Source organism: Takifugu flavidus, chromosome 16 (genome assembly GCF_003711565.1).
Source record: "Takifugu flavidus isolate HTHZ2018 chromosome 16, ASM371156v2, whole genome shotgun sequence".
Classification (NCBI taxonomy): domain Eukaryota; kingdom Metazoa; phylum Chordata; class Actinopteri; order Tetraodontiformes; family Tetraodontidae; genus Takifugu; species Takifugu flavidus.
In genome coordinates, this window is record NC_079535.1 from 10,875,668 (window position 1) to 10,947,756 (window position 72,089).

At 45.7% G+C, this 72,089-nt stretch overlaps 1 protein-coding gene across 3 annotated transcripts; it reads right to left on the reverse strand.

The window, feature by feature from the left end:
* Positions 1 to 14,703: 14,703 nt before the first annotated feature.
* kiz (kizuna centrosomal protein) lies at positions 14,704 to 34,212 on the reverse strand. Of its 3 annotated transcripts, none has more exons than XM_057059190.1 (16): positions 34,054 to 34,212; positions 33,564 to 33,626; positions 33,051 to 33,213; positions 31,983 to 32,051; positions 30,340 to 30,904; positions 30,100 to 30,223; positions 27,796 to 27,915; positions 27,121 to 27,285; positions 26,323 to 26,473; positions 24,603 to 24,756; positions 24,266 to 24,328; positions 22,763 to 22,855; positions 22,453 to 22,522; positions 17,481 to 17,527; positions 17,067 to 17,154; positions 14,704 to 16,978 (listed from the first exon to the last, which is right to left on the reverse strand). In XM_057059190.1, the coding sequence occupies exons 1-16, from the start codon at positions 34,125 to 34,127 to the stop codon at positions 16,957 to 16,959; spliced, it is 2,031 nt and encodes a 676-aa protein (XP_056915170.1). In that variant the 5' UTR covers positions 34,128 to 34,212; the 3' UTR covers positions 14,704 to 16,956. The 3 variants fall into 3 exon arrangements, with proteins under 3 accessions (XP_056915170.1, XP_056915172.1, XP_056915171.1); XM_057059192.1 differs by having other exon boundaries at positions 33,051 to 33,230; XM_057059191.1 differs by lacking the exon at positions 17,067 to 17,154.
* Positions 34,213 to 72,089: the final 37,877 nt, after the last annotated feature.

Below are 72,089 nucleotides of genomic sequence, written 5' to 3' on the forward strand. Positions count from 1 at the left end.
TGCTTGCTTGCTTAAAAGGAAGTAGCAACCCTTGCTTTATTTTAAACTACAATTTAAATGACCCAGAGTTTACCGCTTTGTGATTGGTATCCTTATTATTATTATTATTATTATTATTATTATTATTATTATTATTATCATCATCATCATTGTTATTGTTATTATTATTATTATTATTATCATCATCATCATCATCATCAACAGCATTGTTGTTGTTATGTAACCTATTATTATATTATCTTTGTTATTATACATTTCATAATCGTAATTTGTTTTATATAAAGTGCTGAACCGAAATTTTTAATAATACAACACTCTTTTTCTCTGCATAAATTTCACAGTTTCTTTAGTTTCTTCTTCTAATTTTTACTTTTCAGTTTGTTATTTGTGATGCAAACAAATTTACTTTATTTAAGGCTTTAAATAAAACAGGAAGCGCATTTTGCAAGTAAGAAATGGTGATTTTTCAACCGGTCTTTTAATGCTGCAGCTCATTTAATTAAAAAAATATCCTACTTCTCCACAGTTTTGCGTTAACCAAAAACAAACAAACACGGAAAACACTTGATCAAAACTTATCCTGATCAGTCTCCTCAAAGATTCATTATTTCAGCAAACTAGTGTTAAAGGTCATCGCTTAACATCAGCGTCGCCGTGCCCCCCACCCCCCCTATTTTGCTTCTGTCCTTGAAAACCATTTCTACACAAGCACCGGCTCATAATAGGATCGAACATTTCATTTCCTCCGGTCATTCAACCATGTTTGGAAATTATTTCTCAATCTCTTGCTGATGACACCCTGTGGTAACCATGCTGATGGTGATGATGATGATGGCTATCAGTGGGTCTCGATGGAGACCTTGGAGAGCCCCCATTTTCACCCCCTTCATATACCTGACAGCTGTATGTATATGTGCTATCATCTGCTGCCGACACTCCACGCGGGCAGAGCCAATATGCACCTGACATCTGGAACTGAGGACGGCGACTCCATCAGAAGGAAGTTGGATGAGAGCATCCTAAAGGAGAGGTGCGTTCCGTAATACACACGTTGATGCTGCAAGATGTTTGCACTATAGCTGGGTCTCTAAATTGAGGGTATGAAAGAGCTGTCAACAAAGATTTTGATAGTCTGCCACATGAAATGGAAGTGGAGGTGAAGCCATTCTTTTCTCTTTTCAAGGGCCGTGGTTATAGTGCACTAATAGGCTGTGCTTGGTAATCACTGGCTATTGTGCCTGTTGCTTCACTCCGCTTATTGGTGGGTGCTTCTCTTTGTCAGGATATATGAGACGGGCTGGCCGCTGTAATTGGCGCGATATCATCATTTCTGTCTGGAAACTTTTGGAGCCTGCAGCTTTTACTGCCTGCTGTTAACATCTATGCACCGCCTGTTATTGAGGACACACACACGCACATGCCCGCATTCATGCGTGCATAGCACACATTCACGCACACGCCGAGCAATTGAAAAAATACGAGATTATATGAAACTACCAACGCCATCTCCAGCGCAGACCAAGGTGTGTTTGCAGCTCTCTGAATGCGCACGTTACTACAGACCATGAGATGGAGGCTAATTTGTTCCACAGATATAAAGAATTTGTGGACTATTCTTCTCAGGTAATTGCAGGTTGCACTGCATAATGTGAATGTAGGAGGAAGCCTTGCTTCAGGCTCTAGAACCCATCCCAACTCTCTCCCTCCCCATTATTCTACCTAATATGTCAGAAGGTCTGATCACAGAGAAACCTTTTCAAGTCCTATTGATGTGTTCCTCAATTGACCATGGTGACCTAGCAACCTAGACAGCGCTAATTGGCAAGGGTTTAACATTACTGGCTGCATAGTTTACACAGAAATATATGACCCTCATATGCTGGGATTTTGTGTGTGTGTGTGTGTGTGTGTGTGTGTGTGTGTGTACGTGTGTGTTTAGACCACAAAAAAAATAGAGAGCTAAGAGCATTAATGGGAATTATTAAATTTTCACAATTAAAGCGCCTGCCCCCCAATAACAGTAATTACAGAATAAATACATTTGGTGTATTTATTATATGTTATGTGAGAAAATACGTCCAGCGGTTCGTTCCCCTCCTCTGACCACTCTGGAATGATTAGCGGAGGTGAGGCGGGCTTTTCATCTCACCGTGCACGTCAGTGAATTGGACCGGCAGGTTCTCAGGCGCGCACAGCTCGATTTTAATGAGTGCATCTTCCTGGTATTCTTGTGTAATTAAGCAACCATCGCTCTCTTTTCTGTCACAACCTGCTTGATGCTTTTGCCGCCCAGTGAATTAGCCTGCAGCGCTAAGCTGCTAGTCCTGGCAGCGCGGACGGTCCCCCAATTCCAGTCTTTTATTTTTTTTTTCAAATGGAAAGAACCAAAAAAAAAAAAAAAACAGCCTGCAAATATAAAGCGTCCTACAGATGATTATTTCAAGAAGGTCATAGGATGCTGGCTCTAATAGATTTCCATGAAATTAAATACACTAAACCAGGTTTTTAGCATTGCCTTTCATTTTTTGGATAACATGGAGTGTGTGCCTGTGCGCGCGCACACACACACACACACTCACACACACGCACACGCACACACAAATTCTATTGCTTACGATGAATACCATTTTCAAAATATGAGGCATTGTGGGGCCTTTTGAAGACTATTCACAAATGTCTGCATAAGGGGGGAGGATGAAAGGATGGAGGAGCAGGTTAGGAGTCTGTAGGAGGGTGTGAGTGTGCTGCCTGGGGGTGGGAAGCATCCCTTATTAGAAAACCATGTCACATTCTCTCCTGCTCTGGCCGGACTCGCTGCACTGCCAGTAATCCCCCCTCCAAGTGCCTCCAATGCATGTTATTCAATTCGCTCATGAGTAGTTGGAGAAACTGTTTTCAGTTGCCACTAATAACTACTGACCTCCAGTGACACAGGCCCACAATAGGTTTGCCAGGCCTGAAACGCACAACTAAAGAAGCTGATTAGGAACTCAAGAGGTTTGAAGCAAGAATCAATGGCTGCTCTGTCCTGCCACGGTGCTTCCAGCATGGCACTGGTGATTGTGGGACCTCCATTAGTTATGCCTCATTAAGTCCCACAAACTCTTCTTTAAGAAAATTAGTTTAGCCAACTCGGATATCCATTACGGCCGGGGAGCCCCCCCGAGGTGCTGTTTACTGGGAGGCTGATTTTCAAGAGGCAGCGGCACTAAACGCATCACGCCCACAAACGTATATTCCTATTTTCAGATCATCTATGAATAAACCATCTACCAAGTGTACATCAATTGTGTTTTTTCCCCCCATTTTAGTGGTTTTGGACTATATGTGGGCCCCTTCCCTCCAAAATGGTTACTTGTTTTTACGACGCCAGGATGAGCCTTCACATGCACGGAGGCTTTTAAACACCCCGGCTTGCTTGCCCGTTTCATCAGCCGGGTCGGCATCTGAAAACGTTAAAATCCCTGAATTTGCGTCAGTCTCCCTGAAACGGCAGAGAAAGGATATAAAAGATGTTCACCTCCAGACATGCAAATAGTTGGAGATAAAATAGGTCCCTTTTTCAAAAAAAGTTTCACGTTTTCAACCGCCAGAAAGGAAAACAGATGTATTTAGACCATGACAAAGGATTCAGCTCCGTCCTTGGTAGCGCTCGTTCTCACCTTAGAAATAGCAGACGGCTTTCCAGTACTGGCCAACTGCCAGTTTGAGCATTACTGGTTTACTGGGTCTACGACTGGAGAGACGCTCAAGCAAGAAGGTAATGGATCAGATCAGCGCGCCCCAACCTGGACAGGTTTGTATATCCGTGTGTGTAGGTCCATTAAAGTTTGGTGCCTTTTAACTTATTTAACTGGTTGGTTTGGTTTTACTGGTCACCACTGCACCTCAACACAAAACTCAGTCTGCTTTTGAATATAATATATAACCTGTGAGGGAACACTGATGTAACGGTGTCGAATGAAAGGTGGAAAATCGATGTGCTTCTTAAAATAAAAATGCACAGACACACAGGCTTGTGAGGACTCTCACTGTTATAATGCGTCTCCCATTTTCCCCTTACTCTGACCCAAAGTATCTAACCCTAAAAAAATTCTAACCATAACCCTTAAACACCCCTTGGACCAGCCAACATGTCCTTACTTCGGTGGTGAAATGTGGTTCGTGGTCCCCAGAATAACAAACACACACACACACACACACACACACACGCATGCACACACACGAGGTAAAAGACAACAAAAGCTCTGCTAAAACTGTTACAGCTGTCAGATTAATCTTAAAAGGACGTAATCATTTCTTCAAACCTAATTTGGAATATTCTGTAATCTCCAGGCAGTAAAACAAGCAGGAGCCTCAATATAACAGTCCCAAGGGGGCAAACGGGCTAAAGAGGACCACCCACTTCCTTTTCAATTATCATCTTGCGGCAACCTGTCTCCTCTCCAGCATTCAGCTGCAGACACTGACCTGGAATTACAATTAGACTGCTGCTTGTCCCTCAAATAAACTTCCAGACAGTAGTAACCATCTCCACTGTGTAGACCATGTGACCCCGAAGACAAACAGGATTACGCCCCAAATCCCGTGTTCCTTTACTCTACCCTCTCCTCCTCCTCTTGAGTTGCTGTGGTCAGGGGGGGTCTCAGGGTGGAGGCAGGGAAGGTAAATGTGGGAGCGCAGCCTAATTTCCTTGCAATTCTAAAATACACAGTCTAAGTCAGTTCTAATGGACTCGGGCATTAGCGTAGCCGTTCGCTCTGCGTTGTTTATCTGAAAAAACAAAGTTTATTTGTTTGACGCTATTAGCATTATGAGTTTGGTTCATTTTTAATGGGAGGAAGGTTAACACGCAACCCAAATTGATGTTTTCTATTTTGTTATTCTGTTTTCTTGGACCCAGGGGGGCACATCGGGGAGGTTCAGGTCAAAACTTGACACATCTTAAATGTCTTAAACATCTCTGTTTTGGTAACTAATTAACGTCACCTCAATTGCACCTGATAGGCGTGAAATTAAAATGAATCGTAGCATTCGTCGAAAATTCCAAATGCTTTGTTCAATTTTTAACATCTTAAGCTGAAGAAAATGCAATTTATCTCCATTCTTTGGGCAAGTTAACAAGCCTGTAATTCACTTCTAACTTCTATCTTATGTACATTATCTGTCTGTTGGACCTCATCACCTCAAATAACAGCTTGTTGCACGGACAATTAAGGCACGACACACGTGAGACAAAGGCTCTGTTTTGTGGCCAGTGGATCTGGAGTGTTTATTTGCCCCGCTGCAGCCAGCTGGTCACACCAAGGCCCAGAAAGGGCACATTGACTCCACCCAGCAGGGGGCCGTGGCGCTGCGAAAAGGGAATTCAATTCAACGCCACAATGCAGCGCCCAATCAAAGGGCCCCGGTCCCTTTTTGTGGCGACGTGGAGTGGACAACAGAGGGAAGCAGCAATGGTAGGGCGCTGTATCTGGGTTAGCGACTCCTCCTCCCGCCTCTGTCCTGTCTGTGCGTCCAGCCACACTTCACAGTTAATTAGCGGTCAGATCCACTGGCCCCCTAATCAGCAGGACATGTTAAAACTGCCCTAATCAGGCCTAATCCCGGCTTTGTGGCGGACCTGCAGCTTTCCCCTGCCTACTTAATGTGTCTGCTGTATTGATTAAGGCGTCGTTTGGGGATGTGATGGTCAATACTGTGGTTTCCCCCTGGATACGGTCGGCAGCCCAAAAAACTTCTGTGGGGATTCAGAACATTTTAGAAAGGCTGGTGATGCTGTCAGCTTTGTCTTTATTTCTCCATTTGAAGACATATGTATATATATATTTTCCTAGTGAGCCCCTTTCAGAGGCAGCATTTCTAATTTAATAGAAATGACCTCTCCTTCAGTTCTGCTGCCTATAAGAAGTGCTGCAATTTATCACTTATTTCCATTGGTGACTCGTTCGCGGCTTCATAGTGGTAATAAGTGTTTAATGCGCAGACTCTGACATGTGTGCATCAATAATGAGATGCAGATCCTCAATGAGCGGCGGGACCGTCACCAAACCAAACCTATATGATATAAACGTGCCTTCAGCGACGTGCAACTACACGGAAGTCCAATCAGCTTGATTCAGTCGATTCAGAGCCCACATCAGGAGCGAAAATTAGGTTATCGACATTAACCGTATGGATGAATTTTATTCCAAATGCTGAAGTGTGGAGAATGGATTGGGTAATTACCGTACTTTCCAGTCATATAAGGCCATAAATTAAAATCTCCAGCAACTTCTCAAGTGACAACTCATCTAATCAGGGGGACAATCACGCGGAGGCTTTGCTGTTTACTGATTGCTCTAATCAAAAATGGCTTCTTCAAACACAGCTAATTGGCCGGTTTACTCACGGAAGAGGAAGGCAAATGTAGAGGAGCTATCCTGGTGATTTCAAGGACCCAAATATCTCCAATTTGCATTGAGGGCCACCAGAACACACTTGACTCCCACAAGTTATCAGCAAAGCAGACAATTATTCATCAGGCACAAATTGGCACGTCAAAGTAAAATCAGAGAATTGCTGTTGGGTGAAAAGAAAAAACCCAAAAGCAGCAGCTGAGAGAGGAGCGACGGCCTTTGATTGACCGCGATGCCCTTCGCTCAGTCTGCCAGCTCCAAACTCCGGACGGGTGAAAGATCCTGGTTGCCGGAGGTTCTCCAAGTCTAAGTGTGTTCCTGCTTCTCAACCAGGGAATTCTGGGATAGACCCCAAGAATGCAGCACCTCAATGAGGACGGAGTGGTGGGAAACTGTCTAAACATGCTGGGGTCTTTAGGTTTAGGTTGACTAAATGCCCGTTTGGGGTGTCAGAGGTTTGTTACAGACTGGCGGAGAATCAAATCTGTTTGATTTTGAAATCCTGCCTTTGGAACAACCAAGCATCAACACCTGAAGATGAATCTTTGCCCTCAGACCTGTTCAGGGACGTGTGATATGCTGTGATTTTTGATTGCTTTCTCATTTATGCCCGAGGTGACCGAATGAGCTCATATTTATTCAACACTTTTCTGTGACATGATTGAGGCTGCTGGATGATTTGTAACGTATTTATTAATGTGCATATTTGTTCTCAACTACTTAAACATTATAAAAGTCTGATAAGCAGCTGTTTACCTTGTTGCTGTGGTTTCTGTCGGTCCAGCGTATCAGATTTGGTGCCATCTAGTGGTCAGAATGCAGAATCCATAATATATCAAGTTTTTAACGAAGGAGATTAAAAGCTTAAACCATTTATGAACATACATTTTAACAACACTGTCAAAGCGTTTGCATGCAAAAACCCATCTCTTAAAATCCGTTTAAAGGCAAAAGTCGTAAACTTTATGACACGGGCTTTCCATTTAAATAAAAAGCAGGAAAACACTGGCTGAACTCTGACATGAGCGTTTTGGAAAAAAATATTTTATCATACAAAATGTACAGTTGACGAAGATGTTCCTGATCTCCCTGAATGAAAAATGAAAAAAACACCTGTCTTGATTTTACTGAATCCAAGGTCACTGAAGCTACAGCGAGAACTTTGCTTCGCTGCCCCGGGGATCATCACGCAACGTGATTTCCCTGTTAATTAAACTGTCCAACACGTGAAATAAATGGACGAAGGTAATTGAAGGCTGTTGTGCCCGTCAAAGCATAATTTCCTCATGAATTTCTCCTTTAAACTGATTGACCTGCAGCTGAAATTTTACTCATAAATCCATCAAATTCACCGGCTGTCTGATGCAGCCTTCATGCTAATTCCATAGTGATGGAGGCTCTGCAGCTGCACGTCTTTGACTGACAGGATATCCACGCTTCTCTGAGGACATGATGGCTACAGTAGACCACTGACAGATTAAAGGATGAATATTCTATTTATATCTAGGAATACTAGAGGGGATCGTATAGAGGGCTCCTGGGTAAACCACCATGGAGGTGGGGCAGAGGAGCACATCCGACGGGTGAAAATGTGCTGTTCCAGTCGCCCTGCACACCCGGAAATGGCAGCGGGAGTGTGAAACCTTTGAAAAGAGATGCAGAACTGTGGTCTGTGTGTAACTGCTGAGGGGAAATGTTTCAGCAGCTACATATTTCTATACTATCTGTGTTAAAGCGCCATTCAGGACGGGTGCTGCACTTGAACGCAGCATCATTGGGATTCTAAATGTTGTTCGTGGGAACATTTCAATGAAGGAACATTGAAGGAAAACAGAATGTCCCAAAATGACGTGTTTTAAGAGTTAACTTTTTTAATATGCAGCATAATGTTGATTCGCCGTGCCCTTTAATTATTTTTTTACTCATTAAACGACTGTGGGTTTTTTCCCACAAAAATCTACTATAACTGGATCAAATAATTGTTTCCTCATTACAGAGACGTGGTTTAGAAAACGGATGTGTCTAAATGCAAATGTTAAATTTTAATAAATGGGTAAAAGCGGTCATGTTTAAAAGTTTGCATCAGGCAGGATAGATAGATAGATAGATAGATAGATAGATAGATAGATAGATAGATAGAGATAGATAGATAGATAGATAGATAGATAGATAGATAGATAGATAGATAGATGGATAGATGGATAGATGGATAGATGGATGGATGGATGGATGGATGGATAGATGGACGGACAGACAGTAGATAGATAGATAGATAGATAGATAGATAGATAGATAGATAGATAGATAGATAGATAGATAGATAGATAGATAGATAGATAGATAGATAGATAGATATTGCTTGTGTTTTGATGCTGAGGGGACCATATTCACGGGGCTAATTGTAAAAATACCTCTTTCAGCTCAAGCACTGTGAGTCTTGAGGGCACTTGTTTGCCTCTTCTGTTCTGCTGATTCAATAACTCTAAACAAGTTTTCGCAGCCTCCGGAGCGAAAGCTCAGCCACCTCCTTTTATCGCTGAGAGATGGGGGAACATACAAAGCTCTCACAGACAGTACCGTGATCTCATAGTGCATTTCGACCTTCACATTGCACAATGTTTTTGGTGCTTCAGGTTCAGGCGTATCACATGAAAGGCCCAAGTTGTAAATGGGAGATCATATTTCAGACTAGCCCCTGTTTTAGCGAGCGTGTGGCTTATGACAAAAGGTCGTTTAATGTGAGAGATTTTGTGCTCTGAATCAACTGGCCCAGAAAAAACTGAACAGAGCCAGTGTTTGGCTGTTTTCGCCACTGGCAGCAGCGGCAGCAGCAAATAAATGGTGGCAGTCTGTCAGGGCTCTGTTGATTCAAGATGAGCATTAGCCTCTCTCCTCCATGCTAATGGCTGACCCTGTATTCCCTCATGTGCTAGCGCCCAGAACAGGCGGTGTCAATGACAAGAGTCTAACTAATTGGGCCTGTGGCTAATCTGCATTGATCACCTATGCTAAAACCTCCATTACCAACAGACGATAGCTATCAACAAGAAACCGCATCAACGCCGCTTCACGACTTATGTGCGGGACAGAGAACGGACGAGGTCGTGAGGGCGAAGCTTCGTAAATGCGACGCGTCCTCTAGCTCTGACACCTTGTGTTGTGTTATGTCTTATTTCAGGGATTTGTCTGGAGCAGATGGAAGAGATCAGCAAGGATAGAAATACAAGATATTACGACAACTCCCCCAGATCATTAAGTATTATTTGTGCATTCTGGGAAAGATGCATCGCAGGAAATGTGTGGCGTGCGGGCACGGCTACGTCTCTAGTGGCTGTGGAAGAGCGCACCATGAATAAATTTCGTGCCGTCCCCAGGAGATTGCCTTCAATCATGAAACATAAGGTGTCAATGCTGCGCCCTGTGTTCTGGGAGCACCAAAATTACCTGCTATGAGATTGCTGAACTGGCCACAGTGGGAATACCGGAAACGGACTGTCAAGAGGGCGGACTGCTAATTAACGTGGAGAACAGTTAGCTTCAGAAGAATGTTGAGTGTATTTTTTATGAAATCTGCCCGAGTTTCAATCAGTAGATGGGCTTTTATCATTAGGAGAACAAAGGGAACCACATTCATGTTTGCATGTAGAAAAAAAAGTGTTGGGGAGGGGGTGAAAGAGACTTATTAATGCTTTTGGCGTCGATTATAATATTCCGGCTAATGCTTAACTCAGGACTGAACAAACAATGACGTGCATTATCTGCCTTCCGCCAAATATCTGTCAACGTGCTCGGCACAATCAAATATTTATAACCTTTGGTGTGCCGTGCAGAAACTCCGTAGCCACGGTAATGTGGATCCATAATCGCCGTAGCATTTTATGTAGTATAACAGCATCAAATGTTCCCGGTGACACCTATGGTGTATGAACCATAACATTAAAGGCCACCCAGTGTTCAGCACAAGCTGAAATATTAACATCTCAATTTACATACAAATTTCCACGTATCTAAAAGCACGCGCACAGAAAGTCTTTACCAAGCCATTTTCCTATTTTGAATAATAGCTGGATTTCAGAGTTCCGGTTGATTGGCTAAACAAAGACATAACTAGTGCATTAAAGCAATTGTTTATTGCTACTAAACCCCAGAATATGTATAATTTTGCTGTAAATGGTGATAGACTGATACGCAAACCATGGATTTGTGTAATAGCTGGTAATCACCGCACCCCAGGATGTTTTTCTACCCCCATACAAAGGGTTAAAGAATTAGAGTGTAGTCAATTTCATTTAGCAGGTCACAGAAATTGATTTAGTGTCTAAGGAATATCGTGTGCCCCCCCTTCCCCCTCCCCCCCGCTAGGCCTCAGCTCTGTGGTGGCATTCTGTTCACATAATCAAGGGTGAACATTGCCCATCTACCCAATCTACTTCTTGGTCCCACAGGGGAAGATGACTTGCAACAGGAAAACCTGCATGAATACTAATTTGCCTACTTGGCTTTAACAGCTTTTGCAAGCCGATCTCATAGGAATTGGCGGAATATGATACCTTCCCATCTCCCCATGTTAATTACCCAGCAGAGAACGAGGACAGCGAGAGATTTGGATGGCGGGAGAGCGTGGGAACATATCTGAGCTGGGACTCAACCTAAATATGCTTAATTCTAATGTGATATAAGTCATCCTGAGCGGGAATCTGGTCAGCTAGATTACTGCCTGACTGTAGCTGCAGGTTAGACCTCATCACTCTGTGGAGCCAGCGTGACAAACTCATGGTAATTATGCTGACCCCCGGGTGTGTTAAGGATGCACATTATTCCGAGTCCTGCGTGGAAGCCATTTGAGCAGGAGGCAACAAACCCGTCCAATCCCAAATGGACACAGCGGAAATGTGCAGAGCTCCAAAATCCAGGCTCTAATGAGAAAATTAGGCTTTTTTAATCAGCGGAAAATGATCCAACTCCCAAAAACCAGCTCGGTAGAGCCGAGAACGTCCCGGTGCCACGCATACGGGCAGTCAGATGGCCGCTGCTTCACGATGTCTTCATCTCCGCCGCTCCGTCCTCGACAAACGGAGACCGAGCTTTCTTAATGGCAGGAGGTCCACAGCTTTGTGTAGGGACGGCCGCGGGTCTAATCCAAGCTGCTTGGCCAGATAAATCTACACCTTCTAGGTAACATCTTGGCCTCTCTTAGTGGATCGGATCCACTGTCCTCAGCAGTCAAACACTCGCTGATTGGCTGCTTCTGCTGTGTGATCCCTGGACGGCAGAAACTATTTTTGAGACGTCAAAATCAAGGAAGAGATGACGATTTCAATGTATTGATCAACAGGCCCTATTTATTCTCCATGAGTTCTCTCTATGTCCTTATGTCGTCTGGTTACCCTTTTCTTTTTAACTAAAATGTGGAGCAGAAAGTGCTTAAAAGGTTTATTTTTCAGGAGCTGAGGGTGAATATAAAGCATGTTTGGGCCGAGTGGGAAAGGTCCTTGATAAACACAAGCCTATTGTGAAGAGAGCCAGAACAAGGGGCCTGTGGGTTGTTGTTTCCATGCAGGAATAGAGAGAATACATTATACAATCTTATATAACATGTGAGGCTAATACAATCTACAGATCGTATGATCTAAAAACAACCCAAAAACATACAGCATCAAGGCTGGATGATGCAGCTCTAATTATATAAGCTTCTCTAAAGCACAATAAGGATTTTATAGAGCCACGCTGGATAGATCTGCTCCTTTGTCGGAGGATCTCACCTGGTCTTTAGAGTGGGGGCAGAGGGGAAGAGACCTTTCTGTCCTGGCTATGGAGCGACAACCTTCCTCGGTAACACACTCTCATTCACAGACGTCATTCATGTGCAAATCATCTTTGGACCTATTGTTCACCCGCTGCGCTTTCAAATACTTGCTGGATCAAGTGAGAAATGTAACAACGGAGCTGGAGATATGTGCCCACAGAGAAGAAATGGGAATTAACAACAAAGACAGATGCTTCCTGCAGTCTCCAGGGATTTATTTACCTTTATTGTATAGATGTCTTATGATATATTCATCATGACACAAGGATTGGGAGAACTGGTCTACTGGTCAAGTGTTTGACCGGAAGTCCCGTTTCCCGTATGCGGACCTGGGAATGTCCCCAGAAGTCAGAATTTTATCTGCGAATGGCCATAAACGCACACTCGACAGCGGGCTTGTCCTCAGCGTGCGTCCCGAGGAGCCTGTCACAGCTGTAGGGGGAAGATTCCACCAGGTTTCAGGTTTTATGAAAGAAACAAGAACCGAATGACGTAGAGCAGAGGGATCGGGATCATAGCTAGCCACAACCATTGTTCCGGAAAATACAACAGACACAAAAGGAAGTGCAGAGGACAGATCTATCTCTGTCGAGATCCGAAACCATTTTTAAATGTCCTCGCTATTAACGATTATTCACCAACTAATTTAACAGTAGTGGAGGGGAGGGCAGAAGGTGCACGTTCAAGAATGCCAAGTGGGGATATGTAACAGGAAATCACAGCCCGATCAATTGTTTGGTCTAAAAAGCATTATGATCAGATGTTTGTTCCCTTGACTAAGAAAGTAAAGGTAAAGTCAGACGGTGGCAGACAACACGACCGCCGAAAGAGCAATTAAAGTCCTTCAGCCGGGTTCTTTTAACTATTTAAGGGACTCTGTCCTAATATGAGGTTTGGAAGTAATCAAATATTTAGAATTGGAGGGGGGGGGGCATTTTCAAAAAAAGAGGAGAGATCTCCTTTCTTTTCATCTCATTTAACACACTTCCAAAGATGGAATGGATGATGTAATGGGGGGGGGTCCATCTCATTCAGACATAAGCTAATGGGATACATAGGCGTATGTGTTGCTTTTACACCGACATGTTTGAAACCCAAAGAGCCTTTTACTTCTATTCATTTGTGTGTGGCGCTCGAGTGTGTGTTGGTGCATAAAGACCCGCGAGCTCTGTCCTGTTTGGTCCCATTATGTCCTAAAAATAACGAGATAGGTATTTTTTTAACATCTCTATTGTTATGTCTACTAACACGCGGACAGCGACTGTGTTTCCGCCTTTTAATGGAACGGCACCAGCTTAACACATGGCCAACACTTTATGACGTCATGCAGACGCCCTACAGCAGTGTACGACAAAGCGGACCTGGACGGGACGAGGACTAAACCCCCGAGGCTCGGTCTGGATGCCCGGTCTAAGGTGGTCCTATTCCCCATCTGTGTGGGGATCATCTATGGCTGCCTGGTCTGAGGTGAGCAAAGCCCTGGGGATCACCAAGCTTTGATCACCTGTCTGGGATCAATGCAGGAACGCAGGCCCTTTCTTGGTCTCCACTGAGGGAGCTCAGTTGGATGAGAGGGGACACAGGTGGGTCAACAAGTAGCTGTTGGTTGGAGGTGCTGAGGCAGCCTAGTCAACAACAAGAGTGGGGTCACACTCACAATAGTGTCACCTGTATCATCCCAGGACACAACAGAGCGCCGTGTGTCCACTCTGAGCTTCTGATGGGGGGGGGGGGGGGGACGTTTGTGGACTCATTGAACAGGGGCTTGGAGGCAGCTATTTCCAGCAGCAGTTCCAAACCCACCCGGTCCAGTTGTGGAGCAGGGCGACCCTGATAAAAGACCGTACCCTCTCTCAATCCCCACCCAGGATGGCAGATCTGGGGCAAGCCTGACTACCATCGTCACAAAAGTTGTTTCGTGGATTTACTGATCAACCAAAACCAAACAGAAAACGCCACGGGGCTTGTCTGAATTAGTAAGTCAATAATGAATTACCCATATGAGCTGGCAGCTGGCTTTTTTAAAAACAGTTTCTAGACTCTATTGAAACATGATGGGAGGACAGAGAATGGGTTCATGAGGAATATGGTGGAATTTCAATCAAAGAAAACTGGAGTCTAGGCAGATTTGCAGTGGATCAATATGATTTCACATAATACCAGGCTGAATAATGAGCGTAGCCCACGTTCTTGTCAGTATGCCGCTGCAGATGAATTCATGAATGTGGCGCACGGACTAGAAGAACCTTGGAGACGCATCTTAATTAAGCTTTGAATTACAAACCGAACGAGCGAACTGTTTTCGTTTTGTTTCAACATCCGTGCGCAAAAATCACTAATCAGAGCCGAAGGAAAATGTTGTAGCTACAACTCTGCCGATGGTTGAAAACAAGAATAAAATGGTTTAACTGCCTACAATGGTGCCGATCTCTCGAAAATTAATGCACAGTCTTTTGTCTCTGTAACACACATACCAATGAAGCTGCAGAGGAGGCCGCGTCAGAATGAATGAATATTTATTTGAAGCCTATTGAGACAGAAGATCAAAATGACCTTGCTCCAAAATGATTATTCACTGATAAAAAAATAAAAGTAGAGGAGGGGAGGGCGGAAGGTGCACGCTGGAGAGCGCCGCTTTGCCCAGCCAGCAGGAATATATTACACAAAAACACAGAACAAAACCACAACGCCGCTGATAAATGTGCTTAACTTCCACAACGGCCTCCTTCCGCGTCTTACTTGACTTACTTTTTACAAAAACTCTTCAAGCAGAAGTCCAAATCAGTGATTCGGCGAGCGTGACATCATTCGATCGGAATAAAGAGATTCGGTTTTTGGGTGTAAAGTGCGTCTATCCAGCGGTGTAGGGGGTTCATCCGTGGTTTGCTGGGAGCGTTGACGGCATAGAAACCGTTTCTTTGTCCACTTAGCAGCCGAGATCCAGACCTTGAACCCGACCTGTTGGAGATGCCTGAAATGGAGCCCTAGAGAACAATAACAACATGCTATGTTTGCTGCAAATCCTGGTAAAGGTGTAGGCTGTTGTTGTAAAACCACTTTAATAGCACTGTTGCTATTTTACCAATCGATGTCTATGGCACACGCAATCGCAAATATTTCTTTAGAAATTAAACCACTTTTTTTCCACGCGCGGTTGCTAAAAGCCGAATTCTGAAACAACCTATTTTATGGGCTATAATTCTATAGTGAAAGAAGAAGATATAAAATGATTAGGCCTCTTTTGAAATGCAGATCAGTGTGTCAAAAGAGGAAACGTCCTTGCGAGGATAGATTGAATTCAAATTTGTGACACTTTCAGATCCTATAGGCATGCAACCTTGATTTAAAAAATAAAATAAAATAAATAAAGCACCATCGACACACTGGAATCCTTCGCGAGGTCATCTGTAGCAGGAGTCTGTCAGAGCTAACAAGAAAACCACTCAATAAGAATCAAGCTGTCTAACTTAACTTGACCGCAGAGCTGAAGAAACTGTCAACCGGTGACAAAAAGCACACAAACGGAAGATATACCCTTTGAAAACAACATTCAAAACGCAGAAATGAGGAGGGTTTTCCTTTCTAACGTCACCTTCAACATTGTTTCTCCGGACGAGACTCGGAGGAGCATTATTGTGGCAGTACACAGCAGTATAATATAACTGCACTTCCACCAGGAGCCATCTGTCACACACAAGTGTCTGTTGACATGCTCCTTAACATGGATATTATGTTAGGGAGCCTTTTAGCTAACTCCAAATTATTCTGCCACAGTCCCTTTTCTGTGGTGGGTCAGGGCTGTCTGAAGCCATTATTGGTAATGAATGTGGAGTCCTACTTTAAAAGGTTCAGGCGTGTAAAGTCACCTAACGCTGACTAATGGAATCCCGCTGACACTGAATGCCGCAGATTTATTTTTCCCAGAACACCTGCCAGGCTGGTGGGTTTGGAAATTTACACACCAGGTATAATAACCTGGAAAGGCAAACTTGGAAATCCAGCCTTCTACACAAGAGCAAAGGGCTATTAATAGCCGCAGGACATTCAAGGCAGCGGCTACGATGTCCGCTTGTCCGCTAACGCGCGGAAATGACGTCTGCGGTTCGCTGGTATCGAAGAAGCGGCGGCGAAAATGTGTGTTTTGCTGGAGGTTCTAAATATTCAGAGTTTGTTGGCGCTCCAACACTTTGCGCCCCGGGAGATGGGCCTCTTCAGCGGGGTCACAGGTCGCGCGGCAGCGTGCGGAGTGGCCATTGTGCTTTGTCATTTCACAGGTGACTCACATCATTACACTCGAGCGTGCCGGAGGCAGAGCACTCGGAGATGCTTGCGGCATTCAAAATGCATGATTTTCAGCCTAGTGCAAACAAATCGCTTTAAAAGATCAGTTTAATCTATTTCGAGCCGTTATTATGAGCCGGGAGAGTCGTTCAGATAAAGAGAACGAGGCAGGGTTAACATCGGAGTGTCGGACAACTCTTCACATACTTTACCCATCCTGAGAGCTGTCAACTTTATTTGTTTTAGCAATAAGTCGCACGTGCGATTTACAACACGCACCGCCAAAACAACGGTCAAAGGGTGAATTGGCGTCGGGCAAACGGCTCCATGTTTTCCCCGTGACCCAATGTGATCAATTTATAAAAAAACCAAAAACCCAAACTATCAAGTTTATATCAGTCGCAGAAGTCATCAAAGTCATCGGCGGTGAGAGGTTGAGGACGCGCAGCGGCTTCAATGTCGGAGCTGCATTCATCCGTGTCGCTCCACATATCTGCACAAAAAGATAGAGGGAGGGAAGGAAAAAAAGATTCATTTGAGAGCAGGATGTTTATCCTTCCTGGGTTCAGATGAAAACCCACCTTTCATGCTGCATGCATAATTTCTTCTCCCAGTCGATTTTACTCTTTACGAGCCCTGCCGTGATGTGAATGCAGCCGCTTACCTTGACTTTCATTTCAGCAGGAAAAAAACAAACCATCAATGTTCTTCTCCCTCATTTGTGTGGCCAGCTGATCTGATCAGAGCTGGATATTCGCGATACAGATGTGCGGCGCTATACAAAAGTAAAAGCTCCATCTACAGCAAATAGTTGGCATCCGAGAACGGAGAACCGGTCGGAAAAAGCCCCTTTTGATCAGATTTTAAGACACATCAGGGTCTTCGGGGTCAGACGGAAAGTTAATCAGATGCTGAGTGGCTCGTAAATGTTAGCCGTTTATGTGGAGGAGTGTGACGTCATCAGCCCCCCCCCCCCCCTCCTCGAGTGCGCTCACCTTTGGACTGGAGGGCAGAGAGAGCCTTGGAGGTGATGTTGCCTTTCCTGGAAACATAAAGACACGCTTTAGCCCTCAACCCGTTTGACCTGGGGTGCTCTTGAAAAGGCAGCTGCAAATTCGCCACGAAATTACCCAAAACTTGGGCGAAGGGAGGCTCTTTGACTCCCGTTCCCTTTGTGCCAGGAGACCCGCACAAGGCCGCCTTTATTCAGACGCTGCCCATAGACGGGGGTTGCCAGGTTCCCATAGCTGTGCTGATATCGCCATGTAAATGTGTGACCTCTGAAGGGCTTTGATCTTCCTCAATACATATGCAAAAAGCAACCCCCCCCTTCCACTTTTAAAGGCCTCCCTTTAATTTACATCATTATGATGGGGGCTATTCAAGCCCCACAATATGGCCCAATCATCTCCCAGGTTACCATACATATCCATACGGCTGATTTGTTTGGAGCTCTGATGTTGCAGTCGCACCGTCGCTGTTTCTTTACAAAACAGAAGAAAACAATGACTTTTAAGCAGATGAGCTCCATCAAGGAAAAAAAGGAAAACCCCATCTGCCCAATCCCAGCCTACGGCCCTTCTTGATTGTCATCCTCTCGATCGCCCTCATCTCCTCATCGCTACTTCATCACCATCTTGGCACATGTGACTGTACGTTGAGGATAAGGACCAAATGGTTCATGGCTGCAATCCAAACGCTATCTTCTAAGCTATACCCTGCCGCTCTGCTCCGCTCGGCACGGAATCAGAAGAGAAGGATGCAGCTGACATTCCCGGCGACGTTGGGATCCCCTCCTGCTCAATGTAGCGGAGCAGAGGGTCACAATTAGCAGGACAATCAGGCCTTGAAGTTCAGCTGCAGCCTCACCTCTGCTGCTAACTTGCTAACAATGCTAATCAATCAAGTGCAGACAGACGGATCTGATTCCTTCCTCCACTCCGCCTCTGTAAGTGAGGCTTTTCCTTTCCTGAACTTCTCCCCCAGGATAGGAACGGTCCATCAGCCGCTCCACTTCAGTGAGGGACTAGGCTGATTTCAAGAAACAGCTATTACTCCAGAGAGCTCAGTCTGGGTCCGACCCCGCCGATGTGATATATGGCTCCCGTAAACATTTATGCCAGTTTTTCACTTAATTGAGGTAATGATCTGAATATGGAGGTCGGGGCTCTGTAACATGTAAAACGATGTGAATTACAGCTGGTGTAATTTCCCCTTCTCCCCACAATGTCCTGATTATGGATGGTGCATGATAGACTGGATAATAACTGGATATTGCGAAATCATCATGTTATTACACTTTCTAGCCGCACGAGTGCTCATTTTGCACAAGTGACTTAATTTTGCACTATTTTCTCGGCCAAAGCTAAACAGCTCTTGGGCGTACAGCGATGCAAGGCGAGCTGATGCAGGAAAGCCTGTTCACACCGCCGAGAGGAGCCATTTTTAGGTCTGCTGCGATGTGGCATCGGCGCTCCGTTTCCTGGCTGTGATATGTTTTTTTGATGTTTTCTTTTAGGCATCTGAACTTTGGCACATCAGTACAGAACCAATAAATACGGACTTTGTCGTTCAGAATGGCGCCTTCGTAAGGACAGCATGCATCCTTGAGCAGAGGAGACGGCCCTGAGGTGACATCAGTCCTGTAGTTACACGCGTTATTAGGGGAACTAATGCTAAGCGGGTAGTTAGCAGGTATACAGCAATAGCTGAAAAATTGCTTTTATTTACCCTGGCTTTTTTTAAACTCCTACCGCCCACACACAAATGCTAATATCACAATAGCACTTTTGCGCAGCAGTGCTTCTCTAAAGGTAAAGGGAGACCCATCACCTCATCATTCCCATCAACTCCTACTCCCATTCCAGCTATGACCCCGCAGAAACATTGTTTGGGCTCCGTTTTGATGTACTCTAACAGGCCTGAATGGATGAGCAGGATATAGCCCTCAGCAGGGGGGCAAACGATGAGAGGCAACAGCGAGTGAGCGGTGAGTGGGCACTCTCCGACGTGTGAGTGCTCTCTGCTGGATACGGGTGAGTACTGCAGCCCAGAGGAAGTGGGACTGGGCCAGCGCGCTCTTCTTTAGACTGGGCCAGTCAGGCGGAGACAGCCGAAGGGGTGTCTGGAGGACACACTGTTGGGCTGATGCGTGCGGATGTTTTCATCTATTAATGGGGCTGAAGTGTGTTAATGCTTCCACTATAGAGGTACGGAGCAAAAGAAAGGGTTAAAGCCTCCACGGCTTGATTCATTCTACTCGCTCACCTTCTTTATGGTCTTGATTCTACACAACAGAAATGCATCATCTACTGGTTTAAAGATTGAAATAACGCCAAAAGAGATTCTGGTATTATTATCATCATCATCGTGTTGTAATATAATTGATATAACACTATTTTTGTATATCTAAGCTTGTGTTATTTCCTCTTCTGAATCCTTCTTTTTTCCTGACTGTGTTACACTTCCATGCCTTCTCCCAGTGAGCTAGCACTAGTGGGGAGGGGAACGAGAGAGGTAGGGAGAGAGAGGGAGGGATAAAGAGAGAGAGGGAGGGAGAGAGAGAGAGAGAGAGAGAGAGGGAGAGAGAGCAAAGCCAAGCTTCTGATTTTGACACTCTGAGTGATTTGAGGTCGAATGCTTGAGCACATCCTGTTGTCCAAGGCAAAGCAGTAAACCATTAATTGTTGAGTCAAGGTTTTTGTCAAGCAGGCACTAGGCACAACGATCATCGCACCAGCTGATGTCTAGAGTATTTTGTGCGCAAGTATGTGTGTGGCTGTGCTCCGCACATGTGTCGGGGCATATTCCGAGGATCAAAACGCGGCTCAAAGAAAAGGTATTAAAATGCCCAAAATCAAAATAAGAAAAGAGTAGCATCTGAAATGCCTACAGTAGAAAGGAGCACAATGATTCTTTGCACCAGAGGAAGCAGTGGCATGCACTCGCATACAAATGGGAACAAGTGGTCTTTACATGGAGTGCAGCTGCTTATTAAGACTCACTCCTTCGTGCATTATTCCTTTCATCCCCACTCAACCACAAAGTGATTTTACTTTGCTCCTCACAAAGACAGCAAAAGATTTGTAATGGACAAATCAGTCGCTTCCCTGCGAGTTATAATACAATAAACAGCACATTCTATAAAAGTGTCGAACTGAAAACAGTGTGGGAGAGCGAGGAGGCGAAAGAGGGAGAAAAGAATATGAAAGACCCCAATTCTCTCAAATGCCATAATAGTGAAATGAGCACATATAAATGTGTTAAGAGTATCTGTTTGCATCTTGTATAGACTGCATGTATTTAATCTGTAAAGCTTATTAAGGTTCCAGTCATTGCTATGCAAAGCAGCACCCAGCGCTTTTCTCTCGCTTTTCAGCCGAGTGCAGTGTTTGGCCAATAGGACTGGCCCCCCGCCTCTCATTCTGCATTCATAACATGCAACATTTGCACAATGTATCTCTCAAAGGCCCTGAATAGAAGGCCTTAATACTCATGTAAACAACTGCAAACCAATTACTTAATGAATCAGGCCCACACATAATGAGGAGCCTCACAAAGGGCTATAAATGCATTTTTTTGCACCAAAGCCTCTGCTTTAAACTACAATCCCTCTGCTGTAGTCCAGGCTTAACTGGCAAATCATAATTATTGTCTAAGACAACAGAGAGGAAGCCATTTTTGTATTTCTGAGTCCGGCTCCATCCCCCTTTTGATGTCACTCATCAGCTCGCTGACAAAATAAAGCAAATAATTAACAAGCAGGATTGCGGAGGGAGGAGCGGCAACACAAAGAGGACGAGGGGCACGGAGATGGAGAAAGTGCAGCGGAGAGCAGAGAAGCAGGCCAAAAGCGTACGACGGTGTTATGCTTTTGGTTAAGTGCGGGGCTTTTAGACCACTTGTGGGGGCAATAAAGCACAAGAAGCAACGGCGGAATGCTTGAATCTCATCATCCAAGATAAGCAAAGAAAACACACAAAGAACCGGTGCGCGCCCGCCCAAAGGGTTCGGGCGGACAGGGTGACCTCGTGTACGCAACTTGTGTCTCTCCAGCGCTCATGCTAATTCTTAGCCGCCAATGTCTTTGTTTAATCACGAAGCCTCCCAGTTTACATTAATGACGGAGACAGAGGCATCATCCGAGTGGGTCTGGGCCGGAAAATTGGCTCATGTTTATTAAAGAGGGTGGTCACTAGGGCTGGCAGGAGCAGACATCGGCGGCTATGAGCACCACAATAGAGCCGTCCCATTAGGCCCCTTCCCTGGGCTAATAGGCAGACTGGGAGTGTCTGCTTGCCAGGCCACGGTGATATAGACTCCGGTCCTTGTGTCAGCATGGTGCCCAGTAATCACATGAAATCAGAGAAGATTATTCTTCATAACGTTTACCCAGCCATTACTACGGCCCAAATGGGCCTGCAGTGAAGAGGTGCTCTGAGGACCTGACACGCAATTGCAGATTTGATGAAGTCGTGTTGATATTCAAATGTAACCGCGGCGCCGTTAGCGTCCGGCGAGCTATTTATCATTAGATATTCTTTTGCGACCCACTCTGGGCACTGATTTTAGACGCCTAAATGCCTTTCAAGGGTGAAGAATGAAAAGCACATTTGTCCTCGCCAACACTCGAATCCTCTGCTTCCGCGACAGTTGTCCCTCTTCCTGGCGTGAACTGTTTGGCTTCTCAGAACAAGCCTCGGCGCAGCAATATCGCCGCCGGTTTAGGTTTTCCCGCCGGAGTTGTTTTGCTTTCAGAATTTTTTGTGAGACCTGGCTGAGCCCGGGGAAGGGGGAGGGGGGGAACGGGGCTTTTGTCTTTGTTGGCGAGTTAATGGGTGGCGGCCCCTTGATCTTATGAAAATGAACAGGGGATTATAAGTGTGGCCATGCAAATGTACATCAACCACTTTGGTGTCTGGTGGCCTATTTCCTGTGGCCCCCGCTGAATAATAACAACATTCTTACCAAGGGTAAGGGTCTTGATGTGACGAGCATTTGGCCCTCCGCAGGTCCTCCTCATGGTCATCATTTATTCCTTAAAAGAGTAAATAGACCCAACTAAATCCATCTGATCTGGACATGTCAGCACATGTTAGTAATATGGGAGGGGGTTAAAGGTTAGCATACACCATTACTCATGTTTTCTATGGATATGTCACATGCATAGCTGGGATTTGGGAGGGATCTTCCATCCAATTAAGTTTTATACACAACAAATACAGATGATTAGTGATTTCTACAACATGTGAAAGCAGACGGCAGGTTCCTCCCTTACCTGAGAGGCTGTCGCTGTCGTCGTCCAGCTCTTCACACATCTGCGGCCTTGTCTGCATAGCTGACTGTTTAAGTAACTGATACGCCTTGCTCTCTGCTCAGACACACACCGACATAGAGAGAGAGTGCGGGGGGGGCATCAAATATTTGCTTAAAACCCAGGTTTCCGTGTGTTAGAGCTTTCTGTGTTTGATAAGGCAACACACGCCGGGAGCTGGAGCGTCTCCGCCCTCCTGGCTGAGCACAGAAGCTGAAAACGCTGTTGATTCTAGTCCACGTTTGGGAGCAACACTTTCCACGGGTCAACAAGCAGCATCGCGCATCATCTCAGCTTCCCCCGGCAGGAAATCGCTTGAAAATCTAATTCTCACCATCACCATGCAGCACTCTTCTAAAAGGGCCCTGCAAAGATCAGCGGAAAGGGTCGTCGGCGTCACCCTTCCCTCCGTCCAGGGCAGAGCCCACCTTCCCCCCCCCCCCCCCCAAAGATGCCCTGCTGGACAGCTTCCTGCCACAGGCAGCCCTAAATCTCCCCGCTGGACTTACGTCCCCTCTCATCTGCTGGACCTATTTATTCTGGAATCTTCTCTATCTATTGATCTGGTACATATGACTTTTTTTGCGTCGTCACTGACGTCGCCGTGCAAAACTTTAACCTTGTGCCGACGTTTCTGACATTAACAAGGAAAACGGCACTTTTAGTCCCGTCTGCTCCGGCATCGTCTCCGTCCACTTGCCAACGCGACCCAGCTGTTTTACGCAACGTCTCTAAATTCATCAGCGGCAGAAAAGCGCATGTTCTGGTAATCACCGTGACGTTCAAGTCATGCTTTTTTTTGGGTTTTATTTCAGGTGACATTGATGTCGCCACAGCGAATGGCTTCCCTTGAAATATCGTTAGTCCATTTTTTAAGGGGGGGGGGGGGCTTGCCGGCCAGCTCCCTTTTGATTAAGTACAGTGACTGGAAGCTGGACTCATTTGGCAGGGCCGGGGCGCCTCGGGGAGGCAGGCACATGAAACACCCTGCAGGAAATCTGATAGCCAAGGGTTATACATGATTACTTTACATTTCAGACGCTCAGCTTAGGGATCGGCACACCAGCTGCTTCCAGGATGCCTTCACATCTTGAATTTTTCAAGTCCGGCCTTGCCGGAGCATTGTTTAGTAGATAATGAGAACCGACCACAGATCTCTTGCGCCATCCACCTTTGCGCCCGGACAATTAAAGCGGCTACATTATACCAGGCTAGTGTATTATCACTTTGGTCCCAACGCCTCAGAGCAGGCTGACAATATAACTAGTGTGGGTTTGTTCCCCACCCCCCTGAGATAATTAGAGAGAACTAGCCCAGTTCTTCAGGTGGGACTTTGACCCTGGGTTCACCTTGACCATGCAGCCTCCACCGCGGCGCAAAAGTGCCCATTATTCACTGCAGTGGGAGGAAAACAAGCCACAACATAAGGACAGTGTGAATGCAGGGGCACCAGCGATGCCTTTTTACCTCTAATAGGAACACTTTTCACAGAGCTTTCGTCCTGGCTGTCCTCTTCACTACTTTGTAGTTCTGTAAGAAAGGGAAGGGCGTAGTGAGAAGCAGTTGCATGGAGGAAGGGAGTTTATGGTGAGAAATGGGAATGGGGGTCTTTCTTAGCTCTGAATAGACGGCTGTTAGGGATTTACAAAACACTCTGCAGAAATACATTCCTCATATAAAAGAAGTTGTCGTTGCAGCAGTCCAGCATTAATCCCGATCATGGTTGTTATTTAAATCACTAGGAAAACACACAAGATCTCATTACACAGTGGGATGTTTTTCTCAATTAATAATCTTCAGCCACCTTGGAGGGGCTTTGTCCGTGACAGCTGGGTGGGCTTCTCATCCTTCCCGTCCAGGAGAGGAGAACCGCACGGAGGAGACGAGCCGGTCTCGTCCTCTGGTGAGGGGCACTCCTCACTGGACCGGCACACAAGTGTCCTCAGCAGCACTTTGGCCTGCGAACAGCACAAATTAAAACCACACTCTTAATTGTTCCCATTTCGCGAAGGCGATGTCAAATTGGACTCTCGACGATCAGCCAAGTCATTTAGTTTGGCCACGGCTGCCTGCACAGAGGTGTGGCTGCAATACATGTGGAAATGCCAAGAGAAAATAACTTCAAATTGTCTGACTCGTTTAAGGGGGGAAGATTATTTCACACACTTTTACTCCTGCTTCCTCTCTCTCAATCACACATTGTTCCCCCCCTCCCTCCTCTTTGTCTCTTCTCATCCATGAGATTAGAGCCGCGTCTAAAGAATGCAATCACCCTGGTGTTAATGTGCAACACATTCCAGATATCTCCCCTCTTGGCTGAGAGAATTGAGACAAACTGCTCTCTTCCTCCCTCTCCAGCTCATTTTTATCTCTGGAGAGATGAGGATACGCAATTAAGAGGAGCCGTTCGGGGAGATGAGTAGCAGGGAGATGCCACACACCGATTTCCTTTCAGTCCCCACCCCCAGCCCTAATATCAAGTCCTGCCATCATCATCATCTCTCTTCTGTGATCAAAGCCGGCTTCTTAGATGGAGATGGCCATTTGGTACTTTTACCGAGCACAAATATGGAGCCGATGATCAGCAGGATTTTGACACAAACTTTTAAGTACATTGTAAGTTGTTATCAGTTGGTCACAATGAACGCTGCCAAAGGACGGGCCGTTATTTTCTAAGAAGTGAAGTGAGGCAAACACACGCCGGTTCGACCTTGCCACTCGGTATTTGATACTTTTTTGCACAATAAAAGCTGTCCTGATCCTCATCCCTGACATCCCAATTTGTTATTTTTCTTTATTTATTTACACCGACTCAAATATACTGGGGATTTGAGAACTCTCGCACACTCACTGCATTTTAAATATCAATGAATGCAACTGTTAGCACTTGAATATTCAAAGGGCCTCTTTGAGTGCGTGCAGGCGAGCTGCATGCTCCCATTTGCCCGAGTAGCCAGGCTGTGTGGCGTTACGTGAATGGAAATTTCTGTTTGCTCTTGTGCGAGGAGAGCACGCTGTTGTCTGGGAAGGCAGCGAGGGAAGGGGAAATTAAGGAAAGAGGAAACAGAGTGATGAAAAAGAAGTATGTGGAGTAGATGGAGTGAGAATGTCTTGATTATTTTCTTCGGCTGTTGTACATATAGATTGCGAGCCTTCCATTTGTTTGTTCATGTTTTCAAGAGCCCTTACAGTCACCCTCTCTGCCTCTCTCGTTGCGCCGGGCACACTGGAGCAAGATCTCCAAGATCTCAAGAAGTCGAAAAAGATGACTTCACAGAAAGCCTAAGCTGAGATCAGCACGTAGAGTATATGATCCTGTGAGAGAAAATAGGTTTCCCCAGAAATAACTTGACATTAAACTCAAACAATCCTTTATGTGCTTATATGCCATCATTGGAAGATGGGGAAATACTGGGACATATGGAATAAGACGTCTACAAAAGGCAACTGTCCTGTCAGCTGTGGCAGGTGGATTGAACACGAGTGTGTGCGGCTCGTAGCTGTGTGTGTGCCTCCAACGCTACCTTGTGGCTGTAGGGGGCATCGCGCTCCAGCAGCAGCGGCGTGAACAGCTCAACCAGCCGCTCATCGTTGAGGACGCGGCTCTTCTTGAGCAGGAGAGCATGCTTGAGCCAGCGATCCCACAGCTGAGCAGCATCGGGGGTGAGGCTTGCGCTGCGAGAAAAGGAGGGAATAAGAGGGGTGGATGGAAGACAAAGAAAAGAGACAAAATTCTATACTTCCAATAAAAAGAAGCATTTTTTTTAAATTAATGATGCATTTGAAAAATGGTTTGATCTTTCTTAGACACTGAAGTTAATGCTAAAAAAAACCCCAAACATCATATCGCTTGGTAAAAAAACACAGTGGGGGGGGGGGGGGGGGGGGGTTGTCAAAAAGCCAATAGGCATTTCCAAAGGACACAGCACACGTATTTCTCCAGATAAAACATAAAGCTAGCAAGGCCCCTCTGAAATCAATAGAGTAGTGAAGCAGAGGTTGGATTTAGCTCAGACTATAACTACTCATTATCCACAGGACTGGGAGTCACAGATAGGGCATTTTAATTTACTCATGACATTCAGCCACGCAACGTTACAGCACAAGGTGACACCAAAGATGACCTTTACATGCGTGCACAAGGGTCACTTTATAGTAGGGTGGCTGACGATATCCCAGAATAGGCTGGAGGTGCGTGTCCCCCACTGTCTGGTCATGAAAGGGGAGAAAAAAGGTGCACAGACGGCGTTGTGGTCTTGGTGGCAGTAATGTAAGACTGTCCACTGTCTTTCTGTATTCTGCTCTCAAAGAGGGAGGTTTACCATATTTCACTAGGATCGTTGCTTGACTGGTGAGCATTTACTACATCTTCTGACAAAATGGAGCCTCCCGCTGTGCTCCACGACAACGTCTGGAGCTCACGAAGGACTACCGCGCCGCATACTTCAAGGTCCTCGTCCTTCACCTCCGCTCCACTGTTACAAAGCCTGTCCAATACACAGAGAGCAGGAAGTTATCAGCTTGTAGGTCTACGAGCTCAACCACTTCCACAGAGTGCAGCACAGCCAAAACACATCAATGCACATTTGTGCTTGCTCATAATATCCTAGCAAGACTCACTACTGCTCCGAGGGTCATGGCACGAGATGGCTCTCTCTTCAGTACTGAAGAAGCTTTTCAGATCATTTAGACCACTCGTGTTTGCACAGATGGTCGTTTAAAAAAGACAGAAAGGAGCGAATACTCTTTCCCTTGACTGACATTTAGTCACACGTTTTGACAACTCAAATTACAGTAAATTAATTACGTTCTGAAATATGAAAGGCGCGCGCATGTCAGCGATGCCATTTCATTTTAAGTAGGAGCACTCGACAGAAGAATATATATTTTTATTCTCTGTACAATCAGCTTCATGGCCATTAAATAAATACTGTAAAATTTCCCCTCAGCAAAAGAGATGAAAGGATAAAGTTTGAAGAAAGAAAGGGAGGGCTTACCTGATAACTCTATTGAGATGTCTTCCATCAACTGAAGAATCCCCATACACTCTGGCCCCTGCACAGTGGAGCTGTCCTTCAATGTTATCCAGCAGATAAAAGAGTCCTTCCAAGGAGAGTCTAAAAAAATGCATTCAAGGGACAAAAGGACAAGAAAATAGAATGAGCAGATTATGTTGTATGTCGATGGGTCCCATTTATAAAAAGGAAAACACGGGAAAGGAAAACAGGCGGTGAGAATGAGCTCCATAAGGGCCAGCAGAGGAAGCTGATCACTACGGATCTGATGCTGCGATAAAGGACTTCGGTCAACTACGCCATGTGAGGGGACACTTGGAAACTCCTGAAACAGGGTAATTAAAAGACCTCAGTGGAGAAGGGTCAAAAGCCACAGGAGACAGAATTATTTCCACAGCAAATATGAAATAGCTAAAAAAAAAAAAAAAAACACCATCGCACCATATTAAAGTACAAGGGGGGAAAAGAAAAGAACCTCAAGATGAATTTCTTTTGGTGAGAGATTTACACCTTAATCTGGTCCTGTGTGCGGCTGCAAAATGAGAAATGGATGCCTAATGCATGTGGATATTGGGAATTCATCTCTTTTTTTGAGCATTAAGCTCTGGGTGGCCCTCATTGAATTCTCCCCGAAACCCCAAGCTGAGAGATCCTGAGCCCCCCTACATAAAAGGGGCCAAAAAAAAAAAAAAAAAAGAATTTATGAAAATCTGTAATGGGCTCCTGGGTTAGGGGTCAGCAAACAATTGCTCCCTCTTTTTCGCCGGTTGTTTCCTGGTAACATCCTGATTAAGCTGGCAGCTTGAATTATATCCATGACATTCTGTAGTGTGCAATCCCTCTGTGCTAAGTCCTCTTCACCGTGGTTGAAGTAGCACAGGCAAAAGCTCGATCCCCCCCCCCTTCCCTTATCGCCAGTACGGACCTTGAAATAGGCATCTTTTTCTTTCCACTTTATTTGTCAATGCTCTTCAAAGAGAGACCTTTAGACGAGGAATTAGTTGTGTTTTTCCGCAAAACCTCGCTCCCTTTGCGCGGTATTGTCGCCTGCTTTCATGTCAAGGTCTCCGACCTCACTTTACACCCTGCCGTTGTCCCCACGTCGCCATCAGCAGCAGCACATTGTCGGCGAGGAGGAAGGGTTCAGCTCTTCTGCAGTTATATTGCGCAGTGCAGACACGGGGGGTGGTTTACTGCACACGGCGGCCTCAGCGTTTTATGTGTCGGGGGCTTTTTTCCCCTCACGAGGAGGTTTCAGTGCACTCACGCAGGACAGGAAAAACAACTGCAAACTGCAAATGTGAGATGTATTCTAGTTAAAAAAAATAACTGAAGCTAGAATAAAATAAACAATACAGGGCCAAGAAATGTTTAGAAATGTCTTCATTACATCTGATGGTTTAAGCTGTTTTTTTGCCTTTTGGATATGTGTGACAAAAATATGATCCCTTTTATGTCATTTGACATATTTGCAAAATAAAAATACACCTGTAATAAAATTCAGCGGCTTTACTGTGAACCTGGAATACAAAAAGGGGGGGTGAAACAATTTGGTAGTTATAAAAAAATAAAGTAATATTCAGTGCACAGGGCACAAAAAGTGTGTGGGAGCGGTCATGAATATGTGAGGGGAAGCAGCGTTTTCCCCAAGAGCACCCTGTTCATAAAAGACTGCATATTCTGGGGGAAATGCAGAGGATTTGGGGGCAACCGTTCACATGGGATTTCCTGTGACTCGAACCCATCCAAAATGATCCTTCAACTCAGAGGCCATCATCACGCTAAGGATTTGTGGCTGTAAGTGCTGTCCACATGCCCACCCTCCAGAACACTCTATGGTGCCACAAATTTCCTCCTCCATTGGGGACTTCCTGAGGTCTCTCAAGCAGAAAATTGCTCTGTTACAGCATTATCTTGGATTATGGCAATATTGTTGGTGACAGCTCCTGAGCTTCTTCTATAAAATGCATTACTGCCAACAGTGCAGCTGCCGTTGCGCTATAAAAGGCTGGGTGGCATGGACCGTGACTCCCACAATCCTCTCTGTCAGCTTCCAATGCGATGTTGTCAGAGAATGTCGGGTGTTGTCACTCACGTCCACCATGTACTCCATTTCTTACTTTCTTGCCTAGCTTGCTTAACTCAGCTCGCCTAGCGTTAACTTTGCTATTGCCTATAGAGATGGTTACGTATGCACCATAAAGCAATTCCAGTATCACCGTCGAAATTACCATCATCGAGATGCAAGGAGATGACGCGTAATCCCAAAAGTCCCCTAGAAAGTACCTTTGCAAGGCTGCCGCCGGGGAGTCGGGGTTTCTCTGTGTTGCGTTGTTCAAGCCGTCATCATGGAGGGACGATATGGAAGTCTGCGGAGTGTCGCCATTCCTCTCTGGGCTGAGACTGTTCTCTGGGAATGTAGTGGCAATAGACAGCATGGTTCCTTTAAATTGGTCTAGGGCACTCTACTTTAATTAACACAAAAAAAACACATGATATGGTAATAAGGATGAAGTTAGAGAAAACCTGGAGTATCCCAAGGCTCTTTTCCAGGAGCAGGCGGAGGAAGCTCAGTCTCTTTATCCTCTGATGTGGGCAGCAGACGATTGGAATCGGTTTGTTCTGAAAAATCATTCTCAGTCTTTACTGGGCTGCTGCTGTCAAAAGATACATCCCTCTCAGGCCCAGGCAAGGTCGCCAAAGGTGAGGATTCGTGTTCATCATCGCTTCCAAAAGGCACATTAGCAGCTGCGTCGGTAAAGGCACGAACAGATGGGAGCTTCGCCATCGTTCTTTCATGTTTGTCACTTAAATTACAGCTGTCGGGGGAATCGTTTGAGCCCGAAATGTCAACTGATAAATGTGCTTGGTTGCTAGGGGCTCTCTCTCCGCTGACTCCAAAGTCCTTCAAAAGGCCACTTGGTAGATATTCATGGAAGTGCAAGCTGCTATCGGGTGAATGATGCAACGCTTGGTGTGAGTGTACATTTGTGGCTCCGGCATCAGCATCAGCACCTCCAAAGGTCTGTGTCAAACCCTCAGTAGGATGAAAGTGGAAAACCTCCTTGTCGTGTCCTTGTGCGACTTTAGCCTGCAAATAGGATAGGAAACGGAACTAAATCCCGATCTGCCCCGTTCATTTCAAAACCTAACAGGAAATGATTAATTCTTGGGTTAACTACATCTACAACACAGACAGCTCAAATATTTATGTGGGCCAAGGTCGTATTTCTTCGTTACAGGAGTCTCCGAAAAGCCCGTCTATGGATCGGTGTTTTAACTTTTCATCTTACTCGAAATCCTTTAGACAAGTTTTGATTCATGTCTGCAATGTCACCAAAGGGGGAGCGAGCGAGGCAAAAAAGCCTCCCTCTAAACATAATAACAAAAGGCATGGCTTCTGTTTCTTTTCTGATAAGCGTCTTAAATAGCAAACAGTTAGCCGCTTAATAACATTCACTGTAAACCATGCAGCCTGCCCAGCAGATCCACAAAGTAGGTAAAAAATAGGAAAAGTTAATTTCTTGGCTGAGTGATTCCATCGGTAGCTGCAGGGCAAAGTAGAAAGTGTTTCACTAAAGTAGCAATTGATTCTTCTATCAATCTGCGGCACGCGTGTGCTCTTCCAAGGAATGTATTAAATATGAAAATCATATCCCGTTATCATCTGTCTCCAGCTTTCAGCCCGGTAAGCTTCCCTTAATGAATGCGGCAGCCTGAGGGACATGCACACTGCCAGCCAATGGCTTGTATGCATAATGGAGTGACGGTACCATTTTCCTCATTACAATATCGACAGGCTGACGGGGGGGGTTTGCACACAGTTACAAGTGACTGCTCTAGACAGCATGCTCCAAGTTATTATGAGATGTCTTAGACATTTCATCTAAAGGAGCATTTACTGCTTTAAGGGAGAAAAAAGCTATGGGCTTGAACTGCTCTGCTTATACAGATGCACCAGCTAGGATTAGACACCTGCGCTATTACAGATACGCAGTTTAAATGCAGACCCCTCTACAGTTTTTACGACGGGGAACGCCTTCTCTCGTTTGTTACTCTACAGATGAAAATGCGGCTTGATGAGAGAAAAAATGCGAGAAAAACACAGAGACGTTCCCAAAATAGATGGAAATATGTGTACATGCATGCGTGGCACATATAAGTATCACCTTTGTGTTGAGCTCTTCTTGTGGTTTCCTCCTCACTTTAAAATATAAAGCCTTTTGGAGAAAATCAGCCTGGAAATGAGGCAAGTGGAAGGCATTAGCATATGCAGATAACGGAAATGTAGACATGATGCGATATTAACGCTTGACAAAAGCAGAAGCTGAGAGAAAAATGGCCGAGGATAAGCGTTGCCAACATGTTGTCTGCTACGGCATTATTGATTGTTGGCATTACTGATTATTATCAGCATTGGGGGAAATCGGCAGCTTTTCCTCCATGTGACAAAACCAACAAATACTGGTTCACTTAAAAAAAAATGCTGAGATGAAAAAGGGGTTGAGCTGCTCTCATGCAGCTTTCTTTTGTCACATTTCATTAAATATGTTTAAACCATAGTCCTATCAGGTGAACAATTTTACAATCATACCTTTCTCAAACACAGTCATTTCAACTTTAAACATTTCAACGGGTGCGTACAGGCGTTGCCTCTTCATCGCATAATCGATTTATACGATGAAAACAAAGAAGAACCGGAAATGAAAGGAAACAACAAGGACAAACAGAACCCATAATGCATCAAGAGGAAATAAACCAACTGCTTGAGGGGGAGAATGACTAAACCTCTGCAGCACTTCAGAGTCTCTATATTGGGCAATTAACTCAGCGAGTCATAATTAGCCAATTTTGTTAATTTGATATTAAGCTGTCAAGCACTGCCGTTGAGTTCTAAGTGATAATCTGACTGGCTCATTGTTTCGTCCCTCATTCATTTGCCTGTCATGATAAATGGCACAGTTGGAGTGTTTACTATTGCCACATAAAGCAATTGCAAGCAAATATTAATATCCTGCGTTAAAATTACAGCAAGACCTTGAGGCAAATGTGCAGGAACATGTGTGGATAATAAATATACACTCTTTATTTCACACTGCATTGTTAGTCTATGGAGTCGCTTTTATTTTCAAACTAAAGTACACTCGGTAATTAAAATTGAAATCGCAGACAAAAGTGTGATTCATTTAGCTAATGGGGCTGTGCGTGGATTCACGTGTCTGTTCCGTGTGTTATACCTTTTGCTGTTGCAGGGGGCCATGGTCAGAGCTATATTCCTTCATGTCGGTTTCCATGCACTCCACAACTCTCAGAAGCTCAAGGTTTCTCATTTTCGCTCGCGCCTCGCTTTCACAGATTTCCTTGAGATAGCTGCGCAGTTTGGAACACTTTATCTCTGAGCTGAGGGTGGTGGAGAACTATTATTTCAAAGAAATATTATCCAAGCCCATTGTCAGAAAATAAGAACCAAATTCTTTGCACACAAAAAAGTGAAGCATGCATTTTTTCTAATAAAATTCCATTTTTAACTCTATGATCAGCCTTTGCTCCTTTGACAATTGTGTGGAGCCCCTTAAGTGGCGCTGTATTTATCATTTGTTGTACAAAAGCATTAAAAAATGCATGAACAAATGCAAGAACCTCGAACATTAGTACAATAAAACGTGTGGATAAGATAGCCAAAGACATTTCAAAAAGGTATTTCTAATAACCATGTGCTTTTTTACTTTAAAACCATCTCTGTGACTTACATTCTTCTGTTAGACCTGGAATAAGCGAGCAGTTCCAGCTCCAGCTCCAGTCTCCGTTTATCCCTGAGCACAGAGAAACAGAGGAGCTGTCAGTCACAACCATCTCTGCTGTTTGTACCTAAGAATTAGAGGCTAATTACCAGCTGCATTCACTGAGTTTACCTTTTAGTTATTGATATTTAACTATCTTGAACACGTGTGCGAACTAGCGTAAACATTAGCTTGATAGACGCTAATGTGCAGACGATAAACATTTATGTTTAAAATGCGTTTTAAACGCGCAAACCACAAGCGATCGTTGCAGGCTGAAATAAGCGACATGTAATCGTTGTTTTGACTGGCCGTTGCTTCATCGATTCTACCTTAGCTTAGATGCTAAACAGCTAGCTGATTATCTAGCGGTGCAGGAGGCGGCTACTAGGCAGCCGACCTCACATCCCGAGCCCGACGTCTTCACTCCCGTCTCCCGCTAAATAGAAAAGATACTCACCTTTCGTGCATACATTGTTGAATCGATGATATCGTGTCATAGTAACACTCTTCGCCTTCAGCCTTGCTTGCCATTTTCTCAGGCTTGAGGTAACAGCGGAAGAAAAGGCAAGGGAGAAGTAGAAAGGGAGGGGGCGGGGGGGCAAGGCAGCTGGTGTTTACAATGGTTGCCATAGCAACCTCTACCCAGAAACCACTGCGCATAAACATAAAGAGCACGTGGTGTAGGGCTCGCGAGCTGTACTCTCCGTGTTGGAAGTAACCGTGTTGGTAGGTTTAAATAAAAGAACACTAATGACGCAGTTTTAAAATGTCGACAACAACTGTTCCATATCTGTTAAAACTCCACATTTTATGAAGCATTCACCTATTAAGGTGTTTATATTCTATAAGTTGATCAGACCGGTAGAAAAGATATTGAGCTTTAGTTGTAAATTAAATATGTTTACAAAAAAAACCCACTACTTTCTGGTCAAATATCAGCAGCATCTCTGCTAAATACCAGCCTCCACATGACTTTCAGTCCCATCAATAGATAAGCTCTGCTCTCTTTGTCAGATATAGATTGGCGTCTCATTTACCCAAATGCTGCTGTATCATGCCATGATTTTGTCTTTCATTATCAAAGTTCACCACTGACAGTTGTCCTAATGTCATCTTATGACTGCAGCAACATCAGTTTTTTGCAGCAACACATCCTGAACTAAACACTGTCAAGCCGTTTTCAAAATTCCTGTCCAATCAAATTGTCCTTATTGATTGAACTGTGGAGGTTTTTGTCCTATTCTAATGCTAATATAACCTATTCAACATCCCTCTATGAGACTATGCTGTAAAATAAATCCCCCTTTTTTGCCTCCTCCATGTGTAATTGATATTTTGGCGAGGCCTCTTTATTTGTTGTCTTTGGAGAGTGAAAAATGGCACTTTTGGAGTGATGAGACACGCAAGTTTCCACTGACCAACCCTGTAATGTGATTGTATTGTGCATATGATGGTGCCCCATATAGCCAACGATCAGAATCATTGTTTATTATGCTAATGTCATACTGTGCACAGTCTCCACTAGGCAGAAAACAGGAACGTGCACTAGTGCCACGAGTTATAATGCAATGTGTTGATTAACACAACCAATTCTGGCTTTAATACATATTGGTGTGTATGATCTGAGTTACATTGAATGTAGTAAAACCACATGGCTCATGCATTATTTTCCTACTTAATGTTGTTTCCCTCCTGAAATTCTTCAAAAATGTGCAGTATCTATTAGTCTTTACATAGCTAAAATGTAAATAAGCCAGTAACTTTATTTTTTGACAATGGATTTGGTATATTTTAAAACTAAAAGTGCTCTGTGTGATTCAAATACGCAAATGGCCCCACTGAAAATGCTGTTTCTCTTATTTGTAGTTTCATCTATTGGTTGGGTTGATGGCTCTGCCTGCTGCTTTTCTGAAGACATACAATGTGTATGGCCATTGATATGCCCTAACAGAGGTCAGGATTAGCATGAGAATTAACAGCTAGTAAATTAAATTGATATTCAGTGCACATCTCTGTTGAATCTGTCACACCTTTGTTCCCCTGCCCCGCAGAACCCATGTTCAGCCCCTAGCTAGTCAGAAACATCTGTGCAGTTAATAATTTGATAAACAGCTTACACAAATGCTAAATTATCTCCTCCGCCCCCTCCCATTTTCCCCTTCTCCCCTCGCGAACCTTGGAACAGTTGGCTCCCCTCTCTGCGGTGTTGGCTTTATGTGTCTTTTGTGGCTGTTCCTCCACTGCTCTGCTTTTCCTGGGCCAGAGTAGCGTGTGAGGTTAATGTTCCTCTAAAGAAACAAATAGCCCTGCCAACTACACAATATTCCTGGTTGATGATTCATTTGATAATCACTTTATTATATTTGTTTATTGTGCCCAGCGAATGCAAAAATATTGGCGATCAGTGACATAAATTCACACAGTGTAACATTACGCTGGCATTATCCTCTATTCCTTGCATATTTTTAGCCCTTTACCGAGGTGAAAATTCTAAATTACCCATCTGACATCCTTCTTCCTCCCGCATCAGAGTGCAAAAGCTTTCAAGTTTTATGTGCTAATTCAATGGTCACTTGTTTCTATAATTAGCTGATACCACTAATAAAGTGATTTGACCTGGCTTTTAAAAATGTTTTCCAAAAGTAGCCACTCATGGTTGGCAGCAATATCCTTTACAAAGTTAGATTACAATATTCCATTTACTCACATTAAGATATGAATAGCATCTGTTAAAAAGGGACTAATTATGTTTTAAATCCACTGCAGAATATCACAGGATTATAGATTTCTGAACACTGTTTACTTCATTCTGCATCTTTTTTTTTTTTTTGCTTAGACAACAGCAATTAGTTAAGTGCTATCAAGTGGATAAAAAGCTGTAACACGTTTGCTTTGTACCTCCTCCGTGAAAATGTACAATAGACGGTGAAGAAATACTTCCCAATGTTGTTTTGCCTCCAGGTTTGTGATTCTGTAAATGAAGATAAAAGTCAACCATATATGAGCTGTAACAGGCTACATGAAAACACATCACGTGTGTGTGTGTTTTCATTTATTTATTTTGTGTGTGTGTGTGTGTGTGTGTGTGTGTGTGTGTGTGTGTGTGTGTGTGTGTGTGTGTGTGTGTGTGTGTGTGTTCCCTAATGACGCTGCACTTGTTGGGATGTGAATGAGCAATCTTGACTGCCGTCAGAGCACAAAGCTTTAGTGTGGTTCTGAACAAAGATACTGGGGTCTAATGACACTCGCATCCCATGTGATCTAGCAGTTTGCAGAGTGGATTTGTTCTCTGTCTCTATTCCTTATAATTATTTTCATTGGGCACCTTTTTCTCACCTTTTCTCGACTCTTCGCCGTCTTGGTTGACTTGACCTTAGAGCATAAATGCGCTGTGAGAACCAGGAAAGAGCAGCTCACCTCTATTTCCTCTGATGAGTAGATTCACCTTTGACCCAGGTCTATGAGAAATAGGTACGGTAATAATATAAAAGTGAACCCACTGGTATGCAGGTGTCTCGGCAACGACGTGGCCAACGCAGCGGAAGATTGCCTTCAATATTACACCTATGTAACTTGTATGTTATAACATAATTGCAGCCACAGAAAGAAAGGAATAGAAGTGCATCAGTACTTCAAGGTGTGATACAGGTTTAAATCGCGTTAGCTGCTAGAGCTGCGCATTTCTGCCTGAGGAGCTACTGGATGTTGACCGAGAATAAACATCTCAATATAAGAGCTTCTCTTTCTGCACCCTTGGAGCCAATCGAGCCCTGGGCGCCCCCGTTTGACCCCGGCTTCTCCAGCAGCGGCCAAGAGTTTGTATGACACGTCCACATTATATGTTTGCGCGAGCAGCATCCTCTCCAGTGTCTTTTGAGGGTGGCGTCTGGTTGACACCGCTGCCGCATGTCACGGCGGGTTGCAGGTTTTGGCCTCCAGCGCGAATTATCTTTCAATTTGAGGAGAAATGGGGAATGGCAGAGGCCAGGATCAGCGTGGGCCCAGGCCTTCTTTGCAGTATTAAGCCATCATGGTCTAGTAAAGTGAGCTGGTATAATGAACCCCGTCCCTGCCGACGCGGCGCCAATATCCCCCAAGACGCGGCGTGCATATTGATTGCAGATTGCGAGCGAGTGTTTGCGCATGTATGTAGCGTATGTGCACATGATCGCGCCAGCTCACCTTGTTCCTGTGAGGAGCAAGGGAATCGTGTTACTCTCTGACTGATTAGAAAGCTCATGCATAGGAAATCACGACAGAGACACGGCTCCCCATCTGCCTGCAGTGCAGGTGAAAACAATTTACACATCGGCAGGCTAATGGATACATTCATCGGTAGCACGGAAAGAGAGGGATGGAGGGGGGGGGAGCAAAACATAGAGAGGGAAGGAGAGGGCTTATAATGGCCCCAGACCGATGCAGGCCAGTGACCCTTCTCATGCGGACAAGCCAGATAGCAGCGTATCAGATAACACATAATCGCTGGGGTCAGTGACTAACGAACGTGGTCGCAGCCTGCCAGCATGGGTTTTTGCCCGCGCTAAAGACACTTGTAAACAATTCCACTGGGTGAAACGTGGCAATAATATGTTGATTCTGCAGGTAATGAGGTTCTCCCTGAATCAATACCCCCAGCTAACCCTTCTCCCTGGTGGGCCAGTGAAGAGCAGCGAGTCAGGCTGGTGAGTGTGCACCTCTGCCGATGACCTTTCCATGGCAGTAAGGACATGAGGCAGTCTGAAGAGGACTATTCTCCTATTGCACAAGGCGCTGAGTGTCAGAACTTTCATTCGCAGCAAGCAAATGAACAGGCAGGCGCTGCATGCTAATGAGTGGCAGGCTATTTTCCACCTTTTTTATCTGCACATTATGCTCTTGACTTTGGAGAAGGTGGGAATTAGGTTGGACCTCAGTGTCAGGCTGCCTGATGGCTCCGCTCAGGAAAAACTGGTAATTGAAGCCGATGGCTGCCGCGGAGGAGGTCTGAATTTGGAAATAAACAGTTTCAAGCACTGCACGTCATTTCTAGAGAGATGACAGGGGGAATGGAAATGAGCTGTCTGGATCTAATGTGCTTCCACAGGAGGGGTGGAAGGGGGGGGGCGTCTTTCAGATAACAATTCCACTCATTAGGACCTCAGTGCCACAGCAGTAATGAGAGACCTAAAGTTGCTCCATTCAGAGAGGACAATTAGAAAATATTGGCACCTTGACCAAGCAGGTAAACAAGGAGGCATGGCTGCTAATTATACACATGCTCTGGTTTGGTTGGTTTGTCTTGCAAAGAACTGAATTACAGGGGGAAGAGGCAACTCATCACTTTTTACAGCAATTTTGGCTGATCATTTGGCCATTTCCCAGTGTCTCCCCCCTCGGCTGCGGGCTGTGCAGCGCTCCCCATGGCTCGCTTTAGCCCCACTCCCTTGCCCTATTTAAATTTCCTCAGGATTACCAGTAACAATATGTCACCCCAACAGCTGGAGTTCCTGCACAGCCCTCTTAAAAGAACCCTTCCCTTTGTAACTCAAACAAATTACAAGAAAAAGTATCTCATGGATTGTTTTTTTCTGCATCATTCAGTCTGATTTTCAGCACATGTGACCTTCTCAGTGGAATTCAAGCAGTCCGTGTTAATAATGTTGCTGGGATCATTTCAAATGATAAGAGTAGTTAATCCCTGATGCTTTTTAATGCAGCGCATTTATTAAAGAAAAAAATAGAAACCAACAAAAGCCAAACAACCAAAAATACAATCTTCCATGCACGCAGTCACACAACCTTGATGTAGTGGGTGCAACCACGGGGGTTTCTTAGGCTCTGATAGCCTTCATGCTCATGAATAAAACAAGAGGTTTAGGGGCTTCCTGTGCAGCTAATTCACAGAGCATCGCCGAGCTTCCAATCTGTTTTTATGGTACTTGGGCGGAACAATTTTTCTTCTCCCCGCTTTAGGGCTGCATACAGCCTGAGAGCGGATTCTCGGTAGTTTGTACAGGGATGGTAATTTACCATAATCAGTCATTGTGCACTAGTGAGTTCAGCACGAGCTGAGCTACACGGCACTTTGTGGTATTTGTTCAATTTTATGCAAATAAACAAAGTAGCACAACTTCAAATTTGCCCTCTATTTCTCCCGTGAAACCGTCTGTTGGCACCAGCGCAGCTTTATTCAGGCGGTTGGCCCTGGGTAATTTGCTGACCTCTACTGTTCTTTTATATGCGTCCTGACACTTCCGATGGGCTACAAATATAATAAACACTTACAAAAACTAGGATTATGATCAACAGCTCTATGTTTTAAGCCAAGATGCTGCTAAAATGCCAAGCGGCCATCACTCACTACAATTAGTGATGAAAAAATGCGGTTCCCTTCCGCGTGAGTCCTGTTTGCAGACTCATTACCAGACCCTGCTGGTTTCTCCAGCACTGAGAGGAAGTTAAACAAAGTGCCACTCACACACAGCCCCTCTGTGGTGACAACAGGCTCTAGACCAATCACCAAATGCTGAGAAGTGAAGGGCCTGTGAAAACAAACCACTACGCGGCACCCTTCACTCTTTCTTCTGTTCCACCACATCCTGTCACGTTCCGAGCCAATCACCGGAACCTTGAGCTAAGTTAAGAACCGAGAAAACAAACCACCGGGCAGTAAAGCTCCAAACCTCTCCATCCTAATTGTCCATGTCACCTTGCAGTATCACGCCACAGTAACCGCCCGGCCTTATATCGGAGGGAAATTATCGTTCAAGAATAAATGAACACATCGGAATCTGATTCATGCTGAATTCTCTATGCAAAAGTCAAAATTCAAAACATAGACGCATTAAGGCAGGTCAACGGTGAATGTTGACACACACACACACACACACAGACACACACAAAGAGGCAAAAGGGACCTAATTAAATCCAGATAGTGACTAGTGTACAGTAGGACTGGGCCCCAAGCTGCCGCAGCGAACAGTTCATCTCGGCCAATTAGGTGTTGCATCAAAGCCGGAGCAGCCTTAAAGCTGTGGGTTCACAGGCAGCATTGGTGTGTATGTGGTCAGCAATCAGCAGCGTCCCCTGCTGGGATCTGCCGCTATTGAAGACATAGAGAGGGTCACCTGACAGCTAGTGGAGCAGAGCCCTGCCTGCCCGCTGTGTGATCTTCTCCTAATGTGCATGTGACCGAAACCGCAGGCCTCTGGGATGGCAGGAACGGCACCTTTTTCTTATTTTTTTTTAAAGGTTTAAATCCGAACCCCCCACCAAGTCATCTAGTTATTGGTGCTTGTTCTGCTAGAATATGTGTGCACTTGATCCTCACAGTTCCCGAGGCCACCAAAACTAAATGTTTTAAAAAGAAACTGCTTTGGCAAAAGTAATCATTCAAAACTGTAGATTACCAGCTGGTTTGCTCATTGCTTTGCGTTCTGTTTCCAGCAAGACGGCCATTGAATTCCTTCCTGGCAGGAAGCTCCAGATTCGCTTTTCATATCCACTTTTTCCTTAATTGTGTGTTTAAGTCGTCCATTGGTTTTTGCCGAGCCGAGTGTGCCGACCAAGGATTACTGTATTGATTATTGTTGTCAAAAAAAGGCTAGCGGTCCGATCTAATGCAGCCATGAGGGATCCTGCGACAACCCAAGGCTGAGTGAGGCAGAAGTGAGCTCGGGATGGGTTTCCCAGGATTAGGACAGGGTCAGGGCTGGAGTGCCGCCACTCTCCCTCTCAGCAGCCAAGCTCCAGCTCCCTCATTATACCTGAGGAGTCAAAACCATATGCATGGTGCTCCGGGGGCCTCTGGGACCGGCCCACTGCCTGCAACATACGGGCAGGGACATGAAACACTGCCAAGCGATGCATAGATATTTCTCCATCAGTCACTATGAGTCCACGTTGAGATAAGAATGCTGTGAATTGGCGATCAGTGTTTAAACTTGAGAGCACTTGTGAACACGCCCGGTCTTTTGACTCTGCCTCTCCTACATTTCTCTGAATCTGCGTATTGTTGGTCGCCGATTGTGTCTCGGTGTGGACCTCGCCTTCACAGGACATAAAGGCATCCATTAACCAGTCCCATCAATGGGCCTGGTTAATTCATGTATATTTATTTATATATTTCTTCCCTTTCTTCTACAAAACATAATTAGTGATTACGCAATGTTTAGCCCTGACACGTTGATTGCTGTCCGGCTTTTGAAAGGCTGCAGTTCTTAGTGAATTAGAGGACGATTAGTGCGTGGCAAATCTCCTTCATTCTAAATAAGTTAATTAACAGTGTGTGCATTGGGTGCTGTAGTTAAAAGCACCAGTAACCTCATACGGGCTTCAAATGCAGCCACACTCTGGCTTCTATTTAATTAAATGCCATACAGTAGCCATTTCAGGCCTAATGGAACTTATATTATATGTAAGAGATCTGGTGAGGAGTCACTTATCCATCCATTATGGCTGCAGCTTCAGTCCTGCTGCACTTTTCCTCAACCTCATGTAAATGAGACATTAAGCTATAGCAGCTATGCGTCTAATCCACATTCTGTGTTTTCCTTTTTGCACCAGTCTAATGATTTAAACATCAAATGAGAGTCGTGATAATATTACAACTTTTTGTTGAATTCACAGCATGTAAATCCATGAGCTATCCAGGACCACTGGGTCTTCAGAACCACAGAGCACAGAGCCCCCTAGTTTTAGAACTGCACAACAAATAGGCTATCCCTTCATCTGTCTGTCTGTCCGTCCAACTACTCGGAGAGGTCGACACTCTAATGGGCCCAGTTGTCCCGGATTGAGGCTGTTGCTTTCGCTGGTTGTTATTTTATGTAGTATTTTAACTTTTGCTCGTTTTCGAACATTTCCCATCCTCGTTGCATTGTGGGAAGGTGCAGCAGGGACGAGGCGTCGGCTCTCATATCTTGTTTAAGGGTGCCCCCATCTGGCCAACAGCTCCACTGATGCCTGTGCGGCTGCTCCTCTGGTTCGTCCTTTCCTCCACCGCCTCTCCTCTCTGCTCATTTCTCTTATTCGGGCCACCCAGATTTTTTATTTTTTAATTAAATATACAAATTCATGCTGCTTCATCATTCTGTGTGATAATCTGATGTGTTTTGTAATAATGGGAAATAAGGACAAACCCCCCGAAACACCGATGTTGTAAAAGATGATTTATTTGTTTGGGATTTGTTGGGTTTTTGGGTGTTTTTTTTGTCTTTGCAGCGGCTAATGTCTCAGTGTTTTCCTTCCCCACCCTGGGGGCTCTCTGCAGACACCCCCACTCAGGTGAAGTCCTGCTCTCCTGGCTGAAATGAGGTTGGTGTGCGCTGGTGTAATTTGCAGCTTTGCCGGAGGATCCCATTTTCTTGTGCGTGGTCACCGGGTGCAGGTTGCTGTTCATCAGCATGAAAGTCTACGAGGTGAGAAAAATTGTAATGATGGACACCGAGCGGCAAGGAATCAGCCGCACGGTAAGCCCCCTCCCTTAATTGCTTAGCAACAGTGTTCCAGGGTCTCTCATTTGAGATCAAGAGTTTAGTGGACTGGAGACTCTGCTTTGGAGAAATAGAGCTTGTGCCATTTGATAAGGCGACGGAGAAATGGGCTCTATCTTCTACTTCCTTTGTGCCCACCCTCCCATTCCTCCACCCCCTCTTCGTTCTCTCTCTCTCTTTCTCGCTCTCTCTCACTATCCTTCCTTCCCGCTCCGTGTCTCTCTCCCACTGACCGCCCCCCCCGCCACCCACCCAAGCCTTCCCTACCGGGATGATTATGTTACTTTCAACTGCATGATGTATTCAGTTCACTAGATTATTTTCTGTCATCTCAGTTAATTGAATTCTGTCCATCACATATAGATGTTTTCACATTTGCATAAAGGTTAGAGTGGTGAAGAGTGTCAAACTTCAATTTAGACAATGTCACTCAAATAAATATACTGCACTCTCCCCCTCACTCCCTCCCCCCCTTCCCTCCCCCCCCTCCCAGCTCTCCAAAGGTGGCCATTTATGGATTCTGGTATGAATTTTAATAGATCTGCATTTGTGGGCGTCTCATATACATGTAAATATGAACATGAAAATGACCGGATGGCTTTCTCAAAACGTGCGCACGCGCCCCGTACGCGTGTTCGGCCGTCTGTACGGGCACTCTCGTGGCAGATTTGAAACACAGACGGTTTGTGGGCATCAGTCTTCCTTGCAGAGGCTCTCAGGCAGCACTTCCTCCTACTCCCTACTTGTCGTCGAGTGGCTCTAACAGGCAGCCTACTGTCATGTGGAAATGCAGGACCAGAGCCGGCCGGCGCGAAGCCCTACCTTTGCACACGAAGTCACGCATAAACATGCACACATTTTTTTTTTCACGCCGATATTTTAGTCCTCTTCACTGTTAAATAAGAGGGACATGAACAATGAGCTCAAACGGGCAAGGACACGTGTCAAGGCAGGGGCCAAGAGCCACGCAACCCTCAGTCAGACACCAAATTCACACCAGCGTCCACGAATATCCAATTATCTCTGGCTGCCTTTCCTCCAAATTGATTTCTGCATCTTCAGAGGCCATTTTGATATTAGCTTCTTTCAAATAAACATCTATTAGGTTTATGTAGCGTATTGGCGTGTGGCAACAGAAAACATCCAGCCGGAGCGGGAGTCTACGTCTGTGTCAGTTAGTCAATAAATAGAAGTGCGAAGATGACGGACAGATTAGAGTGCTTATCTCTTTTCATCAATTCTGAATGCCGGCTGAATTGAAGGTCAATATCCGCGGTTTCTCCAAGCCGAGCAGGTGTCTGGAGAATATGGATTGGCTAGTGCTCGCGGCGCTTCTGTCGGTCTTTGTGGGCAGGCCAGGGCCAATTTCAAATGTGTCACAGCTGCATTTGAGCCAACAGCTACCTGGACAAAAACATTATACATTATACAGCGTACCTCTTTAACACCCCCCTTCCTCCACTGCTGCTTTTTTCCCCCTCCTTCATTCTTTCTTCCCTCGCCGGTGACTTTTTTTGTGAGTCCAGATATGTCACATTGTGGGCTTTGTTAGCGCTTGTCACGCAGCGCGAGCTATCTGTGGAGCCTTAGCAAGATGTCTGCAGAGAGACAAGCAAAGGTGGCGTATTATTTATGATAAAGACAATTGTGTCCCGCTATTGACCGAGCGGATGCAGACGGAGGAGTGGCTATGGAGGGAGGTTTTTCTGGGTTTTTCTTCCTTTTTTTTCATGGTGCAACTGCATTTAAGAAAAAAAACACGTCCAAATAAAGATAGGAGAGGACAGAAGGTGAAAATATTTCTTTTTTTTCTCCTGTGGGCCATCTGTTTACAGCAATTTTCAAGGTTGCTTATTATTGATTAGATCTCTGTTATGCCACTGTGGGAAACACTGGAGATAAAGAACCATTATGACTTAGGCAATGTGCAACGCTATCTTCCCTTTTTCACCAACGCAATGGAGAGTTGCACTGCGGAGGTTTCCTTATTGGACGCGGGCAATGAAAACCTGAGAGGCCATGAACGGGGCAGATGGTGCTCTGCTCTTTCTTCCAGCTTCCAATGTTTGCATTGGAGCTTAGCTCTGAAAATCACACAAAGAAAACAGCAGATAAAACCGCGCCGCTCACACACACACACACACACACACAGGCACACACAAACGCACGCACAAACACGTGTGAGTCTGCAGGATGTGCACGTTTGTGTGTCTGTTTAGGGATTGTTATAAGGCTGTGGAGGTGGTGCTTGTGCATTGAAGGGTCCTGTCCAGTGTGTCAGAGGGCCCTTTCGGCTACTCTCTTCTCAGACAAAGCTTCGGTGAAGGGGCTCACTCCAACAGGACATGGCTGCTGAGGGAGGGTTGTGGGGGGGCAGAAGCAGCAGCAGCAGCAGCAGCAGCTCTCCAGCTGCCTTGCCTCGCCTGCAGAAAGAGGCTATCTGAACCACCTAGTCGGCTCCTCGGGCTGGTCGATTCCCTCCACCGCCACCCAGGGGGAAGGCCATATTTGACCTTATCTCAACATGTGCACAGCTGACGTGCAACACACACCAATTCCCGCGAAGCCCAGAAAGCCCTCGGACGCCAGGTGTGGTGAAATCGCAAATAAAAAAAAGGAAAATTGTCCAACGTGTAATACGGCAAATTTTTCCCCCCTTTAAATCCTTACATTTCTTTGCTCTTGAAATTAAAGCGCACGGGAAAATACTTGCACGCCACCGAACAAAGACAAAGCGCCTGCTGAGCACGACGAGCAAATGAATGGCAGGCTTAATTTGGGCGCACATCTGTAATGTTATTGTGGGCATTTTTATTCACGCAGGCAAAGTTGTGAGCTCACCCTTGGCTTTTATTTACATGCTCGTCTTTCGTCTGCTCAACGGGAGAGCCTAGCTAGCTGTAGATAGGTCTTTTCAGATACTTACAAAAGACGTTTCAGCGGCTTTTTGTTGCCGTAACTACCTCTTTCTTCCTCACATTTCAAATATCTTTGGTTCAAACCTGTTGGCCTTGATGAACAAGGTCTATGGAATCAATCAGCTGCTTCTTTTAGAAGATCTTAACATGGTTTAATGTTGGCCTTGCCACATTGTCCTTTCGAGATATAAACCTCATCCAACTTGCGCCTAAAATCCAAGTTTCTTTTCTGAGGAGTCTTTGTGCAGAGAGGGTTTCAGAGATGCCTCAGTTAATGTGTGTGTGTGTGTGTGTTTGTGTGTGTGTTTGGGGGGGCAAACGACCGGAGACAAGCACGGCTCTTTAATAATGAATGACGGCATACCTCGAGACGTTTTTATCAGTCATTTATTCACCCCAGTCAAAGAAAAAAATTTATATCAGTCAACTTTAAATGAGATTCAACCTCCCTCAAGGTTCACGTGCCGAGGCGAGCGAGTGCACGAATGAGCGCACGAGCAAGCCGTTCGACAAAACAGCCAAAAGATGCGTTGGGTATTTTTTCTGTTCGGTCAGATGATAAATCCCGTCCGTCTTTCTTGTTTTGCTTTGTCACGAGCGGCGTCGTCAGGGAAGCAGACAGATATTCACGGTGCACATATGTGTGACGCACCGCCGGTGCACGCACCCTCTCCCAGCTTCAGTAAAACAGCAACATCTGCCTCCTGTTTTTATAGCCCGCAGCATATGCCGCTTCTTTAGCGACAAAGCTGGCAATGGCTCTCATGCTGTTCTTGTCTCCTAGTCCAAACATACATCTTTGGATACCTGTCAGCCTTTATTATTCCCTCCTCTGTCGCCGCAGATAAGGGAAGTTAAAGTTTAATGAAATGCAGCCTGGCTACAGAGGCCTGCCTTTTATAATTTGTCACAGGCATGGCGCTGGGAGCCCTCTGCTATGTAAACACAGAGACGGTGGCCACAGCCATTACTTCTAAATGACGGAGCGGTGGCAGAAATGTCACTCCGCGCCCGTCATTTTCCCGTTGTTGCCCCGGGCGCCGCCATGAACCAAGATGGAGGCATCAAAATTCGAAAAACACAAATTCTAATAAAGCCCGCCGCGGCGTTTTCACGGCAAATTACTCGCAGAAAGTATCCAAACGCCGCCATTCCCCGTCTGTATTTTCACATAAAATTGACGGCCGTCGGGTTTCTCGGGCTGTGTCCTGGCCCGCCGCGGATGTAATGACAAATGGTTGCTGGAGGCGTGATGACTGTTGGAACGGTGTCCTCTGTCACTGCTCTAAACTCGATGCTACGGTTGGGCAAAAGGTTGGAAACAGCTCATCTCACATGGGCCACAGCACTACTTACACTGTCCCCACCTATATAACCCTAATGATAATTAAAGATAGGCCTGGGAAACCTCCAGCTACGCTGGTCAAGGAGCTCCCATGCACTTTTTTATCACTTTACTGAAGAGTCTCAGAACCAGCTGCGTTGAGGGATCCGGAGATTCAATATTTTCCTGACAGTTTAATATTTTACTCGGCGAAATTCTCTGTGAATTCTCATTAGAGTCATTACGATTCATTTGACGACGGACCGTGAGCGGCGCAGCACGAGGGCTTTCCTGCTTAACAGGTTTGTTCTGCACTACACCGAGCTCTGGAAAACGGCTTATTCTGCCACTTCCATCCTGAGCTCCGCATTAGTCTGGACCGCAGTCTCGCTGAGAGCAAGGGTCCACACAGACAGAGCACATGCGCTTCGGCAGCAGTTGATGTCTTAATAGAGGCAGGATCTAATTTAGTTGATCCTCTGACATTTATCCTTTAGGTAAACTCTAGCCCTCCCCTCTCAGTCCCTGTAGCCCCCTTTGCTAACAGAAAGGCGCGGGCATATTTTAAGAGTCTGGCTTCATATCTCGGAGTGCCCTCCAGGACACGCGATGACTCCTCTCCGGTTTGTAGTGAAATGCTCCACATCTGATGTTATTTTCCAACCCTTTGTGATTCGGTACAGCAAGTTCTGAGGGAGCGGGCCCTTTCCGAAATGGTGGCTACATTCTTAGCTACATTTATTTTCGTGCGATGCAGAAAAGCAGGACAGAAGAGGAAAACAGAAGTGCAAAAAACGCGTCAAGGAAGCCTCTAAAACAACATGCGCAAGCATGGTCAGAGGTGGCAAGATTGTGTGTGTGTGTGTGTGTGGACCGGGAGAAGCGACAATCAGAACCTCCACGACGTGGGAGGGAGGTGATGGCCAGCAGGAGGGACACGGGCAGAGTAGCGATAACAGATTGAGCTACTCTGATAAACTCATCTAATGGCCCCGCCTGTCCCTCTCCCCCGTCTTTACTGGTGGCGGATTAGAAACCTGGATAAGGAGAAGCAAACACTGGCAGCTCCTCTGAGCAAGCAACAAAGAGAAGGAAGCGCCGGAAGATGGAGAGAGAAGGAGGGAGAGGAGAGACATGATGAGAATGAAGGAGAGGAGGACAGAGGCAGAGAGGGAAGAGAGGCAGAGAGGACAGTCAAGGAGTGGCACTTACCATCGTTTCTCCGTCCACGCCACCACCGCCGCCAACGTTGCCATGCCTCACCTACAAACCCCGCCGTCCCCCTCACAGGCCGCCGCGGGTCTTTTTTTTAAAACTCTATCGTCTACCCTCGACGATGAGGTAACCGATCGACTGGACTGCTCTGTGAGCGTGAACCGGATGATAGGTTCAAGTGGTGGGCTGCAGCAGGTGTCAGAGCGGGGCCTAATTCTGTGTGGTTAACGGCTAGCCGTCACACACGCGGGACAGTGTAAACATGGATTAAGTTGATGTCTCAATCGCAGCGTGGCAGAGTGACAGACAGGCCGCTGACGGCGACTGTAGCATGAAGGCGCCGCGAGAGATTCCCATGAAGGAAACCAGAAAAATTGGATTTTGGGTGTGAAGGTACAAGGATTTTGACCAATCGCCTTAGTTTATTTGTGTTTTACCCTCTTCCTTTGCAATCCCAGTGTCCTCCTGAGAGGAGCGGGACGTGAAAATGTTGGCTTCACTTAAATGCGACCAACACATTTCTGCACAGTATAAAATACAACAGAGGACAGGAAAAATAATGAAACATTAAAAAAAAAGAAAAGGCTGGTGTCTGAAAGCGGTAGCCATTTAATAACTTACTGGTTTCCGCGAGCACGGCTCCATTCTGTCAAGCCTCCATAAAGAGTTACACGTGTTCTAAATGAGAGGCCGCTGTGTTGTGCTGAATGAGGGTAGAACCTCACACCTTTCTGCCACTGGACCCAGTCTCCTAATAGAGTAGGCTAATGTAGCCACGCAAAACGAAAAGCAAATAATTATATCCAGCTTTAAAGCCCCTATTAGTGCAATTGTGCGCGAACATTGGAAAATTGTACACTTAGTAATTTGTCCATTTGATTATGGCTCCTGAGTATGTGTGATTAAAATAGTGTAATTATATCTACTGTATTGCATTTGTGCTCTGAACAAAACACCGGGGAAAAAAAATCTGACAATTGTGCAACTGTAGTGACAGTTTGATTGACTCGACACAATGCCATATGCTGCAGTAAATTAACAGAATGTTCCATTTGCTAAATTGATCCATGAAAAGGATTTACCCAGAAGGGTGGAAAGTTCAGCCTGCACACAGCTTTTACAGTGCAACAGGGGCGATACTATTAAAAAGAAAACCATTGACTTCTACCATAGTGCTCCTTTTAAGATTGTCTGAACAGGAAGTATTAAAGAACGGCCCGGGGGAGGGGGAGGGGGGGTTAAAAAAGCTTTATTGAAACATTGTCAAAGGAATAACACAAATTGCTCGGCACAATTATGTTTCGTAATATAGTTGACAGGCTCGTCTTTCCCGGCAGAAACGACAATGTCACACTTCTGAGGGCCAGAGAACTTGACACTAGAACACGAGGCTTCACGCTGTATCGTCAAGAGCGGCAAACAATATGCACTCACAGCGAGCGCTGCTCAAATCCCGGCGACAAGCTCGACTGATTGTGCCTTTCCCGCAACTATTTGCGACTGACAAAGGCCTGCGCACCTCGTGGCCGTCGACTATCGCTATCTGGTATCTTCCCTATATCTTAGCGGGGGGGGCAAACAAACAGGCAGTAAATATCTCCCTCGCGCCGTCTCCGCACGTTGTCAATCACGCGTACAAGTGCACACCGCGCTGCGTTGGAGAGCGCGGGGTTGAACTAATCCAGTAAACACAACAAATGCTCCAACCTGTGAAAAATGGCATCCGAAGATCCAGCCCCCAGCCGTGAGACAAACGCTGGAAACGGGGTAATCGAACGACTCCGGCGTAGGCGTGAAGTGTGAAATAAGTCTCCAGCTGAGCCTTTATGTGTGGTGAGTCCCGTGCGAAGCAAGGACAATCGTATTTATTGATTTAGTCATTAGCTAGCAAACAGGTCGCCACTGAATTTACCCATTACGAAAAACTGCATCACTTGAAATTCATAGCAGCCAAATTAGTGCAACTATTGTTGGCTTCAGAGTAAATCTTTCAGCAGCATGCTTGTCATCATGGCAGTTATCGTGCCAGCGTTTCCCTCTGAACAAAGAAACGGGAGACTAATTATCGAAAGATCCACACCAACTAGTGAGTTAGCTAAACATTGTCAACTCTAGCCAAATTCCCAATCTTCCCCTATTAATTAAGCCATTTATTCGCCCACCACACTAAGTGCATAATTAAATCACTGCCTCCTGGGTGTTGCAGCGGGTAATCTGGTGCAAAAATACCACGCCTCGACAATGTGCGCCGGCTGATAATAATGGAAATGGACGGCAACAAACACAGCAAGTCACCGCGGCCGACCAGCTTCACAAACACAGAAAACGCTCTCGTGCATTGGTTTGATCTGAAGCCGGTTCCACTGTAGGAAAACCAAACCTTTCCCTGCTTAAAGTTACCCCAGAATCAATTAACCCAGGCAAAGAATCTACTCAGTGATATTTTATTAGCAAGTAATTAGGCCGGCACAGTATGGGTCACTGTGGAAGGCGTCAAATTTAAGTGCCGATTCACTCACTCTGCTTTAAAATGAGTGGAATATGTTTTCCTCCTCTGACTAGTTCTCCGGTGTAAATTTGGCGCGCGGGGGGGTTCGAAAAAAAAGGTTTTAAAACGTGCAATTAAGCGCAATTTAAAAGCTTGAAAAACAAACCGCTCCTTATACGAAAATACGTACGAAAAAACACCTAGTGTGTTGGCAAATGCTGTTACGCTCGTCTCAGCACAAGACTCCACCGGCTCCAGCCAAGTGTTTAAATTCCTGAAGAGTCTCCAGAAGAAATTAGTATGTAATGGCCACACTCTACAAGAAGAAAGACCCATTATGGCTTTCCACTGACTGTACTTGGCTTTCATTTGTGAGCTAAATGGATGCACGTGAAGGTGAGAGTTCACTAGCCATTCAAGTATTTGGCTTTAACTGGCTCCAGCACTCTTGCTTTAATTCAAGCAGAAGGACAAGTATGAATAATCGCTGTGGATAAGACTTATCACGACTGGTGGCGAAGCCGTACTCGTGCACGCCCCCACCCTGAAAATGGCTGCTGTGGCCAACCACAAATACGATTTACATCCTGCCTTTTTATTTAGCAATTTGCCAGCTTTTGTGGCTGTTATCTGATTTTATGTCGTTAGCTATGCGCCGTATTATTTTGATGCAAATTTCCTTCCCAGTCTCGCGCGTTCTAATTTCAACATTTGTTTATCAGAGTTGGACGAAAATAGCTGGTGAGAAACGGGGTAACTCTAATCAGCGTAAAATAGAGTACCAAATATTCGGTGATTGCGACTCCGAAGAGGCTGGCACATTATACCGGGGAGTGAGGAGACATAACATGAGGTATGAGGTGTTGTGGGGGGAGAGAAATGACACCCCGGCTGAATCCTGAAAATGTGTTTTTTGAGAAGACATGTCTGTCACCGGGCCGCTGAGGAAGGAGTGGCTTGTTCATTTAAATACACAGGAGCGGACGGCCAAACCCGCTAATACAAGTCCCCCGGGGGGGTTCATCCCATGTAATATATGCACAGGCTAATTTATTGCGCCAGCACTAATTTCCATCGCTTGTGCTAGGAGTTGCCTTGCTAATTACGGAGTCTTTTTTTTTCCCCCTTCTTTTAAGCATTTTTTTCCCCCCTATCTAATTCATAATTGCACATCCACATTCAGGGCAGGGTTTGTGCAAATGAGATGGGGCCTTGCCATTTGGCATTCATGGCCCCCCCACACCCAGGTGAGCCCACGTAGGAGCAAGCAACGTTTCATTCCCCTCCAAAAAAAAAAAGAAAAAAAAAGAAGGACGCCCACCCTCGTAATCACAAACGCTCACATCTTTGATGGGCTTTACCTCGAGAACTGCAGTTCCAGACAGACTGGTGTGTAGTTCGGTTTGGGGCTTTAATTAGGAAAAGTTAACTGTTAGATGAAAGCTGTCACATCTGCGATACGTGCTGCCAGTTCAGTGGACGGATCCCAGGGGGGTCTGCATCAAAAGGTCCCCCCCTGCTGCGCGGACCCACTCTAGCATGTTCTCAGGCGCCAAATCAGGCCCTCTGAGTGGCAGCAAATGTGAGGGGACGGCAAGAAAAACAGGCAGAGGCAAAGACACGAGCTGGCCACAGAGGGGAGAGGAGGAGGAGGAGGAGGAGGAAGAAGGGAGAGAGAAGAGAGGAAAGAAAGTGAGAATATCACAGAGCAGCTCGGCCGCTTTTCTTTTTGTGTGTGTGTGTGTGTGCGTGCGTCTTGTTAAACGGAGAACAGAGCACAGGCGCCCAAAGATCTGAGGGAAAACAGTGTCGCTTAACAAGACATCACTGGCTCATCATTAGCAATTTGTCGAGGGCATAATTTTCGCTCGCTCCTTGCATAATAGGTGCCCTGGGATATTGCCGAGGCTTTTGTTTGCCCTCATTTGGCCATTTATTTACTTGGCTCGTGTCACAAAAGAGATGTGGCCACCACGGGCTGGAGCCAGGACAACCCCGCTATGGCTCCGCATCACAGCCCCATTAAGATGGAGCTCCTTTAATTGACTCCCCCAGCTCATCGCCTGACCTGGACCCTCACTGATCCCCCCCCCCCCAGCCAATAATGGCCCTTGTCTCGCGCGGCAGAGCTCAGATGCTCCCGTTCCGCTGACTCTACCTGTTGTAACCGACGGCCTCGTTAGTGGAGGGACTCCTTTGTTTTCACACCTTTTAAAGTGCTGCACATTCGGCCGATTTGGTATTTCGTTGTGATCTCTCTGCACTTTTCGTCTCGCGTTGTCCAAAAGGAAAATGAAATGAAATAGCCGGCTCGACCTACTGTGGCAGCCTTAAACCCGGTCAAACGGCTGCGTGGCTATCGGCGCCGTTAATCACAAAAAAAGCGAAAGCGGTGTAATTTCACCGCGCCTGTTTCCTGTTTACCAACAGTCACAGATGGCACGGCCAGCCCTCCGCTGAGGAGCTCTCACGCTGTTGTTCCATCGGCCCTGCTTTCTGTGGCCCCATTGTGACGGCGCCGACATTGAGCTGTCATTTACATTCAATAGACACATACACCCCGGATGGATGAATGAGCGAACGGATGGATGGCCCGAGTCATGGCAACAATGCGGCTATTTGAAAAAGCAAAAGGTCGTTGTTTTTATTTTTTCTTGTTTTTTTTTTCCCCCCTGGAAATGGAAAGAAATTGATGATGCTAGCTCAGCGCTGCGCTGACAGATTGCAAGGACTATAATGACTTGCTTACACCATCTGAGGAGGGCTGACTTCCTGTGACTTGCCCCCTTTTCCACCCTTCCTCCCCTTTGAATGACAGCATTCACATTAGCGTAACTGTACGGCGATTGTGCCCGGCGTTGAGGAAATGAAAAACAAGTTTTTGACCTTTGCATCCCGCGAGTAGCTTAGCCTGACGCGCCGCCGGCTTCCCCTTTAGACTCGCGCCTCAGCGGCACGTCCACGCGGCGTTTTGATTTTTACAGATATTCAAGTCCTTCACGTAAACACCAAACTGCTTTAATGTATTCCATCCATAGCGCCGACGGAATTTGCATGAATTTAAATGGCTTAAATCCAGGCTGCCCGCTAGTCCTTCATCGGGCGTGAAGTGTGTTAAACACGCACACGTGCACGCAGCGGCCCCGCGTCCTCTGCTTTGACGGGAAGCTGTGCGGCAAGGCCAAATGAGAAGATAGTGAAATCGATTTCCACATTGTGTTTCACACCCTTTCATCAGGCCCCGGCCCCAGTGGCTGGAACGCTTGTGATTTCAAAAGCACTTAACATACGCCAGCCCCTTTGTTCTAGAAGCAAACTACTTCTGAGGAGACATCAATGCAAATAAAACCAACAAGCAGAGAGAAGGGAAACTCAAGCTGAAGAACAGCTAAATTACCCGTAGTTAATACGTCTTCATCCCAATGTCTCTCCCTCTCTCTTCCTCTCTCTCTCTAGCACACCAAAGATGCTCAGCGCTAATGATTTTCTGGGTATTAAAGAGGCACCCACTGCTGTCACTCTCATATGAAACAAGACAACAGATTATTGTCAAAATCGCCCACTGTGAACACCCGAATGATACTTAAAAAATAATGACGTTCTTAACCGTACTCATTAACGGCGCAGCGCGGGGAAGAACAATGCTCTCCTCCAGGAATGCCAAATAGATTTTAAATTAGAGCCTGAAGCGGAGAGGCAATCAGTTCTGGAAAAAAACAACAACACGGAGGATGGAAACAAAGCATACGGTGCGGTGAGGTTTTGGTTTTGGAACGGACGTCTATGGCAGGAAAAATTCTCGCCCATGTAAATTCCACATCTGGCCGATTTTAATTGTAACTACGTGAGAGAATTCCAAGGAAGATAAAGTTCCTTGGATTCATGCTCTCGCCCAAACAAAAGTTAGCTAGCGTCTGTCATGTAGATGTGTCCAACCGAAGAAAGCGGTGATAATTATTGTTGTTTCCCCACTGTTCTTCACTTCAAACGTCCTCTGCATTTGCCCTGTATGTTGATATACATCTGTTGTGTTTTCCCCGCTGAAATAATTGGCACCACACGGCAGAAGCAGGAAAGTTGCCGGTGCTGTTCCGCATCCAGGATGGCACATGACGGAATTTTGTCTAATTTAAAACGCTGAATTTGGGGCTCACAGCAGGACGAGGAGGCTGCATCAACAAGTTGCCGGTGATAAACCGAATCCTAATTTCCATGATAGAGGGGAGCGATTCAAACGCTTCGCTATAAACGGACAGTAAAGCAGGTCTAACGCTCCATAAGTCAACCCTCATAATGACAGACTATTTTCAATAGGACAACTACGGACACAGTAGGATTGTTTAGTTCTCAGTGAGCCGGAGGGAGTCTTTGTCAGCCAGGCATAAATAACACAGTGTTGATTGTTCCGTCAAAGTTAAGCTGGCAACTCAGGGAAGCAGTTATTTATCTAATGACAGAGGTTCTATAACAACAATCAATCCTCCTGCAGCCTGGTGAGTGTGTGTGTGTGTGTGTGTGTGTGGGGGGGGGGGGGGGGTTAGTGGGGTTGAACAACATATGTCATCTTTCTAAAAGACAGGAACAGGGATTCTCACTGGGGGTGGAATTCAAATATGTTCTTTCTGCAAAACTTCAGATTTTGATGCAGTAATTTTTAATTATTTCCGAATGTTTTTGGCACAGAATGAGATGTTCACTGGAAAAGCAAATCTGAAACAAGGTCAGAACTATACCACCCATTAGGATACTGTATATGTGATATTTACACGGACCTTCCTCTTTCTCCTCATTTATTGCACCTACGCTCCAAAGTGCGATGGGGAGTTCAATAGTTAAAAGGCTCATATGTAAATGCAAAATGTGGACAAAAAAGAAAATTCTCCACTTGTGCCAGAACATTTAGCTAAATGCTCCGTTCTAAAGCAACACCGCCAAGTGGGTCAGTGTCGCAGCCTTCCTGCAACCTTGACGCATCGTCGTCATCGATCCGCGTCGGAAGGAATCGCCTTTAATGTGACACACATAAGAATGAGCGGGATGATGTTGTGAAGCCTGGAATGACGGTGTTTCCTGGCAGGAATGGGCTTGCATAGCGTCAGTATCCTGAACTGGGAAATGTCCCATCGGTTTGACCTGCAAATCAACAACTTTCTGTATTTAACGTGGACATCAGGAAACACTCGCTGTCCGTGATGTTTTTATCTAATGTCCAAGTGCCCTGAGACCTTGATGGGATGGCTTTGATTGGGTGTCTGTTTATGAGAGGGAGGACAGTTGGAACAATGGCCTGGACGGGACACGCGACAAATATCATCCATAACATTAAAATGGCCCCTATTGTCATTACGGACACAGAGATTAAATTCATCTCGTCAGGCGTAAGTGTGGCTGCTGCCTCAATAGGCCGATGCCAAGCAGCCAGCCAAGAAGATTAGCAGGGCACTGATATCATTACTTCCGCCTATCAGGGATTTTGCAGGGAGGCAATTGTAATTTCTAGGCTTATTAATTCAGACTGGGAGGAGAGAAAGCTCAGTGATAAAACTGCCGGTGATGGCGGCGGCGGCGGCGGCGAGAGCTGTCACTGTGACACTGACCAAATGCCAGTGTGCCCCCGTCCCTGTAATCCTGCCTAATGGAGGTTAACACACCATACAAAGAGGTCCTCATTAACAATCACAACAGTCGGCGCATTTGCATTTTTAACTTATAAAATTTGGTCGCAGAGAAAATCGAAACTGGAGAGGCGGTAACTTGTGAAAATGAAGTGCGGCGGCAATGCGGGGGGGAAGTTATTGGGCACGCACGGAAATGCGAGGACACACATAACGCGTGGAGTGTGTTTTTTAAGCCGTGTGGAGGAGAGGAGAAGCAATCTTGAGGGTGACAGGCAGGCAGATCCTCTTGGCAATTCAAGACATCTGCCTCTCCTGCCCGGGTAGCCCGTGCCAACGCTGGCGCCTGCAGAGAGCCCTGTTCCGAGCGCACTAAAGCCTAGAAGTGTTTGTCTAGCCTAATAAATATTGCACAGCGCTTCCTCTTAATCTCATTAATGTTCATGCATGTCTGTAGATATAAACAAGGGATGAGCATTAAGCCCTTAAAAAAAGAGAGACTGCCGCCAACAACACCGCCGGCTTCCTCCCTGGATACACAGCCGCGGACGGCTCCCTTTAAGCCAGCAAGACACAGAGCGACAAAAGCACACAGGCATTACTATCTGCTCCCCAACACCTGAGTTCATCCCCTGCTCCATTTGTCTCTGCAAATCCAGGCAGAGAGTTCGGCTGCTGTCACATTTGGGCCAGATGAAGATATCCGCAGCTCTGTTTGGCAATATGTCTCCCTAATTATGCCTAATTTGTAGACCAAATAGCTGCTTATCACCCCCACTGTCTGTGACAGCTTAATAATCTCTAACCCCAGTGTGGGTGTGGGGTGTGTGTGTGTGTGTGTAAGAGCGTGACCAGGACCTTAATATGATTTGTGTGTTTTGGTGTCATGGCTTAACAGTTTTTAAAGCCATCCCCGTGATAAGTATCATGTTATTAGGGAGTTACATATTTGACTTTATTTTACTCAAAGGAAGAGCCAATGTGACCAATTGTATTACAATAACGGCATTAATCAGGGTCTCCTGGGAGGAGGAGCAAAGGTGATTTGCATTGCTGCAGCTGACAGCTCATGCTAATCTATTGAAATCCGTAGAGACGCTCTCGTGTCGCCGGTGGAGCAACAGAACCCAACTGGAGGGTTTGGAGTACATCCCTTATAGAAAAGCCTGTGGATCTTCAATAATGATAAAAACGGGTCCGCAGAAATCCTAAACAACGTTTGTTTTGGGGTTTTTCCCTCTCTCTTCCCCTCACACATTCCTCCGTTCCATTCCCATAGCGCGATTATGCGCGCATACATGCGTGTGCAACATAAGGAGGGGGGTATGGGAATGGAGGCAGCGGTGGGCGAGAGGGCCCTGATGGCCCTGCAATGAAATCCGCTGGAGCTTGCCTCTACCAGCTGCAATTATCATTAAGCCTCCAATGGAACCGGTCCACTCCAGAGGCACCTAAAAGCTACCGTGGACCCACACATAATATTGTATTAAATGGGACCAAAAAAATCAATACACAATGCAAATGAAAAGCAGGGGAGTAGGATCCACTCAGTATGCATATTTCCTGTCAAGTACACTTTCTGACCCGCTGAACGCTGTTCGCGGCGGAACTCAGTACTTTTGAAAATTACTGATGATCTCTTGTTATGAGCCCCTATCTGCCTGCCTGGCACTATTTGTGATACGGTTGTCTGGCCGCGCGTGCTGAAAACCTGCTCGCTTCCTCCTGCTCGCTTCCTCGCCCGGCATTCTCGTCCGTGAACCGACGAGAATGTGCGGCGTGCGTGCCTTTTGTGCGCAGTAAATGGAAATGTTGATAAATACTTCCTTCCGTGAAGCACTTCTTTCGCCGAGACTGCGCGCGGCGCACGACGGCCCCAGAGAGCTAATTATGAGAGGGATGAGCTGGGGGTGAGGGGCGGGGTGGGGAGCTACTTATTTTGCAGCTTTTCTTTCCATTGTATGGACACAATATTTCTGGAATGTAAACATTCGTGCTGCTTTTGAGGCGTGTGTGTGTGTGTGTGTGTGTGTGTGTGTGTGTGTGTGTGTGTGTGTGGGCAGTGGAGGCGATGAGCAAATGCAGCCATCTTATTCATTAATGGCTATACAGCTGCCCTCCCCCAGCTTCCTGGGTTTTTTTTAAATGCAAATATAATACAGCCCCTCCAATATTTAATATTGCTACAAATTCATCAGCCATCACATTAATGGAATAACATCACTTGGTTTGGAGCTGGTTTAGCCAAATACAACTGATCACTGGTCAGTTTGAATCCTATTAATACCATTGGTGCTGATAAACTGTACCCCATATATTTATATATATACAGTATATAAGGAATGAGATATTAAAGGGTAAAAGTAGGTTAGACTGTATTTTAAAAGATGGATGGATGGATGGATGGATGGATGGATGGATTACATAACAGAATTATGTAGATTATGGGTACAAGTACTAGTTATGTTAAACGGCTCGTGTCACAGAGCCAGAGAAGGACATTCGGAGACATTACTTTAAGAAAATATAAATCCTGAGATCACGACCCAGAAAGTCCCTTTATGTTATGTTGATTTGTGGATATATTTTTTTCTCTTCGCATGGATTAAGGTTCCATTCACAGATGCTATTTTAACCGCACAAAAGCAGCAGCGTTCTTAGATTTTGTGGACGATTTCATCTGAAATGATTTGCATTTGAAGTTATAACAGGCTCTTGGCTTCATCATAGAGGTCTTTTATAGAAGCTCAGGACATTGACAAGGACAGGTGTGGAACTATTTTCTATAAACATTTATTCTGTGCGTATTTTAATACATTACTAAACATCAGAGGTCGTGTAGATGGTGGAGACAGTCCATCATGGAGGGACGGAGTCTTTGAATGTATGTTCTCCATAGCTACAAACAGATAAGTGTTTATCAAACCTTTAGCCACGAGGTCATGGCCAAAATAACCAAGTCCTCCCTCCCCCACTCAGCCTCACAGAAGCTGTTTATTCTCTAACACACATCTCTTCTTTAAATATGTACATATTAAAGGTTTGTGGAAAATAAATCTGTAAAATGTTATTTACTGTGTATGCCCTGTACGAGGCAGCGTCCCTGCTATAATTAACCCTCATCTAATGCTCTTGTAAATTCTCAGGTGACGCCTTGGTCCCTGGTTTCATCCCGTCATTACCCCCCCCTCCCCATCACACTTGTGTTTTTCCCCCTCTGTTGCTGGAGGAACATTTGTGTGTGTGTGGTTTTCTTTTTAGGTCAATGGTTATGATGTGAACTCATTATCAGAAAGGTCAGCGCTATACATAAATGTATAGGCTGTAGCAAGCGCGGTGTGGCTCCGAGAAGGGTCTCAGGATGCTTAGAGGGCCTCGCCCTGGGAGGAGAGAAGGGCAGACCTCACAGGAGGTTCACAGGCGCTGACTGTCCGTCTCAGCCTGTCGGCCAATCCCGTGTCCCACTTTGCTGATTATGCGCACTCCCCGCGCCGCGCCGGTGACACTCCACAGGGAGAGAGGCAAAGAAGCGGGGTTTTCTACATTGTTGTGTCTAAATAATGATGTTGGAATCATGAACAGAGCTACCTGCTATTCCCTTCAGAGTTTTAGTTCACGGCCTGCTGCCTCTTTGGTCAAAGCTCCTGTCTCTAATGACCCGTGTCAAAGAATCGCCCGCGCAGCCGTAATGACGTATCATACCTCATCACTTAGACCTCACACTGACAACCGGAATCATGGCAGCAAGTGTTGCTGCCGGATCAGGCCACCGTCGGGACACAGTGACGGGTGATGGGAGACGGGGGGAGCAGGGGAATGTGTCCGAGCGCCGAGCGCCGGGATGACAGATGACTGAAGATAACTAGCGAGGAACCGCCGCGTCGCTGCTCCTCACACAGGGTTCCATTCTTGGGCCCAGTTTTTGTTCATTCACACCCTTGCCCTTTAAAAAGTCATATCCTGCCCTGTTTGGATAAAGAGCACTTTCTGTCTGTATGGGTCCTGTCACTGCCCTCTTGTTTCCTTCAATGAGGGGGGGTTTAAGCTGCCGTAGTAGATGTGTAAAACCCTTCCTTCTCTGATGGGGCGAGGGTGAGGACCACCAGCGTACTTGGCCCCTCTGCCCCATGATACACCCAAAACAAAAGAGCATTGAGAGTCCCTTTTATTGTCGCCCAACCTTCGAGGTACAAACCCCAACTGGACTAACTTCCTGTGCCGCACTTTGCTGTATATTTATTACCCTTTTGCTGCCGATGACACGTCCTTTGGGCTTGAAGATGGAGGATTGCTGAATGAGTTAACTTTGTGGACATTTGACAGTGGCTATTGGTGGTCCACCTCTGAGCCTGTCCTGACACAACGGGCGTTTTGTTCCGGATTGTTCCCTGTATCTACCCTCTGTTCTTCTCGTTGTCTTTCGCTTCCGTCTTCCCAATCGACTTTCCTGAAAAAATGTCCGCTTGAGGACATGCTTTTCATTTCAGTGTCTTTTTATCCCCTTTGGTCCATCATTTTTTATACTTCGACAGTATGTTTCTGTAGCCCCAGCCCCCACTTTCTATGCTCAGCCCAGCCGCTGTGCCCCAGCCCTGCCTGTCCCGCAGCAGATTTAGCTTTTGTTGGCGAGTGTTAATAGGATTAAAATGGGTTACTTGCCCAGTCACACAGAGCTTCAAACCATCCCTAAATGTAAGTGTCTCATGGGGGTCGGTGGTGATGTGGGGGGGGCATTGTGGTTCTGCCTCCCCGCCCCTCTGGCAGCCATCCTGATCGGTGGAGAAACCCCAGGCCTGATGGGGTTGCAAAGGTTTGGCCCGGAGGAAAATCCGTAGGATTATGTCAGCACTCATTACAATGTACACAAAGACCGCAGGATCAGTCGGAGCACAAACGGAGCAGTTAAGTCAAATAGGGTGGGCCAGGGTGGGCCAGGGGATTCTCCGCTTCCACCCTGACATTGATTAGCCTTTGTGCTCTGCAACTCGCCAGCTCCAGGCGCAGCCGGCGGCTTACCAATCAGCGGCGTCTAAGGTTTTATCGGCAACGCTTTTGACTTTGAGTTTTCGCTTTAATATCACGTCCTAGATTAACTTGACCTGCGACCATTACCCGTTTTATAATTTTACTAAATAAAGCAAGAGCGTAGATCCAGCCTGAGGCACAGGGCACCGACAACAGCCCCCACAGTCAGGCAGCAAACTGGCAATCCACACTATTGTGATGATGTGTGGCCACGATGCTCTTGAGTAGCCATGATAATGGCCATGTCCAGTGAAGGTGTATCCATTAACTGCACTGAAGTGTCCGCCGCTGCATTCACACAGTACCCACACACACACACACAAGCAGACACACACACACACATGCATACGCCTCATTTGCCTAACTCATAAAATAATGGAAGTAGATAATTAAAACAATAGCACGCACTAAACAGGACAACAGGATGACTATTTCGCAATTCCTCGTTAAAAGGTCATAAATGCACGGTGGGGTGGGGCCGTGCGCATGACTTCGGCAGGGTCCCCATCTGAGGCTGGAATGCTCTGAGATGGATGTTTGTGTTCGTTTCAATAGGCACTCAGGGGCAGCGTTCCCCACGTGCGTTCAGCACATTTTCATACATGACGACGGCGCACTCATCCATTCACCGACACCACACTCGAAGACAGATATATATGCGTGGTGTTCACATGCACGCACACACACACACCATCGTCTGCTGAATGCCTGTGCTTGTGTTAAGCTATGCAAAATGCCCACATTCAAAATTCACTAGTGCTTGTGCATGCAAAAAAGGGCTGATGAGCCTGTGTGTGTGTGTGTGTGGTGTGTGTGTGTGTGTGTGTGTGTGTGTGTGTTGTGTGATGCTATTGGGCCATCACTGCACTGATAACACAAACTGTGCACCAAACTGAGACAACCAAGAACTCGATTTCATTTTACTGACCAGTAAACATGTGATCAGTCCACACGCGCACAAATATATCTGTCATGGAGAAACAACATTGTGCTTCGGAACTTTGGAAGACAATTCACTCGGTGCACATGTGGAAGACTCTGTAAAAGTAGCTTCTCAGTGAAGATTGCTCAGGTCTTTTAAGAGCATTAGCAGTCATATGAGTTTTCCATACACGCATCTCAATTTATTTATTTGCCCAGATCAGATCATAAAATCATGAAATTACCCTAAAATTGCTTTTTCAAGAATGCAGTGAACACTCTCTCTCTCAGACACACACACACACAACACACACACACACACACACACACACACACACACACACACACACACATATATATATGGATATATTTTTTGCCCCTATCCCCTCCTGTCAGCGTATTCATAAATGTTGCCTGAAATTTTCTTATTCTAGCAATCCTCCAGATAGCCAGAGCCCATTTCCATAGCTTTAAATAATGTCAATCTGGGCAAACCCTGGATTGAAGCCCCTGAGCCGGAAGGCACAATTTCTCCTTTGCCTACAGTCTGATAATTTTCGGAGCTACTGGCAACTTGGGAATTTTGCAGCCTTATCACTTGGGCTCAGCGAAGTTCACTGCCACTAATCGGTGCCGGGATCACTCATTCAAGGATTGCATGATCATGTTTTTTTTTCTGTCCTGGCCAGTGACAGCTGTCTGCATGGGGGCATTAGCAATGCAGATGAAGGAGCCTAATAGGTTAATGTGTACCACATGAGAACGAGGTTTAATCCCCGATGAAATAATCTAACATTTTCAAATTCCTTGATGTGGGAATTGAGACATAGGCTGTGACTCAATTAAGTGCAATGCCGATCAAAGTAAATTTACCTAGAGCATGTGCCCTAGAACCCCTACTGTGCAGGCACGCGTGTGCGCGCGTGCGCGTGTCTGTGTGTGTGTTTGTAAATGAATGTGACAGTGAGGGATATGGCAGCATGCCTGTCCTCATAATGCTCCAGGCAAACCCCGGGCGGCAATAACATCATCATGACAGGACCTCTGACTGCCTATTTATTCTCCTTACTTACCTCACTGCTCAAATAATGTCAAACACACGGACATGCACACACCGGCGCGAGGCCCCGCACACCCACACATTTGAAAATGAATAGCCTTACCCGCAGAACCTGCAGAGAAGCGATAACTGAGACTGTGTGAGCAGCCTGCGTCACAGCGGCAGTGTTTTCAGTCTAATTGGAACTAAGTACCAGACACATGTGGGAGCAAATATATGTGGCGATTCATATGCATGTGGTCGGGCTGGGATATATTTCTTATTCAAATCTAAATTGAATGGGGGTTGGCTGAATCCATTGCAAATGTGGCGCTAATGTTGGATACTATCCTGCATCGTGCCCCATGATTACTATTAATAAGCTCCTGCCATGTGTACATCGGGGGACCCTAAACAGTGCCCTGTAATGGAAATGGAACATCGGGGATGTGTGCGTCCATGACTGTATATGTGTGGACCTCTATCAGGGTGCAGCTGGCCATTAGGGTCCTAGGGCGGTGCTTTGCTCTTGCCGCTGTATTTCTGTCAGTTATTCTCTAATGTGTCACTCTGACCACCGGCACTTTGTTAGAGGACAAAAACATTTCCTCATTGCCTCTCAGACAAGTGTGTGTGCGAGTGAGGTCGAGACTGATTTCTCAAAGCAGGTAGCGAGTAATGAAAGACACACTCCAAGCGTTTGCGGATTGCCAATCGAGAGAGGAGATTTCAGAAATAAGCACCGTTTGGGGGTGGGAAGCATCAAAAAAGCACCAATTACTATCCCCAGACAGTTACCTCTCCAAATGCCACACACACACACATGCGCGTGCGCACACACACACTAAAATCAACAATGAGACAAACTGAACAATCATCTGCAACTAGCTATCAACAATACAGCCTAATATGCAAAAATGCCAATTAAATGTGTTAGCATACGCTGCTTTTTGTTTGTTTTTTTGCGTGATATGCTAACATCTGTGACATTAAACATGTCTCTCTTTATGTAAAACAGAGTCTGGGAAATGAATACGCAATCTACCACTGTGTTTTCATCATTAGTGCGCTTCAGCACGCGGCTTTGCTGCCTCCCGAGCTGCCTGAGTGGGGAGCGAGAGGAACATTTGTGTGCCCTCGCTTGCCAAATTAATTCTTGTCTTGACATCTTAATTCTCAGTTCTTGTGTGTGGTCAAATCAGCCTACTATAGAAAAGCAATCAAGCAATTATTCCCAAATTATATTTGCCCAACACACACTGATTGGTTATTCTTTTCTTATTGAGTAAGCTCATTAATTCTGAGCAGCTTGCTTGTTATGCCTCTGCCATTACTCCTTTCCCCTCTCATCCCTTCGCTCCCTATCTCTGTCTCTCTCTCACCCCCTGCTCTTCATCATGCATGCTCACTCCCTGTGCCCCCCTCCCCACACGCGCACACACACGCACACACATGCACATCCTTCCTTCTCTCTCCAGCATCCTATCTTCCAGTCCCAGCCTGCTGATGTTTTGGAGATGACATACACTACAAAAGCCTCATGATCTGTGGCATTGTCTAGTTGGCCAATTACTATTCCCATCTCTGATTAACTTTGATGTGGAACCTAATGAGATAAGGCAGCTTATCAAGGCTGCAGCTGATAGCGCTCTCATTTATTCCTGTGTCTGGCACCCAAGCAAGTGACACACACAAAAAAAAAAACTAATGAGGAGGAGTTTGCATGTGAGCTCAGGTCCGAGGGTGAACGGTGAGACGGACCGGGGCTTTGCCGCGCGGGGGAGCGGGGGACACACGCATAACAGCGGAGTGCGGCTCACCGCAGAGGTTCCCTGCGTGTGACTTCCTCTCTCCCCGCCTTTCCCTCGGTGGCCCCTCATCCCTTCTCCAGGCTCTAATAGTGCAGCTAATTGCTCAGGTTGTTTACTTGTGAGAGCCGGACGGGAGTGCGTGTACAAAGCCGTGTCCTTCGCCTGATCTCCAAGGTGTGAGACCTTAATTTTCCACTTCTGCCATCTGTGTCTGTTTTTGTTTTGTGTGCGCGCTCATGCGTGTGTGTGTGTGTGTGTGTTTATGTTTTTTTATTTTTTATTTTACCATTCAGAGGCTGGGGAATAATTCAAGAACCTGCTCCATCTTCACTCGTTTTAAAAGATGCACGTTTTGTTTTTTTTATTGCACTGGAAAATAAAAGCAAGTTCTAATGATTTCAATTAAAAATGATTTTGATATCGTGTCAGCTGTGGCAGCGTTTAAATTCAGCCCTGCTAATTTCTGTGCCACCGCGAGGCAGTATAATAATTACTGTTCTTTAAAAGTCTCGCTAATATTTCCTTATCAACAATACCGCTGCGTCGTAATGAAACAATCCTTTTAAATAATACTTTTATTGTGAAGCAGCCGTATATTCCCACGTCGGAGGGGGAAATAAAAATACCCTGAAGTGAACTGAACTGTGAATTTTCCTGCACGGATGTGTGTAGAGAGGCAGGAAGTGTGTGCCTTTTGATTTGGAGTATAAAAGTAAATAATATTTGTACATCTAACACATACTCGAAGTGAATGAGCAGCCCCTGAATGTGTTTCTATGAGCAAGTGGAGAGCTCTACAGACTTTAAAGCCAGAGCCCAATTAAGCCTCGCCTCATCGCGAGAGGGAGAGGAGCTGAAAGCTGAATACATAAGATAATGCAGCCGCTCTAAAGCGGCCAGCTCGCTCAGTGTAAAATTAGAGGGGGGGGGGATCTTGATAAAGAGAGAAGGAAATGCAGTGACAGACAGTAGGAGGAAGAAGAGGAAGAGAATTTCTTTTGGGCCAATTTCCTTTGAAACTGGTTAACCAAATACAGCTATTCATATTCAACACAATTAATAGTGTCTCTTTCTTGTTCAGACGGCACATCATAACGGGCAGAGTGGAAGAGAGAGGAGAGGATTTCTTTCTCCCTCCAAATTGTAGCCAATTTAAGGACAAAGCGGTACCCTCTAGCTCCCCGGAACAGGAGTTGCTCGCATAAAAGAAGACCGACGTCCAAATCTCATTCAAGGACGCAATTTCCAAATGCTAATCATAATCTGCAGATGTTGGCCACTGATGCATCCGGTTTATTTATTTATTTCGGAGGCACGTCGGTGCCCATTTGGAGGGCCTGTGATATTTGAAACAAAGAGGGGAAAATCCCTCCTTTTTGAGGCGCGTTGAATGGTGTGTGAGACCAGCCACAGCACGGACATCTGCACAATCTTCAGCTAGCAGACACACACCGCCTCGCAGCGAGACACATACACACAGACACCAATTTCCTTCCTTTCTTCCCTTTTTTTCCTGCTTCCATCTTTGCTCTCCCTTTCTTTCCAGGTCGTTTTAGAGTACCTCAGATGTGCCATCAGACATTGGTTTCCATCTGAACCTGAGGGAAAAAAGAAATACTTGACAGAAAGGTATATAAAAAGAGGACACTCTGAATTTTTGACATTCTTCGCACAGCTGCTTCAAAATGAGTAGGATGGAGAGGCAAGGAAAAGCAACTCTAAGTCAGGTTTTTTCTTGTGTTTATTTGCTGCCTTTTCTCTCTTTCCTCTTTCAGGGAGATGGAGGCTAGCACAAGGCCACACCTCATTCATCCTTATACACACAGACTCCGTGCAGGGCCATGAAAACGAAATTGGCACAGCTAAATTAATTCTGCGACTGTTCTATTCAGCCAAACTCAAAAAGGATAACCCCCTTTTTTCTAATTTAAAAACCAAACACAAGGTGAAACTCAGCTCAACTTGTAAGTTATGTGACATTAAATATGTTGCTTCTTTTGATAGGTAGATACAGCAGCAACTGCAGCGTCAAACTAGTAATTAGGTTTATTCAGCTTGGCCTGAATTGGTTTTCTCCTCATATTCATGTCTGTTTCTAGAATTTGAGTTTTGCTGTAGTTGTTTTTTTAGATAGCACAAATCATCATAATAGCAAGAAGAAGTAGTGGAAGACGAGGAAGAAAAATAAAGTTATTTTATCTCAACTAACAAGAAATCTACATATGAGAAAAGGTTTGTTATTAGGGTTATTAGGGTTAGTAAGGGTTAGTTTTAAACCTATGAATGCATTGTGTAGGTAGAGTGTCCTCAGTGCATTCAAAAGCCCCATTTTTATACTGTTCTATACAATTTAAAGAGGAATGGGAAGTCAATCCGAATGTGTGTTGAGAACAGTGTGACCTCTAGTTGTGACTGCAGTCACGCAGCGCTTCGTCTCCGCCATTAGACCTCCTCTCCTTATGTAATAATTAGTATTCATACTTCTCTACGTGTGATCCATTCTTGGAGGGCTGCTGATGTTATAGAGCCCCCTCTGCCTCAGCAGGGTTAATACTTCACCATAAAAGCCCATGATTGAGATGGCACTAGAGAAATGAGTGTTTTGTTGGTTTTGTATGATTTCACCGTGGTTTGGAGGTGCTGTATAGAGGCTGCTTTAGCTTTGAGGACTGTCTCTGGACGTCTCCACAGCTACCGTTGGCTCCCGAATCTCTTTGTTGACTTTTTCCCTGCCTCTTCCCAAATTAACAATCGGCCCAGCTGACGGCGGGCCAGGTTCTGCTTTGAAACAATCAGTCCTCGTGGTCCTCTCGAGCATGCCAGGCTAATCAAAAAGCACGGGAAGGACAAGCAGAACTGTGCAGCTGTCCCCTGAAACAAAATGTAGCACATCCGGGGCTCGTGAGGAAGAGCGGGACACCCTAAATGGAGCCAGGGATTGTACCGCCGTGCATCACACATCGCTACAAACCACAATTTAACCACCCCCCACCCAGCAGAGTTTCTTCATCATTCGTTCACTCATTCACCCTCCCCTCTCCAGGCTGCTGACACTCTTTATGGAGAAAGGAAAGACTCTCAGCGTCCACACCCACTCTCTCTGCAGTCGGCGGCGCTCTCTGCGAGGCAGACACTGCATGTCCAGCCGCCAAAACACTCAACATGCCGCAGCAGTCTGACTGGGCGCTGAAAGCAGCTCTGCGTTTTAACATTCAGCGCACCGATTCATTAACATTCCATTCCAGCCCAGAATAAAGAGTGGAGAGGCTCTGACCCTGCCGTTTTTTTGATCAAGGTCAGTAACTAAGAAAATAAAGTCTGTAGTGCACGCTGGCTGACAATTGGATCCTTCATCACTGCCATCTCCCCACTTATCAGTTAAAAAAAAAAAGACAAAACTATTTATATGTATCAAAATATGTGTGTGTTGTGTTTCTACTATAATTCAAATTAAGTGCAAGTATTTGCAAAGCACTTGTAATGACCTTTTGTAATTATGGCTTGAGAAAAGTTGCTTATTTTAACTTTGTTTATGCAGCGTCATGCTTACATATGCTAAAGCCCCCGCGCCTAGCGTCCGTAAAGGGTCATCCCTACGATCTATTTCCCTGCACATATTGGCGTACACACACTCGCATGCGGGGGTCAAGGAAATAAATCTCGACGGGCACCGTCGGCTGTGTGCCTGGGCGCCGCTACAAAGGGCGAGCATGTTACTAACACGTTCCCTGTCAGCGCGGAGGCTATATGTGGGCAGACACAAAGCCTCATTAAAATACATACAGAGTTTGTGCTGCTCCGGTGGGTGGGAAAGATGCTCCATCAAGATGTCGTTACAACAAGGCTATCTCCACCCACTGGCATGTATCCCCCTCACACTGTCCTCCCCCATGCCTGGACAACACAATGGCGGGCTCCTTTATAGCCAGTGTGGGCCATTCCTTCCATTCCCGGCGAGGTCAGGGCCTAATCCTGGGGGAGTTCTGCTATTGTGCTTTAGCGAACTGGGGTCAAACTGTTTGAAATGAGCAGGTTTAGTTAAACATCTATTATGCAGGACCGGGGTGTTTGGCTGCGCTTGATTTATGCTCAAAGCTGTTGTGTTGAGCCGTGAGGATGCTCAGCGGCGTATTAGGGGTGCAGGTTCAACAAGTCCGGTGAAACAACAACGGTGGCGAAAGACAAAGGTAAACATCGCAACAAAACTGCAAAGGTCCACCTACACGTACGCCGTGTCCTCCACGCCGTGGTTCGACAATAGTTTGCACCTCTGTCGTTTTCTTTTTGCCATGAAGAGGCGCTGTGTCCGGGGTCTTGTTTTGTGTTCTTTCTTTTTTTTCTTTTTTTTTTTAAAGAATGGAAATTAAAGAATAAAAGTTGAAAGTGTCGCTGTGTTGTCAGCAGTGCCGGGTAGGCCAACTGCCCTGTTAGTGAGGCTGACATTCAAAGAGAGTTGGGATGCCGACAACAATCCCACAACCCCCTGCTGCGAGAAGACATTTCGCATGGTGGCCGAGGGCTTTGATACAGCTCTTGTGATCCTCGCTGGTGTGGCTTTGAGTAAAGCGCGCACGCACACACAGCGCACAGCCCGGGCCATCGCCATTACATACCATTTGAACACAGCGCTTTTTATATATTCCAGAATTTTCCATTATTATTGTCATGAATCCGCCCTCTCTCGCGGCGGCATTAAACGCGTATACACATTTATATGGAAATTTGGAGCACTTTCTTCTCGCGTTCATTTCGGAATGCGGCGCCGCACGTGGCGCCAGAGTTTCCGCAGAAATTACGCGGTAACAACGCGGAAATACCGAGTGTTTCCAGAGGAGAGGCTACTTGATTTAAAGAGCGCTCTCATTACCAAATAGAAAATAATTAAAATTTGTCGATATCCTCATGCTAGCCATTAAGAGCAAGGCTGTCTGACTGTGTACATGGAACAGCAAAACATGTCCGCAAGCATGTGCCCAGTAATGCAGGTTTGTGAATATACAAGCCACTTTAAAGACTAAAGGGAAACAAGCTCCGCTAATTACTGAGGCACTGTGCAGTCATTTTTCCGAGCAGGGGTTACTGAATGGTTGCCTATTACTTCGCTCTCCCTGCACCAAATGCTTAAGATAATGACCAGTTTCTAATTGGTGCTTATACCTTATATCAGTTTGTGCGGAATATAATTGCAGCCATTATGGTTCTAAATATTCATTGGAATTAGCATCTTTTTTCATTAAAAAAAAAAAACATACAACACGGAGGCCCGGAGCGTCTCTCGAGAAGATGTGTCTGTGCATCGCTGGCCAGATCATCGTTAACTGCCGTAGGAAATCATTTCCAGTGGTTTTTGTGGGTTCCCTGGTCAAATCTTTTGGTTTTACGGGTTGGATATTTTGGTTATTACTTTTGTGCGGGCAGGTGTTCCTTGGTCCGCGTAGCTCCTCCTGAGTGCTCGCCATGAAGTGCGCAACTGGAAGGAGGGAGGTCTATTCAATGCAGATCATGTTTCAGCAGCTCCTCCTTTGTATTGGCCCTTCCGTCAGTTGTTGACTTCCCAAGTGTCACAGACAACCATGTTTCTGTCTGAGTCTCTGCCCACTGCCTTGTTCTGTTCTCTTTTCTGAAGTCGGCTGACTGCTAATGGCTCCGTCCAGACAAAGAGCCCCACTCTGTGACAGCTCCGCGGGGCCAGGCCGGGAGCCTGGGACAACCAGGAGAGAGGGGGGGTGGATTGGAGAGCATATAGGGAGGGCTGGGTTTGGGGAAAAGGGAGGGCTGAAGCAGCCGTCACTGCCTGTCCCTCTGCACTCATGTCACGCTTGTGTGACAACCACTTCTCTGTGCTTGTTTGAACTGTCCCTCCCAATTAGCGCTAATAAGTCACTCTGTAAGGATGAGCAAGCATGGTGTGCCCAATCACCCCCACATTCAGACACGCATAAACCGATTTGTACACAACAAACAAACACACACCCCTCCCAGCTGAGGAGCCCATAAAAATCCCAGGAGCACAAGCTCACTAATAGCCACCGCGAGCCCAAAACGTATCTTCTTTCCCTGGAAGCAAGTGTCAATAAGGAGGCAAATTAATGGCAAGTCGTTTAAAGGGTTTACCTAAGAATAATTTAACTCTGGTGCCTTATTGCTGCAGAAGAATTGATTAGATCCATGTTCAATCAAAGTGGCTGAATCAATAAAGAGCAGAGCAGGCATGCTCCAAAGCAATTTATCCTCAGCACTAGTCTGACATAAGAGTCGCGGGGACACAGAGGGAGAAGGACAGCGTCTCTAACAGTCAACAGGAATAAAAATCTGGTGTCAACAGCGGGGAGGCGTGCACTCTCGATGCTCCATAACATGTTGGGAGGAAATAATTATTAAGATGTGGAATGATTTCATGTTTTTAGTTGAATCCAAAAAAAAAAAAAAAGTTCTGTTGTGGGAACAGAAATGCTTGTTGGAGAAGAAAGTCTGGAATAAGGACTTCACTTGCTCTTTCTCAAAGTTGAGACCAGGGGGACTTAGTCAAGCTCTGTGCTCAGCTGTTTATTGTCGCCTGCTTGTTTTTTTGTCATGCAGAAAGCAGAGGTTTTACTAAGGCAGATTCTGCCCTTATTTTAAAATGTGGCGCTGAAGATTAGGGCGCTTGCCAAACGCTGTGGAA

What these genes read in the sequence shown, in the direction of transcription:
- kiz (XM_057059190.1), bottom strand. Translation starts at nt 34,127, where the DNA reads ATGGCAAGCAAGGCTGAAGGCGAAGAGTGTTACTATGACACGATATCA. An exon ending in GCCCCCTGCAACAGCAAAAG is followed by an intron (nt 32,052 to 33,050) that starts GTATAACACACG and finishes CCTCATTTCCAG; the next exon opens with GCTGATTTTCTCCAAAAGGC. An exon ending in CATCAAGACCCTTACCCTTG is followed by an intron (nt 17,528 to 22,452) that starts GTAAGAATGTTG and finishes TTATGTTTCCAG; the next exon opens with GAAAGGCAACATCACCTCCA.